Genomic DNA, 64,242 nt, shown 5'->3' with positions numbered 1-64,242 from the left:
TTCGCGTTGTTCATTAGAAGAAAAAAAAACATTTGCACAAATTTAACCGAGACTCCTCACTTGTGTATCCACTCTCATTGGGGAACAGTGATTTATGATCACAACCACTAGCTTGAGCTTCCCTTCAATAACACGAACTCAGAATGCATATGTTCAACACATTCCTTTGGCTCTTAAAATTATACTTAAAATTAATGGGCTATCTGGCTATGTAATCAAACCGGAAAATAGTTATCAATTTTAAACTATTCAATAGAGCAAATATTTGTTACTGATATTTTCATTCGTTCGGTTTTGTATGAGAAAAAGAGGGTGAGAAGTATTTCTACTTTTACTTTCAACGATCCAGAATCGGATTTCGTGTAAGAGCGAACAGGCTAGATTGTTTTTTTTTACTTTCATCAACGCAAATAACAATGTGATGAAATTCCCGATGACGACTGCCGATATTCGCTGACGGATTCAAAAAAACGTGATTTTGCAGCCTGCTCACACTTACACGAATTCCTATTCTAAATGGGCCACGTGTACGCGAAAGCAGGAGCAAAAATATGTCTCTCCCTCTTTTACTCACACAAAAACCAGGAAAAACATGCGTTGACTTACAGAGGGAGGATGTTTACTTTTGCCACCACGTGTGCGTTGGTACTTTTCGAAACGTTGTGTAAGTGCAAGCGGCAAGCGGTACTGCTCTGTCAACGACCTTAGCTTTGCCGCTTTTTCAGTCACATTCACACTATTCCCTTGGTGTAAAGCGCTATCTGAACACTGCATGAAGAAAAACTCTGGCCTGGTTTTTGTTTGCATAGGTCTTATCGACAAGCGTAAAAACCTGCGTAAGCAATCTTCTCTACCAGGTGCTATAGCAGCTAGCTAGAAAAAGATAAGCTTACGACCGATTACAGCAATTTAATATTTGAAAATTTACCAAATCAATTGTTTCCCGTCAAAAACATACTCAAAAATTTTTATTTTGTGGAGACACAAACCGCGTTATCACCGCCACTGCAGATGAATTTTTAAAGTAGTACTACGTTTTTCATTTTGAGGTGCAATTTAGAATTGCGATAAATGAACATGTAACGAAAAATGGTTACGTTTTGCACATTTATAACTCAGCAATTTCCAATAGATTTTAGAGATACAGTGGACCCACGAAAAAGTTAACTCTCTTAGTAAAGTTATTTGTTCGGAAAAGTTAAGCGAATATCAGTTCATTGTCGCCTTTCCACTGTTTCATACAGAGTCGCATCATAGCAAGAATTGAATTAAACTTTTGTACCAGACAGTAGAGATGGTCGGGTCTCGGGTTTTCAGACCCGAAACCCGAAAAAAACCCGAGCCCGTCGGGTTCGGGCTTAGCGAGAAAAATAAGTACGGGTTTCGGGTTTGGGTAATGAGAAATCGAACCATCTCCACATTCAGTTCTTGTAAAGGTATTATTTTAACATAATAAAATAAGCAGTACTTTAATGATATTTAGTATGACTTAGATATCAGCTACACTGGACTGATTTAGATCGAGTTTATACCAAAAGTTATATATTCCAGAATTCGCCAGAATTCGTTAGTTGAATCATGTCATAACTACGCCCAAACTAGTGATTGGGTGGACTGGCAGAAGACTAGAATTGTCTGCTATCATAAATTATTGGTTTCTATTCCGATTTCCAAAAAGTTTCGTGCCTCAGAATAGTTGTAAGTTTAGCTGCCTTTAACACTAAACATACCGTGAAGCAGAGCTGCCACAAATATAGATATTTGTGCGTGCATAAATTTGGGACCCATCAATTATTTCAGTTGCTGTGATTTCTGGCTCTACTAATGTTCCTGAATTTTAAAGTATTTCATAAACTATTTATGTTATTTAAAAGATTAGATCGAGAAAATAAAATACTGCGGATAAAACGATAGGGACTCAAATTTAAGCATGCACAAATATCTGTATTTATGGCAGCTCTGCCGTGAAGGGGTCATTCGACCCATTGCTTTTTGGGTTCATTTTCACGGCACACAATTGTGTTTAGCTACTTTTATTAGAAAATATATTTAAAACATAATGCAAAGTTTGGTCCTCTACTATTTCTTATTTTATCGAGAAAAATATTAACGCTAATCTATTGATAATCGCGGGATTTCCGGTCTTCTCGCGAAAAATATTCGTAGAGTGAAGTCGGTATGTTTAGTGTTGAAATCAATCCCTTTTATGTTTGCTACCTTTAAGCTAAGGTGCTAGTGCTTTAGACTAAGAACTAGCTTTCGACTATTAGATACCCGTATAACATAATGAAACAAGATCCAAGCATTTCAAAATAATTTTTCATGTAAATTTTGCTTTTCGCTTTTTACAGGTTTCATACAAAACTTAAGAGATATTCCCGCGAAGTTTATTTTAATATATTTTAATATATTTATATTTTAGTGTATACTTTATTTTTTTAGACTTTTCAATTCAGTTTCAAAAGAAATAGAAGGGTGAAAAAAACCTACAATTTCAAATGAATTTTAGAGCTCGAACGTTATAGAGAATACGAAAAGAAAACTGCTGAGATTTAAATCGAGGTGTGAGTTTTATGAAAATTAATATAAAATTCAAGTTCAGGGCGGGATCAAATTTAACATAATATAAAAATTCGGGATCGGATCGGGTTTTGGTTTGGCCGAAAAAAAAATTCGGGTTCGGGTCAGGTTCGGGCTTAACGAAGAGAATCAATCCGGGTTCGGGTCGGGTTCGGATTTGACTGAAAATAAAATTTCGGGTTCGGGTCGGGCTCGGGTTTGACAAAAAATAAAAATTCGGGTTCGGGTCGGGTCCGGGTTTGACAGCAAAAAAATTTTCGGGCCCGGGTCGGGTTCGGGCTTGGAAAATGTGAAACCCGACCATCTCTACCAGACAGTTGCCACTACAGTTTGTTACGGGCAGACTTCAGAATTTTTTAATTACATACTAAAAAGCGCAAGCTCAGATTGAATTTGAATGCAAAAGAACCGGAAGGGGCAAAACACGCACATTATCGAAAGATAGACTACGAAAGAACAAAGGTAAACTAGATGACAGACTATTGTAAACTTACTGAAAGCAACTATTTTTTTATAACAATCTTTCGATTTTCTCCCATTGAAACTTCCACATTCTTATTCTTATTAATACCAACACAGCTTCAATAAAGGATTCCTGGAAATAATTTTAATTATTTCTAATCATAGAAATATTTCAAATTATTATCTTGTCTGTATTAACATTTGCAAAATATCAGAGATATATTGCAAATGTTGATTCGACCAGGCCAACTGTGAAGTATTGCCGCAAAGACGATTGTAAGAAATAAATCTTGTGTGAATAAGTTATTCATACATAGATGCATTTCAAAATCAACGAGGGAAGAAGAAACGGGGACGTCTCGTACCAACCGTTTCTGATTAACTGTACATTTGTTTCGTTGGGAGTATCTTTGCTAATAAAGGTTAAGTGATTTTTTTTCCATGTGTGGACTCATTACTGCGACCAGTATAGTTGATCTATTGTAATATCGCCCGGGTGTTTGCTGTATGACCTGCACTGCATTTCTTTTTGCTATAATCGCTATTGAATGAGCGATATGCTTATTTTAAATTGTATGCGTGCTTGCGTGTATTGGGGTTTACCCTTCCTTCAATGCTTGATCTACTTTACCCACTTATTCCTCGCTGCCAGTACTATCCCATATTATAGCCGTCCCTGGCGAGGACTCATTCGTACCTCTGACCCAGTACACTTAACTATAGGAGGGACATTTGCACTGTCAAGAGGGTTAAATATAGAATACAGCACGAAAGAAGGGTAAATGGAGGGGCCTGAGAATAAACCCATGCTAAAGTCACTTGACATCGAATGGCTTGATTCTACTAAGATTCGAACCCACGACCACTCGCTTGTCAAAGCAGAATCGGTAACCTTGCGGCTACGGAGCCCCCCAAGGTTAAGTGATACTCCGGACCCTCGGGGATGAACTTATGGCATCAACCAAAGTCAGGCTACAATAGACCAAGGTTATTTCGCTCTCTGAAAATAGATTAATCTCATTACCCAAAAATTTATCCGCAGACGCAAACTAACCGAGTAAGACCCAAGTAGCACTTGTAACTAATCATAAAAATAAAAAAATACAAAAAGGTTGCACAGCAGTTACATTTAGGATACTTGTAACGAGTTAGGTTACATAAAATTAAAAATAGTTACTTTTTAGTTTTCTAGTGACAAAAATCTCAAAAAGTTACCAGGTAGTTACCAAATTACCAAATTGAAACCTTTTTTTCGAACTGTCATTAACTTGCTGGTCGCAAAACAGTTAATTTTCCGTTACGAGCAGTTACGAAGTCAAAAAAAGTCGGCTAGTAACATTTTCGCAACAATTTGTTCACTGTTCCTTGTAAACACAACGGATTAAGGAAAAACTAGACCTGAAGAATATTGCTAATGGTAAAGATAAACAATTGGTACACGGGTTGTGAAATGCTCTTGTAAATGCGTTTATTTACTTAATTGATGGTACTTGGAATCTTCTCCGCCCAGACATTGGTATTAAGTGAACAAATGATGATTATTCTCAAACGTCAAAACGATCAAGTTACATCGAAACGAAACCGGCAATGAAAATAGGTTACAGTGTAACTTAGAAATGACGACATAAGAAATAATCGACTACAACAGATTTAATATTGGTTACCGTATAACCGATACCGTAACCAGGTCGAAGGCTAAGGTTACGTACAACTAGAATGTAACTGAAATGTAACCTTCTATGATTAACACTGGTGGTAACTGTTTTATTCAAACTGAAACTATTCTTTGATATTAAATTAACACTTTCTTTTCACAACAATCACTAAAAAATAACTTTTCCCGATATCAACAATGTGAACAATGAACAATGGCTGCTTAAAATCATTTCATGCAATATGCCGAAAACGATACAAAACTTCAAGGACGATGGTGTAGTAGTTAGAACCAAAGGCAAAATGGCTATGAATTTTACTGTGATAGAAGTGATAGCGAAAACAACTTGATTTTTAATGGTTTCTAGGTGAATGCTCCACTAATTCATTATTGCTAAGAATAAGTTTAAAAAATCAAAAAATTAAAATTAAAATTTTTATATTTGATTTACAAAACATCAATTTTTCAAAGAAGTAAGTAACGAAAAGCTATATTAAATAAGAGCGCGTGAATTTTTCAAAGCTAGAATCATGCATTTCACCATAAATTTGAAACTGCATTAAAATTTGTGTTGAAATAATAATTTATACACTCTTCTATATTCAACAGTTAAATTTACTGCTTGACATTGACAGCCATAGATTGAAATAATAAACCTGCTACATTTTCGCTATGCAATAAAAGTTACAAGATAACTAATTTGCCACCAATTGAAAGTCAATTTACAGTTTATGTGTAACTTCAATAGTAACCATTTTGTAACTATACATGTTACATATTGGTTATTGAGTAACTGTTAATGCAACCAGATTTAGTTACATAAGTTGCGCTATTTCGGTTACACAACTGTTATATTTTAGGTTACTGTAACCGAAGTCTTACATTTAAATTTGTCGCATATCAGCCGCTGCGACTCAATTGTGACAACGTGTGCTACTTGGGCTGCCAGCACTATCCCATATTATAGCCGTCCCTGGCGAGGACTCATTCGTACCTCTGACCCAGTACACTTAACTATAGGAGGGACATTTGCACTTTCAAGAGGCTTCAGAGGGTTAAATATAGAATACAGCACGAAGGAAGGGTAAATGGAGGGGCCTGAGAATAAACCCATGCTAAAGTCACTTGACATCGAATGGCTTGATTCTACTAAGATTCGAACCCACGACCACTCGCTTGTCAAAGCAGAATCGGTAACCTTGCGGCTACGGAGCCCCCCAAGGTTAAGTGATACTCCGGACCCTCGGGGATGAACTTATGGCATCAACCAAAGTCAGGCTACAATAGACCAAGGTTATTTCGCTCTCTGAAAATAGATTAATCTCATTACCCAAAAATTTATCCGCAGACGCAAACTAACCGAGTAAGAGTTCTTTTCTGCAGGAGTAGCATACAAAATAAACTCCCATTCGACCCGTCAACGTCTGCAGAAGTGCAAAAACATTCAAATGGGAAGGTAATCGAATAGTACTCTCTAATTTTTTATACCTATCGTTTAAGGAGTACAATATAAATACTAAATGACTTCACTTATCTTGCGTAATCCAAATGCATATGATAGTAACGAGAAAGCTGCTCTCCATGCAAACAAAGCTTCTAAGCTGGCTTCCAAATGCGTCGTTCACATACTTGTTGATAGGAATTCATGTAAAAAAATATGTCTACAGACAATTAGTTTCATCCCTTGCATCTTGAGCTGCAGTATTTTTCCGTGATAATTTCCGCAGCATTGCAAACTCCTTAGCAATCCTCCTGTAAACTCCTTCCAGCTCCAAACAAAAATCCGGGATCGAGCCTCGCGTCCAAAAGGCAAGCCGGTCACTCACTCACTTAAAACTTATCCGTTTAACACTAATCACATTGCAATGCAATTGCCAAGTAAGTATTTATTTAAGAATTTTCGGAGTGAATAATTCATGACGCGAAAAAATATATTTCGACCATTCGCGGTCACAGTTTGCTGCGATCCTGTTTTCTCCCATTGAAACTTCCACATTTATTAAAACGTGTTTCCTGTATTCGCGAATCTATTTTACACTTCCAAGTATTCCAAGAAACTTTTATGCGCTGATTGAACATTTTAGCAGCCATAATTATTCAGCCATAGGTGAATAGGGGAGTGTCGTCGTGGTTGGGCCACGTTTTGGAGTTCGCCCATATCTCTCGTTTCAAAAGGAATTTTGGAAATCTAAATACATCGTTACACAGGTCTAAGATTAAGGTATATTTCCGGAAAGTTTTGAACTGATTGCTCGAAAAACAAAAAAGTTATAGGCATTTACGAAGAATGAGGCCACAAGAATGAATTCCGTAAACAACGGCTCATATAGGTACTAATGCCCTATTTTTAATTGCATTTTTCCGATCTTGTAAAATTCCGATTTTGGCGATCTTGTAAAATTAATATTGCTACATCAACGCCTTTTCCGAAGTGTAGGGTAACCAACCTATTTTTGACCCCATCAGCAGCTGTACATAATTTGGACACTTGCATTTGATTTTGCTGTAAGTGTCCAAATTATGTACAGCTGCTGAGGGGGTCCAAAATACGTTGGTTACCCTACATCTACAATGAAAAAAACAACAAAAATACGATAAAAAGTATTAATTTGGCTTTATTTTATCACATTTTACGTGACTGATATTCAATAGCGATTATTGCGCTTCTGCGCTTAAAATTATGGTGGCTCAACCATGACTACTCAAGTGGCCCGACCTTTACAAATAGCGCTTTTCTAGTATTCCACCTTAGCCTTCGCAAACACCTTACTGGGGGTGATTTTGCTATAGTCTTCGTGTGCAGCACAACACACTGAATATATTTTTAAAATTTATCTCGATAATTGCATTTCATGAATCATTTCTAGGAGAAAAGTTCTTTGCGCCTGGAAAACTTTTTTGTAAGATTTAGTCACTGAATTTAGTACGGGTGTTTTGGATACACGATTGAAACTCACAATATTGTGAAAAGTTAGCTATCACAGTAAGAAGTTTTACAATGGTTGTATCATAGATATCTGGAGTTACTAAAACTGTAAAATCGTGATGGCCCGACCATAACAGTGGCCCGACGATAACGACAATGCCCTATACATCGAATAAAATTTACGTAAACAATTCTACAATACTTATTCAGCCGAAATTGGAGAACTTATACAACCTATTTCGTTTGAGGCAGAAAAAACAGTTGTTAAGCAGTTATATCACAAACTATAGTTTGTGGTTATATCGCCTCTGTGCGCCTTGTTTCCAGTTTTGCGCAAATTGGTTATTTAAAAACGCACAAAAGCCTCTATTAAGTTACATTACAGCTTCAAAGCAGCTATTAGCAAGCCCGAAGCTAGATTTAGATCACACACAGGTTGAATAAATTCAGCTAAAAAACGTTTGATCAGCCAGAAATTGTTACTTGGGTAGCTGCTTGCAAAGCTGCAACGGAGCTTAATAGAGGCTTTTACTTGTTTTTAAATAACCAATTTGCGCAATGCTGTCAATTCTATTTTGAGAACGAGAAACAGTTTTGCAATGATTTTGCAGCCAAAAAGTAATTTATTTTTTAATTGAAAAAAAAAATAGAAAGCGTCATATTTATTTTGCTATGGCGTCGTATGCTATATATTTTAAATTTCGAATAACTGTAGTTCGTATATACAAGCTAATTAAAAATGCATGTCGTTATCTTTCGGGAATTAAACCACCATCTTCTGATCCATAAGCACTCACCGTATGATCCGCCCCATCTGCATCTGCAGAACAGACAGAGAAAAAATCTTACACTTGAAGCAATCGATAATGTCGATAACTGACATATATTTTTGCTGCAAGTCGAATTGCGAAATTCTATGATCTGACAGTATGTGTGCTGTGTACCGAATGAAAGCTTGGTATTAGTTTGTAAAGCCACTTTAACACCCTTAAGCAGCTTTTAAGTAGTTTGAAAGCTGTGAGCCTACTGAAAGCCGAAGTTCGTTCCTTAAGTAAAATTCGAACTTTTGGTTGCTTGGGTAGATCCTGCGATCAATTCTAAGCGGCATATTAGACGAAGGAGTGCTGCGCAGGCACATGAATCTTTAAATATACCAAGTATACAGAGATGCGTATATTGTGAAGCGACTAAAATACAGCAGACTACATAGCAAGGATGCCAGATAAGAGGCCAGTGAAAACAATATTAAGCAGAGGACCCGATAGAGGTCAATAAAATACAAGGATCGCCCAGGACCTATTTTGACTTTCAAAATAGGCCAAAGACTTATTTTACCGATCACATCCAAAGACCGCCAAGCACATACATATTTGAATTTCAACTTGCAAGAATCGCCTAGGATTTATTATTACACTAGCTGACCCGTATTTGTGGCAAACTTCGTATTGCCACAAATTAAACTTTGTTGTAAATAAATCCTGAATCTCGGATGACCTTTATCACAATCTCGAGTTTGACAAGTTTCTGAGAAGTTCATGGGTGTTTTAATGTACAAACTTTCCTCACAGTAAAATAGAAAACAACTCCCCCCATTGCTTAGCCTGATAAAATAAAGCGGATAGCATTTAAATATTCGCCATCATTACAAACCATTTCGCCGAATACCATTTTGCGGAACACCAATTCTCGGTTGACTATAACGCGGAATGTAGAGTTTCGCAGAATACCATTTCGCGAAAAACCTTGCGGGGGATTTCACGGAAAATCTTTTCGTAGGTACCATTTCGCAGGGGTGACCCAACTGAAGGAAAGCAATAGAGGTCAGTAGATCTAGGAAAATAAACGAGCCCTCCCCCCTCCCCCCGCGGTGGCCGGCGTTTCTGACGGCAGGTCCCTGGCGACATTCGCGGTCTGTGTCCGTCTTGCCGCGAATCATCTAATGTATTGATAGTATCTGGTGGTCTAGTTATTGACCAATGTTTTATGAAAGAGTCTAAAATTTGTATGAGATTCCTTAACCCCCTACCACAGGGGTGAGGGCTCTCAAATCACCAAAAAAAAAATTCCTGCCTCCAAAACCCACATATGCCAAATTTGGTTCCATTTGCTTGATTAGTTCTCGAGTTATGCAGAAATTTGTGTTTCATTTATATGGGAGCCTCCCCTCTTAGTGGGGGGAGCGTCTCTAACCATCATAAGAACCTTCCCTGGCCCCAAAAACCTCTACATGCAAATTTTCACGCCGCATTGGTTCAGTAGTTTTCGATTCTATAAGGAACATCCCGGCAGACAGACAGACAGAAATCCATTTTTATAGGTATAGAACTTTAGAAACATATTTTTCAATATCACCGAAAAATAACTGTTGCAGGAGGTGCTTGAAGGTTTTCCTTATTTTTAGGTTACAAAAAAGCAAATCCTTGGGCTTAAATGTCTTTCTAAGACTTGACCCTTCTTTATCGACAGACTTCACAGCCGAATTTAGAAAAATTTGCAGAAAAATTAACTGTCTGGTTCTGAAAGTCTAGTCTATTGGCAGTCACAGCCTACTGCTTTCAATTTATTCTGGTCTTTAAAAAAATTAAAAACTTGAATATTGTACCTGTTAAGTGGGTGCCTATGTCAAATATAAGGACTAAAAAACTTCTTAAAATCGATTAAGAGTCACCTGAGACCTTCCAATTTACTGACACAAAATGACCTACTTACCTACTTGGATGCAATGTTGTATGAAACGAATAAAAAAAGCACGTGGTTCCTCTCTCTCTCGACCGACGAAAAATAGTTCCACTCAAAACTGCATAATATTGTTCCAAATTCTTCATACCTTCTTAAACATTTGTGCTTCAATGCTGCGCGATGTCTGCCGAAATCCATCCTTAGTGCACCTGCCAGCTGGTTATGGCCCCTTATCAGCTTGTACTGGTTGTGGTCCTCGGTCCTTGCTTTTCTTGTGCCGTTTCTTGCGCTATCCTCAAAGAACAGCGACCACCAAGAACGCCTATTCTTGTTCCAGATTCCATTGTTGTAGATTCCATGCCAAGACACTTCTGGTCAAGCGGACAAGGCCACACATGGCATTCGGTTGTTCTAGCACATACAAATCGAACGCGGCAGGGGTTTCTGTTTTTGTGTCTTCATGGCTCAACTGCCATTGGTTTTCGATTTTTTTTTTTGTTTCTCCTTTATTTACAGCTATAATTTTACATTTTTTTGTTTCATTTGCTTTTTTATAGTTTAAATATTATGGTACAGATAAATTACATAATTTTCATCTATATCTTCACTACTTGAATTAGACTTTGTACTCAAAATGACTGTGTTTTTTTTTACCATCGATTTTATTGTTGTTGTTAGTCCCGCATTCCGCCGCTCCTGCTATGCTGCAACACAACAGGACTGCTGTCGGTTAGTTCGTGTAGTAAATTAACTATCATTATCATTATCGTTTTATTAGACGAGAAAAATGTACATTCACAAAACGAAAGTAACGTTGGTTTTTCATTGTTTAGGCGCAAACACTGTGATAGGGTGGCGGTTGGTAGCATTATTGTGGATGTCTTTTTTTATGAAGCGATTTCGTGTTCGACAAAGATCTACCTTTAAAGTGGTTTAGTGCAAATGCTAGTGTTAAATAACCGAACTGCTATTGAAACTGGTTTGCAATAAGTATGTGATAATAATAACGTTAATCATAAGGATTAGCTCATCGCTGATGCTTGATGTTTGCAAAGGCTGGTCTGACCAAACGTACGTGGTTCTGATACAACTTTCACACATTCGCGTACAAAAAAATTTATTCACAAACCGATGTACAAAATAACTCTAGCATTGGAATACTACTTAAAAATACATTTTTTGCATGTAATATGCACTGCAAGGCTGGAGAAAGCATCCTATAAAATACACGTTAAAAATAACAAAAATTATATACGTATAGGTAGACCTTCATATGTATAAATAATTTCTCGTAACTTTCTTAAGCTTACTGGACTTTTTTTCTTCTCTGTTGGTTATTTAGTAAACAAGCTAAGCCATATAGTATCTATGTTGGATTGAATGTTCTTCATCTGTTTTGTTTTTCAGGAGTTGGTTGCTTTTTTCAGCTAAAAAACGGTTCGATAACGATTACTTTTCCAGCTGGTCGTTATAATATTGGGGATTAGCTACTCATCTTCTTGGTCGGAACTATACTTCTGCTTGATTGACGATTTTCTACTCCTACGTGTGTACCTACCTAATATTCGGGAAGCAAGTTACATACAAATAATTAAGCATTTTCTTATGACGTGATGTAAATACGGTTAATCAGTGAATAAATTTAACGCTTAACGTGTTTTGTTTTTCTTCGCATCTGTGAAATCAGCTGGTGGAAAATATTAGGAAAATTATAAGTAGGTGTATTTTAATATAAAATTGCAAAAATTATTGCACGTTTGAATCTTGCAGAGGCACAATATCCAGCGAAAAGAATTGAATAAAAATTCAACTTTGATACATTTCTCAGAACGAATCAAGGCTTGTGTCGAACAAATTTACTGCCTGACAGACCTGATCAATCGATCTTTACTAAAAAAACGAACTGCACCGGACTATTGAGCTTGAAATCGTTTATCAAACGTCGTATCTGTCATCAAAACTACATGAGATCGGGAATGTGAAAAATTTTGAACAGCAAACTTTTCGCTAAACATGTTCATGATTGACAATAACAAAAAAAAATTGTCCGTACTTACAAACAAAGCTGACGTTTGTTGGCCGCCCGGATGGCATCATGCTTCTGCTCCTCTCCAACCAACGTTAGTTTTCTATGGTTAATATTTTGATTATTTCGAACACTGCGTGTAATAACACGTCCTGTCCGCATCATTAGGTTTCACTTCCTAACCGCCTCAACCTGCTATTCCGAACAACACCGCATGATATGATTGATGCACAACAGTGAGCGAGAAATAAAACCTTCTCTAATGCGATAGAACAACGCAATAATGATAATAGTACTTAATTTAGACTAAACTTCTGCCCTGTAGTAGCTCTCCTGTCTGCCATCGTGGTATATATTATATTTCTTACTAGCATAGAGTGTCACCAGTTGTGTGGCGAGTACAAAAATGTTCAAACAATCACGATACCCAAAAATCTGTTTCTTCGCTAAAACGATAGATCTACAGCGATTACTCCGAACTGCGTTGGTTAAGATTGTTGTTTTCATTTATACAAGTACCCTCTACTAATTGGCCAGCCCTGTCTGGGCAGATCAAACGGCCGGCGGCGGCCGAATGTGCGAGTGTATCTGTTGTGTATGTGTGTATGTGTTTGAGAAGGATGATATATATTGTTTGCCGCTACGTAGAATGTTAGTTAATATTTGCTATAACAGTCGTTGGTTATTAGATCTTCCGAATGTGTGTCTATGTAAGTAGGTATGTGTAGTGGGCATAAAGTTATGACTTTTATGGATAATTATTAAACGATAATCACACGGCCTATCACGCGTATCAGCTGCGATAGCGCAAAATTACTAAGCTTAGCTTTCTCTAACTGGTATTAACTTTGATAGTCTATTCTCTTTTTCGTCTGACTGTGATGGGGATTCGACGGGGATGCGCATCCGCTGTAGTCAAAGGGGAAAGGGAGGGCAGTGACGACTTCACACGCGAAATTCGGGTGAGTTAGCTACCCCTTGCTGCAGCACTACGATCGGTATCAATGATAAAAGTTCCATACAAATAGAGCAACTGTACACTGAGACAAAAAGTAAACGCGACATTGTGATGTCGATGGCAAAGACGGTCCGCGACGAAAGAAATCTCTTAGATTTTACACACCTATTATATTCTGTATACAGCAGTATAGCTGAACCACTATACAATCCGTTAATATGGACCTTTTCCCGGTCTGCAGAGTCGAATGAAATGTACTAGCTGTATTTCTAGTAGCGTTCCGTCAATGAACTGGGGGTAGTGGTAGATAGCGTTACAGATTAAAAGCAGTAGTGCACGTACCGTGCACAATGCTGATGCCTCGCATGCTATCATCGGCTATCCATGCCGCTGCCACTGTTGCTACCACCGCCGCCAAGTGGACCGCCCTTCTTGTTGTCCGTTGGCGAGATAGTTTTCTTGCGCTTCGAAGAGGACGATGCAGCACTCACAGCCGACTGCTGGGCAGACTTTTTGCTGCTCATACTGTACAATGGCTGGCTTGGCGTCTGCTGCTTCGGCTCCTTGCCATTGTTATTGCTCTGGTGCAAATTGTCCTCCTTACTGCCACCACTGTTGGCGTTGCTGTTGGTCAGATTCATCAGATTGGCATTAGCGTTCGGATTAATCATATAGTGGCCCAGCAAACCAATCACTGACCGTCGATGTTTGCTATGGTGCCGCACCAGAGTGTTACCGCCGGACGGTTGCTGCTGGTTGTTATTGTTGTTGGCCATTCGCTCCGAACTGCTGCGAGGAGTATAGATGTTCATCGGTGCATTCTTACCCCCGCTGACGATCTGATGCGGTGAAGACGTACTGCGGCGGTTGTTTATCTGGAGAAAACAAATTACGTTATTTTTTTATCATCATGCTATGATAGCGCGGGGGTTGTACAACATTTTCCCGAAAACCAAGTTGTCAACTTACATTATAGGGAATCATCTGATTTTCGTTGATGCCGTCCAGAGTCTGCTGCTGGGCCATCGCCAGGTTTATAACATTATTCTCCTCTATCAGCACTTCATGCGGATGCTGTGGAATATGTGAGGTGAGCACAACCACCGTCCCACCGGTGCCGTTGGCATGCTGCTGCATCTCGCGCACTAGCTCCGGCGATCGGTTTATACTGGTCGGTGAAATATCCCTCGACACGGAGTTCGAATCCGCATCACTGTCCATGCTCTCCTCCGAGGTATCTACACTGGACAAACTGTTGCGCCGTCGAGTGTAGATAATCTGTTGATGCGGTTGTTGTTGCTGCTGTTGCTGTTGCTGTGGTTGAAGGTGCAACGGAATATGCGGATTCAGCGGGTCGTTCAATATCGTCGGCACAATTGTCTGCGTCGCTATCAGTCTTGATTCGAACGTTTCCTTGATCCATTTGCGGTAATCGATTACCTCGTCCGTCACTCGGATTATTCTCCCTAGGATACTTTGCCGATTGCAGTCGTTGAGGAATTTGTTGAGCGGAGATACAGCTTGCATCAGTACGATGTACGCATACTCGAACGCTTGCTTCACTTGGAGGGCCCCTGTGAAAGGAAAAAGAGAAATTTGCATGAGTTTCGATTCACAGCACATCACATCCAACTAACTGACCGTAAGATGATCGCCCAATATCGTTGCCGGGAGTCAAAGGGTCCTCAATGCACAACAAGCTTGGCCGATGGCCGTCTATCATTTCTCGCTGTAGCTCCTCTTTGGGTATATAACGGCCGCCATTTTTAACACTAATTCCTGCGGGAATAAAATGAAGTTACATATATTAAATAATTCTAACCTTGCAACAGTGGATACTTTTGTTGAAACCCATGAAACCCATTTTCAAGATATGAGATGATATGATCATCACATCAGCCTTATTTTTCACTACGACCGTTGCACTCGTTGTGATATTGTGGAATAAGCGGCATCCTGACGATATTTGAATTAAAAAGAAACTTCATCAACAAACAGCGATAACACACGGGATCCTAGAGTACTCCCATGGGGAACGCCAGAAACACTCGTAAACACTGCAAATCGAGGAGTCTTAAATTTGACTGTTATGATTGCCTTGAGGGACAAAGCGGAGTGCTTTAGGTTACCAAGTCTGCCTCGACAAGCGGGTGGTCGTGGGTTCGAATCTTAGTAGAATCAGACCATTCGATGTTAAGTGACTTTAGCATAGGTTTATTCTCAGACCCCTCCACATATTTCCTTTCTACTGAATTCTGCAGTTACCAACAATGAAACCTATGGACAGGGCATGCGAATAAAGCTTCTTATCCAAGGGCAAATTATAAGTTGTTCCACTACCTGGTTCTAGGAACGAGATTAGTAACGCAAAGGTAGTAAGGAGAAACCCACAGACACCTACACAGCCTCACTTTGTGTTGAACCCTGCCTTACCTACCATGAAGCCACTAGCCGGGGCTAGCTATGAGCATGATACTTGCTCGAGGTGCGGAAGAAGCCTCTTGTCCAAGGGTAAATTACACTAGTTAACAAAATAAAACAAAAAGCGTGAACTCAGTAAGCTGAAGGTGATTTTTCATGTAAAATTGGTCGCTGAATCCGAAAATTTAAAGTAGGATAGTTTTTGAGATATGCAATAAAGTTGAAATTTTGCTTAAAGAAAATAAGTACATGCATATAAACACAAATTTCTCCGGCTGCGGTGCACCAATTTCAAATCTCTTTTTTCCATATTAAAGAGGAGAAATTTTGGTATCGTTTAGTTGAACTTCATTTTTCTGTAAGAATAATGGTACTGTAGATATTTGAGAATTTGTTCACAACAAAACAAAAAAGAACGCATTTTTTGGCATAATTTCAACTTTATCAAAGGTTTTAGACAAGATTAACGCATTTCAAAAATTTCATTTGGTGTAGGTCTTAAAGGCTGATAAAAAACAAAAAAATCATGGGGTTAATGATAACAATCGGTTGAAAATTGTAGAAGTTATGACCATTTTACTAAAATTTGCGCATTTGAATATCATGCTCATGATCATGCTTGAAAAGTGATTGAATTCTTAATAGTAAGAATTGTGAAAATAGTAAGAACAGTAAGAAAAATGAGCGAACCAAAGCATGAAATTAAACGTGGAAATAATCCACAGAAACTCTGTTACGCCTGTGGAAACTATATTTTTACAACACCGGTTAATTTCACTGCTTCATTGCAAATTGCGTTTCCATTTGCGTGTCCATTTATATAGATCGTGCCAAGCAATTCGATAAATGTTATGCCAATGAAGACAATACTTGTTACTGTTAGGATGTAAAGGGGCTATTGGTGAGCCCTATGACCCAGCTGAATGGCGTTTGTTCATAGACAGCATTAAGCAGAGTTTGAAGACTGTATACTTTGATACCGCCTCTAGTTTCTGAAAATAAATAACAGAAGTTGGCACTAGTGTTTCATCATGCGTCATGTGTGAAAATATGCTTGAAACTGTTAATGTTTCCCTGTTGAATGCAACCGATGTCGTTGCTTGGTAACGCATATTGTACATATTGAAAACAACCCAATTTTGCGCAACAAAAAATTTACTCAGCTTGGCAACAGCACTCTCTCTTTCATCTCTGTTTCTTTTGTGTTTACCGTTAAAGGCTCTATAACCTTTGACATTTGAACCAACAAATAGTTGGTAAATATTGTTTTTGTTTATCGCGTCCATGTCACGAAATTTAATTTCTTTGAATTGAAATGTCGCAAAAATATTCAGCTCCCGGCTCTCGCACGGTATCAAAATCAACTTCCCGGGCTCACGGAAGAGTGATAGTAAGATGCAATGGAGAGGTATAGGAAAAGTTTGTTTTTATTAAAGTTAGGCAGGTTATGAAAATTAGATAATATTAGATCAGGTATTGTTAAGGCAGGTAAACATAGATAACCGACAAATTTTGAGAAAAGCGTCATGTCTTGAAAAGTAATGGTTCATCTGGTATCCTATTACTACATCAGGGATACAAATACCTCGATTCCCGTAGCCCTAAGCATGAGTCAAATGGCTCTACATATAATAAAATACAGTTAAACATTATTGGAAAATTTGCTCCGACCTTAATGTTGATGCGTGTGTGTTTGAAAAAGAAAGCGAGGAAAGATAGCTAGAGAGAGAGAAGTATATTTGTGGTATGTGGACAAGTAAGAGGGAAAAGCTTAGTAAGGGGCTGTTTGCAAGAGCATGATATTCAAATGCTCAAATATTACTGTTTTAGTAAAATGGTCATAACTTCTACAATTTTCAACCAATTGTTATCATTAACCCCATGATTTCTTTGTTTTTTATCTGCCTTCAAGACCCACATTAAACGAAATTTTTGAAATGCGTTAATCTTGTCTAAAACCTTTGATACAGTTGAAATTATGCCAAAAAATGCGTTCTTTTTTGTTTTGTTGTGAACAAATTCTCAAATATCTACAGTACTATTATTCTTACAGAAAAATGAAGTTCAACTAATCGATAGCAAATTTTCTCCTCTTTAATATGAAAAAAAGAGATTTGAAATTGGTGCACCGCAGCCGGAGAAATTTGTGTTGATATGCATGTACTTTTTTTCTTTAAGCAAAATTTCAACTTTATTGCATATCGCAAAAACTATCCTACTTTAAATTTTTCTGACCACATTTTCGGATTCAGCGACCAATTTTACATGAAAAATCAGCTTCAGCTTACTGAGTTCATAAATGCTGTTAACTAGTGTTATAAGTAGTCTCCGCACTTCCTAGCACTAATGTCCATAAAAACAAACAAACTGCTAAAGCTTACTTCAGATAGTAATGGAACACAAACAATTGCGTGTTTTTCAGTTTTTTATCATTGAATTCAAGATCATTTCTTACACAACTGTAGCATGTTTTTTTCAAACTTTTAATAAAAAATACGGATAAAATTATTCGTCACGGTTTCGAAGGAATTCTCGAACTTTTCCTGTAATATGACTCAGTAGGCGGCGCACTCTTTCTTCGTTCATCGTTTTGGCTACCTTATTGCACCAGGTCTTCATCTGATTGATGTCTTTGGCAACTTTTCCCTTTGCCATGAGTCTCCTCTTCATGATTGCCCAGTATTTCTCGATAGGGCGGAACTGGGGGCAATTGGGTGGGTTAAGGTCTTTTGGAACAAACTGGACCCCTTTCTCTGCATAACATTCTTGAACGACTTTGCTGTAATGGCAGCATTTAAATTTGCTTGCAACATCCCCCCGAGGCCGAGCCGTTGCCAAGTAAAATTTTTGACGTGTGGATTTTGGCCACACTATTCTGTTTTATGGTTCGGTTTGACTGCTTGCTAACTCGATACGACTTGATTCCTTCCCGGAGTCGAATTCTCCTCACGGTACTATTGGCAGCACCGAATTTTCTGGCCAAATCACGGTCCGACAGATTGGGATTGATGGTCTTCAAAATCGTACCACGCAATTTCCGGTCGCCAGTTCTACTCCGATGATTAGCTTGAGGCTTCCGAATCGTCGCCAATGATTTCTTTATTATTTATTATTTATTATTATTTATTAACATAATTCATCGAACGCTTTGGTCTACATGAATGACTTAAAACTACATAAACTGTCACAAATCAATTAAATTCAGTCGATTTCTAAATACATTTATACTGACATTAAAGTCGAATTCGTCAAACACTCGATTAAATACTGAACACATTCTTCTTACAGGTTCGTTCTGCGCGTAATCGGTTCTATAAAAATGCAGTCTAAGAAACGGCCGAAGTCGAAGATTCCTTGGGGCAATGCTAACGTTAATCTGAGTCAAGATGTGAGCAGCGTCTATTTCAGCTAGCAATAGTTTTCCAACGAAGACAGCACTGGCAATGTCACGTCTTTTCGATAGAGTATTCATACCAAGCAGCGCGCATCGATTCACGTAGGGTGGCAAGTCGCTTGGGGTATTCCAAGGCAGAAATCTTAAAGCATAGCGAATGAATTTCTTCTGAACAGCTTCAATTCTTTTAATCCAAACATCATGGTATGGACTCCACACTACGGCCGCCGTTTCAAGTGTTGACCGCACAAGTGAGAAGTACAGTGCTCGCAGACAGTACGGATCGTTGAACTCCTTGGAAATTCGGAAGATAAACCCAAGATTGCGAATAGCCTTCGCTATGATGTAAGAGTAGTGCTCCCTAAATGACAGTTGTGTATCAAGCAAAATTCCAAGGTCCTTGAATGATGAAACTCGTTCAATTGCTTCATTTTCAATCTTGTACTGCCAATGCAGTGGATGTTTTTTACGAGTAAAGGAAATTACGGCACATTTTTTCACGCTGATCACCATGCGGTTTGCACTACACCAGTTTGCAAACAAGTCTACCATCCATTGTAACCGCTTGCAGTCTTCGACGGATCTCACCCGCAAGAAAATTTTCAGGTCATCTGCATAGAACAGTCTGCATCCTTCGGGTATTAAGATGCAAACATCGTTGATGAATATGGAGAAAAGCAACGGTCCGAGATTGCTCCCTTGTGGTACACCAGAAAGGTTTCCAAAGCCATTCGATTCGTGGGACCCAAGTTTCACACACAGTCGGCGGTTCGCAAGATATGACGCTATCCACTTCACAAAGCAAGTTGGCGCACCTAGACGTTCGATTTTTGCGATTAAAATTTTATGATTGACTCTATCAAATGCTGCTTTCAGATCCGTGTAGATGGTATCAATTTGGGCACCTTCGCTCATGCTTACAAGGCAGTGCGACGTAAACTGCAGTAGGTTTGTAGAGATAGATCTTCCAGGAAAGAAGCCGTGCTGATCGGCTGAGATGTAGGACTTGACTGCTTGCATCAGTTGCCTACTAACTAGCATTTCTAGCAGTTTTGATCCAGCACTTAGCGAAGTTATGCCACGGTAATTAGCGACGTTTCTCTTTTCCCCCTTTTTGAACACTGGAAACATGATCGAGTTCTTCCAGCGGTCCGGGAATGTAGATTGGCTCAAAGAACTGTTGCATATGAAACGCAATGGTTCGCATAGAGCACTCGCACACCTTTTCAAGACAAGCGTAGGAATTCCATCAGGCCCTGCAACAGCTGACGATTTAATTCTTTTGATAGCAGCATCAACATCTGTAGTAGTGAACTGCCCCACACGGAAGTTCAGCACATCCGAAGGCACATTTCGCAACGCGTTTCTCACTTGGTGATTGCTAACAGTTTCTCCATCAAACACACTCGAAAAATGCTTCGCGAATAGATTGCATATGCCGTCAACAGAGTCTGCACATTCATCACCAAGAAACATACTCGATGGAAGACCACTTTCATTGCGTTTTTCATTAACGAACGCCCAGAAACGTTTTGGGTTGCGCTTCAGATTAGCTTGTGTACGTCGAACATAACCAGCATAGAGGGCACGGTTGTAGTTTTTATATCTAGTGCTCGCTATAGCAAATACTCTCTGTGTGAAGCAGTTTCGATTTCTTGAATATTTCCGAAGTGCAGTGGCTCTCTCACGTTTTAGTTTTCTTAGAGTTCCGTTGGCCCAAGAAGGCTTCTGCCGCAGTCGAGGAGCAGGGACATGTATATAAAACAATCGGGTCAAAGTTGTAATCAAAAATTCCACAGATTCGTTAACATCCGTCGCTTCGTATAACGGATACCAGTCAACAGCCGAAATAGCTTCGTTAAGCGAGTCAAAATCAGCCCTTTTGAAGTCGAATTTCCTGTCGTCGACGAAGTCTTCGAAGTGAGTGAGGCCGGTACAAAGGAGGGCGGCGGTGAAAGGAGGATGCTGAGAATCAATTTGGATCAAAGGCTCCACAGCTTCAGACAATTTGCAACAAGTTGCTGCATCTTCATTGGCGAAGAGAAGGTCCAACGTTCTACCATTTGCATTCTTAATCGTATTCAGTTGTCTTAGATTCAATACCGCTAATCCATCTAGTAGGGCAATACTGGAAGTTGAGAATGTTGATTTATACGGATCTGGGAAAACGGAACTAGAGGCACTAGGGCACGACCATGCCAAACCGGGTTGATTGAAATCGCCAAACATCAAGTGCATATCGGACATTCCTGAGGAGTCTACAACTTCGTCGACAGAGTTAATTAGCCTTCCAATAACGCTTGCCTCAACTGCAAGATCAGGAGGAACGTATACCACACCAACATTAATTTTTCTTCCGTCTCCATCTACGTATATCCACAACTGCTCAATATCTTCGGCAACTTGTATTGTACAACGCGAGGAGGCTAATCGGTTACTGACGGCAATCAAAACCCCACCACCTCTTAATTTTCCAGAACGAATGGGATCACGATCTTTACGATAAACGGTGTAACCATGGCCGAAGAGCTGAGGTGATTGAATCTCGTCATTTAACCAAGTTTCCGTAAGAACAATAACATCGTACTCTGCGTCACAAGCAGCAACATAGAAATCTTCCACTTTGGTTCGCAAACCTCGTGTGTTTTGATAGTAAAAGCTGATTACAGTGCTTTCAGGTGATGGTACTTGCACATGTCTGGAGCAAGCAGCGACTACCAGAGGTGGTAGAGACAACGTAGCCGACTCTGTTTCAATACGTGGCGATGAGACTTTAGCAGAAAATTGGTCGACGGAAGTAGTACGGTTCTGGAATCGTCGAGGCTCATTTAACGGGCGTGTAGTATCTTGCAAAGCTTCGGTTGAACATATACCGTTTTGTGATTTACCTGGACAAATAAGGCGGTGCTCCACCGAAGAATCACCACGTAGATCAAGCGGGTCAGAAGCATCAAGGCGAGGAAGCGTTGCAACGGTTAGAACTGCTTCCTCAGAAAATGGCAGGGATGATAAGGCCGGCTCAGCATAGCTCTTAACAATTACGTCACGCGGTGGTCTAAGCGATTTCATCGACTCGGCGTCCGATGCGCTGGCTAGAGATGTGCGGCTTCGCGGTTCAGGGTAGTACTGGAAGCGTCGAGATTCAGTGAACAGAGGTGCAGTATCTAGTGTGACTTCGGCTAAACATATACCATTGTTTATTTTACCTGGACGAATAAAGCGGTGCTCCACCGAAGAATCACCCAAAAGGTCCAGGATCCAGCTCGACGTAGCGTCTGTGAGATCCGTTGATTGCTACACGGTGTAATCAATCCTTTGTCTGGCATTCCTTGCTCGTTTTTTAAATATTGGGCAATCCATACTCCAAGCTGAATGGTTGGTGTCTAAATCTTCTTCACGAGTTGATTTCTGCTGTTTATTTGATCGATCACAGTTAGCACATTTTTCGACATTTGAATCACAGTCTTTCGCGCTGTGATTGCCGGCGCATTTTGGGCAACAAACTGGTTTTTTGCAGTTAGCAGCTTTATGTCCGAATTCAGTGCAGTTGTAGCATCGATTCACGTTCATTTCTTCCACAACTTTACAGCGATCCCATCCTACATTGATACGCTGCCGCTTAATTAGGCACTCAAATGTTAACGCATCTGTTTCCAGCACAGCGCCAGCAGAGCGGCTATTAATCTTGAACAGCCTAATTACCTTTATATCAGCAGAGTCGGGTAAATCGTTTTGCTTTTTTAGTTTATCCAGCATATCCTCAGCAGCCATATCTTCAGAAAGTCCAAATATTTTGACCCTAGGCTTGAGCGGCTTCAAAATTGCGATATCGTAACTCCCCGCCAAAAAATTTGATGCAGCCTCGACAAGTTTTAGGGCACACTGTTTGCTCTCACATCTAACAGCAGCGTCACCATTCTCCTTGTAGTGTACTGTCTTAACGCAAAAAGCCACAGGATCGATTTTCCCACGGATATCGCTTTTCGTCACGTCAGGATTCTGTGCTACTTTTGGTTTAATTAAAACAGTCTGCTCAATTTTAATAACAGTTGCAGACTTGCTTGTGCTGTTTCGCTCATCTTGCGTAACAATTTTATTTCCACCATCACTAGCTATGATAACGTTAGAATTATTGACAGTGTTATCATTATACGTAGGAATCCTACGTCGCTTTCCTGATCGTAAGAGACCCTCAATCTCAGAATCAACCGTTTTGGTGTTGCTACCGACTGTCGCTTCTGCGGTGACATCTGCGTATGATCTTTTCGTAGTTTTCGAGCCACGCGCAGCTGTAGAACTTGATTTATCGTGGGAATTTAGATTCGAAGCATCACTTGTTGCAGATGTTTTTGCATCGATCACGGATAGTAAACGAGGCAACAAGCTATTTTCGATTATTCGACTAAAATCTTTTTCGAAGCGAGAAAAAGCTGCTTCATTTTTCAATACGACAGTGCTCAGCGCATTCATTTGAATAATCAAATCAGTACACTTCTTTTGAATATCGTTAATGCAAGACATTTGTTTTCTGCAGTCAAAGCAAATGTACTTCAACGCAACGCAGTCCCGCAAAGCGGTGGCATCCGAAGCTTTCAGTTCCGAGCAGCAGCGTGTGTGAAGAATTTGTTCACATCCTCCGAAGCAGTACACTCTATCACTTTCTTCTTTAATTCTGTGAGCACACGCACTGCAAGTAACCGACGTCATAGCGACGCCGCGCAGTCCCGCACAACCCCCGACCAGCAAGATGGGTTTTTGCAGCTCTTGTGTTGTCTATTGTCGCAGCGGCTTGGCTCAGGAAAGCGATAGCGTTTAAACACGAATAATCCAACACTTGAGCACTAAGTCCCCTGTCCAATTAGTGAAGTGAGTAGATTGAAACTTGATCTTCACAATGACGTATTTTACACAACACAAAATACCGTATTACATATTAAAAACGAATCACTTTGTCAGATAAATAACATGCCGGCATCATAAATAAACCAATTAAGTTACTGATCTACTGAGTTATACTGTTTGATAACGCGCCGTACAGTATTTCTGGGCAATTTCAGGTGTTTAGCTAGCCTAGAAACAGACCACAAAGGATTTTCCAAATAATTGTGCACAATTTTTTCCTTTCTTTCGGCTTCCATATTGTTTGTTTTCAAAATACAGCCGTTTTGCGGAATGTCAAAAATGCATAAATGAAGCTAACAAAATTTCCGACATGTGGGCTCCAAGAACTTCCAAATCCGCCCACCAAAAGCGCCACAATATGAGCAAAAGTTTGTTCCAATTCTAAATGAAGCAAGCGTTATGTCCATGATTGAACACAATCCGTGGCAAATATCACGGTGTGACTTGTTTCCTCTCCCCAGGCGATACATTTTACGGATTTTAATAGTCACCAATTAGTCATTTCGTCACGTGCTCTCCACCAGTCGTGAACTGCTCGATTATTACCTAAATGTACGTGGACTCCGAACCAAAACCGTCGATTTATGACCATAGCGACAGATTTGGACAACGAAATAATCGTCTCAAAAGAAAACTAGTTTAACGAAAAAATTTACTAGCTGCAGTTGTTGGGAAACGCCTTTTCCGTCTTGAAATGCGATTGTACTACTGCGGAAAATCTGGCGCCAGAGATAAGCTTGTTATTCTCTAATTTTTGAAACATTGAATCAAAGTCACAGTGACCAATCTCTGTTAAGGTACAATAATGAGAGTCACAAAAGAACAGCTTTGCTGCTTCGGTAATTTCAACCCGACCGATCCACGGCCTGCTTAGTCCTGCTTACAAACTCCATGAGGGAAATACACATATTCATCATTTGAAATATGTAAAATCACCACCAAGAAGCAGAAAATAGAAGAGGACTCTATTTGCCCGAGAGTGAGCGAGACAGAGCATCCCACTCATGGAGGAGGGATTAGTATAATAAAAGCTTCTAGTGAACCCCGCAAGCGTCCCATGGACACCACTACTGGTGTCTCCTACAGAGAGGCTGTCCTCTTGGATGAGTATCCCAGCACTGAACTGACCAAGGTTTCAATACCGAATTCCAATAACCAGATACCAATTAATAGCGCTAAAACACCAACGAAATGAGCAGGTTATACCCATTCCCATTCTTTCTTGTTAAGAATCCTCGGACTGGTTAAAGAAGGTGGTTCCCAGTTTACCCTTATGGGAAGGTGTAAGACTCGTTGCTTTGGATGCAAAAAAAAAATATTCTGCGTCCAGGAATTCAACATCCATGCTTTCTTCCAACAAAGTGTGACATTCAAAATGATAATCTCGTTACAGACAAATAGCGAATTCAGCAGCGATCAAATCCGCCTCGAATATATGTGAATTGCTCGCTAACAGTCGATGAAGTTTTTATGCATCAACTCACAATTGGAAATTTTATCACAAACGTTTCGTTTTGGCGAATTGTGCCGAGGAGAGTCAATCCGAGCAACGTCAAATCGCAAGCCAGCGATGGAAGAAAAAACTTGCGAGATCAGTATTAGCGAAGTCAAAGAGAGTCAGAGATCCGCTGGCACTAAATGTCAAACCTTCAAGAACCCCGATAATCAAATCAACCATTGGACCAGTGCTACCATACATTTGGTTCCCCACGATGATGGTCAAAGGGATCCAATAAGAGATTCAGGTAAAGCGAAGACTCTTCGAAGGTGAAATTTCATGGATCCTGTCAGTCTGACGGTGCCAGGGCCAAACGGTACCAAAATAGCGGTTGCTACTAGTAGCCTACGAAACTCCAGTAAGATCCGTTAAAAAAGCGAGTTAACACGAATCCAGCTCCTGTTCTCCCCAGATCCAAAGCGAATTCGGGTACTGGTCCATGAGGCCCACGCTTAATAAGGGGATTGTGCAGTCTCCTTTTCTCCCTCTATGGTTCAATGGTACATTAGTACCAGCGAGCCACATGCCCTGGCGGGTGTTGTGGGTTCGAATCCGGTTATAATTTCTGATTATAGTTTGGTTCGACCTATGCACCTTCTAGTATTGGACAAAAGGTAGGAGTCACACTACTTGTTAAGTGTAGTAGCTGCAAATCTCTCACGCCAATTAGCTTATCCTTAGTGTTGTAGGAAATGGTGGAAAAAGTATTATATGAATATCTAAACACCGGCTTGCATACCAGGTTGGTAAATCTACAATCACAGGTCTCTTTTATCGAAAATAACAGCATTAGGTGCATTTCTCGATATCGAAGGGGCTTTTGCTTTTTATTTATCAATGTTTATCAAATTTTATAAAATTTTCACTAAGAAGAAGAGACTGAGTTGCAGTGTCTACACCTTGAAGAAGAGGAAATCAAATGTAGAGTCTTAGTTAAATATCTTGGAGTAATACTAGGCGCTAAACAATCTTGAAACGCACACTCAGATTCTCAGGCGGCCTAGAATAGTCTATAGTTCTTTGGTATGATAGCCAAATATTAAAAAAGCTATAGCTACTTAAAAGTAGAACAAATTTCAACGATTAGCATGCATGGCAACAGCAGGAGCAATGAAAAGCACACCTTCAAAGGTACTAAAGGCTATGCTCCCCTTGCTAACTCTGAATCAACATGTTCAGTAAGAAGCTAAGAAAAGCGCTCTACTAACACTTAAACGATGAAACAAAAACATTTAACGGGGTACAACTGGGTAACAGGGCAGAAATAGCTGCTCTAATAGAATGCACCGACATCTATCGTAAAAGGAAACACAAACATGCGAATATTTGCGTTTTGAGTGATAACAGAACAGCATTAAAGACCTTAAAATTTTGTGTTCCTCAAAAATTCTCTGCGCTTGCTGCTTATGGCAATTAAGCCAGATAAACTCAAAAAATTTGTGCTGGGTTTCTGATCATTGCGATATAGGGAAGAATAAGCTTGCGGAGATCCTAGCTCGATGTAGTTCTGTAACTCTCCAGTCACTGGTCCAGGACCATTCTGCGGAATCTTTGACTATGTGCTGAAGAGTAAGCTGTAACAATGCAATGGGAAAGCCGTCGTCATAGCAAACTGGAAAGTCGTACAATCGTTAAACCAATCAGAAACATATATAACGCCGTATATTAAAGTCACTCTAAATTTGCTGTGCCTCAATGAGAGTGCACATTTAAGGGTCTTATGACAAGGCAATGTCCGAGCAAATATCATCTTCGAAATCTCCGAATGGGCCTATTAGAGCCTAGGGAGCTCTGCTTTGTGCCGAAAAGCGCTCTACTAGATCTAACGGCATCCCATTTTACATTCTGAAAAAGTACTCGACTGTTCACGCTAAACTTCTCACTTCTATCCAGTCTCAATCCAACCAGAAGCTTAGGTATTTATACAAAGACTTTGACTGTATGGAAGACTGGAATCTTGTCTGCGGTCATTGTACTATTCACTGGTATCGGAGCCGTGATTTGTTGTCTTCAACAACAGATGGTTCAACTATTTTGAAGTTAGCTTGCGTACGGCGATACGAATTGGTACAAATAGCCTAGAACCGACCATACTGGAGAGAAATTCTTGATACAGTAAGAGCCACCCTGGATCTATATTTCACATATTTTGAGCTAAATTATCAATCAAGACACGCCTTTCGGTTTTGATATAATTTCCTTCGATTAGTGCTGGGTTTGCAATAAATTGAAATTTCCAGCTAGTGATGTCACTTGATCTGATTTTTTTCCGCACTAGGATTGCCGCTATGGGAACCTAATTTCCAAAGAAGCTTTTCACTGGGAATTAACCGAGCAAGGGAAGCTATCTTTTTCAGGAGGGTACTTTTTAAGCTAGTGTGCTAGGGAAACCAAATATGAATCGCCCCTTCCAGTCGTTTTTCCATGGCGATATTTAAAACAACTTAGAATAAATTTGGCAAGGCTATAAATGGGTATTTCTGAAATTCTCTTTTCAAATCGCAGTTGTAGCATATAGGCTTTAGGCAATAGACATATCTAAATATCTATTATGTTGGAGGATGTGTAGTTTCGATTATTTTTTAGAAAGAATGAAACAAGTAAGACTAACAATCCTATCCAACACGGATTACGGGGTAAAAATACTGAAATTAAACGTTCCCACCATAACATTAAAAAAAATCGCACTCACCAGTCTTCATATAATTGAACTTTCTACCGTACAGTTCAAGAAATTCCAGCAACAGCACGCCCAGATTGGTGGTCTGGTGCAGATTGGCCCGCGGGTGCAGCTGCAGGAAGCTGATACACATCAAAATCAGCGAGTAGGACGAAATACCACCGGTGAACACCTCGTTCAGATCGCGCTGCAACAGGAACTGTTTCAGTACCAGTACCAGCTTGGCCAGCACCGGGTACTTGCGTTTGAAATCCTTGATCAATTCGGCCGACTGCACGCCGGACTGCATGTTGAACGAGATGTCCACCTTAACCTGCGTCTCCCGGTCGGTCAGCTTGACAATGGGCACCGAAGCCTTGTCCAGCACGCGTACCGACATCGGTTCCGCAATACCGCGATTGATCAGTTCGTTTTCCAGAGTTCGCAACGGCAGCTTATCCCAACGGCCAATTACGACCAGATCTACAAATTAGAAGAATATTACCGTTAGAAATGTTCCGCAATTTATGACAAAACCTTACTTACCTATATCACTCGTTGGAAGGTAGAGCCCGGTACGGAATGAACCAAACATCTCCACCCGGGCCATTGGCCAGAGATTCAGCACGATAGCTTCTATCCGCGCAACCACCTGTACCCTCAGCGCATGCTCCGTCGGGGTCGGTATCATGTGGGCGTAAAATTGTTCAATCTCCTCGTGCAGCCTGCGGCGGAAAAAAAACATCGAATTATAGACATTGAAACGAACACTTGGACACAGCATCTTAATATTTCAAAAACACCACTTGTTGAATGGCGCTGTCGTTTCGATTGCAGGGTTCCCTCGTACAACACACATGTTCAGTCTGACGCAAATTAAACGCAAGTGGGATTTTTTGGCAAATTTTCGACTCCAACAGAGATGAGCCGTGCTCTATAGGAATAGGAAGGTCGTATTGCAAAACACAAACTTTCTCTTTTACGGATCAATTTTTCTCCATCAGCGGTAGGTACCTGGCATCGTTTTCGTTGAAGCTTGTAAATCGCCAAGGAATGCCGGCCAGCACCTGGGCAGCACGCAGGCGACGTGAGTCACACAGCCGTTAATATCACTGCGGTGTCTGTGCGGGATTCTATTTTTGAACAATGAATCGGACTTCACCAAACGGCCGTCCGTCGTCGGTTACCGCTGCCTGCCAGCCAGCATAAACCGTTTCCCATCAGCCGAATCGGTGCCTGGTCGGCGGGTCACACACACGTCACAGTGACCGGCGCGGCGGCACATTGGCGTGCACCAACTCGACAATCTTGGCCATTTAAGGAAATCCATGACGATCCATGGCTTCCAGCAACATTTGCAAAGCGGTGATTTGTGTGCCACCCTTGCCTGGCAGTTACATAAATTATAATTATCAAGTTGTATTGCCGATTCGTTTGCATTAATTGCTGCTGCATATATGCGTCGCCGAGCCGTGCATGAGAGTTCAATGATCTAAAACCGATGAACGAAGCAACGATTTTTTTTGTCAATTCGCGTCACAGAATGCACACACTCTTGGCGGTGCAACAACCATTGCAAACGTCATGTGCCTCAATCGGTTTTGAATGTTATCATAATAGTAAAGTGTAATGACCTAATTGCATCGAAGCCACTGAAAAATTCAAATCAAACAAAATAATAATTGAACGAAATTCCGGAAGATGAGGTTATGTATTCTGCAAATTAATGATTTTTTAACAGAAAATATCTTCTGCGAGTAACAAAATGTGACAACGAGGAAAAACGGAACCAGTTGATCAAAAAAAAATTCAATCGAAAGTTGCACCCCTTGATGTGCATGATAAAATTTTATACCGCAAATCGACCGTTGTCTATAATGAAGCGCCAACAAATCGCGCTTCATTATAGACAATCGATTCGAGCCAAAAAAAAATTGTCGCTTTTCACACTTGACATGTAATTAATCACACAGTTAAATCCACTTAAAATGACAAAGCGTGAATAAAATAACCTGACTGACGTAGCTGTTTGCTTATTCGATTTGAAACCTTTTGTGCCTAACGAGAGAGTGCAAAATCACTGCAAAGAAACGGGAGCAGCGAATGGGAAATTTGGCACAATTAATCTGCGCAGATTATCAGTTGCGAAAACTGTGTTACTTGCCGAAGTAAAAGGAAAAACAATATAGGTAGCATCTGACTGGTCGGGTCTAAATTTTGATGAAAGTAGGAAAGTTTAATCAATTGCAAAATTAGGTTCGTAATCGACTCCGGATTTTCGAAACTAAGATTCTAATTTACGTAAAATTCAAAATGTGATAAGAGATAACTCAAGATAACTGGATGAACAAACCAAAAAAAAGGAAGAGTATAAACACTAATAGCTTTGTCAATTCCTAACAAAGGGTAGGTAATGGAGAAGGCAACTAGGAAAAAGCACCCAATATAGTCCTAGCCATCCCAAACCTCTACCTAGCGCTTCCACGCGCTCGTACCTGGAAATACTCCAATGTGTATAATCAAATAGCCAAGGTCGTGTGCTTTTCAGTTCCTAACCTTACAACTGTAGTTTTAGGCAAATTATTTAAACTAATATTTTTGATATTTCTATTTCTATTTTCCTGATCTAAATGCCATTAGTTTATCCCCGAGGTTCCAGAGTATCACTTAACCTTTATTAGCAAAGATACTCCCAACGACTGTAAATAAATCATTATCTGTGTGGGAAGCGTTTGGTACGGGAGGTCCACGCTTTCTTCCTTCTCCTTGATTTTAAGGAGTTTATTTGAATTACGTATTTCTTGTTCCATTTGATTCTTTGGAATTCTCTCTGCGGTACATACTGCGCCGTTAGCCTGGCCATTGACAAATAAAATGATTGATTCAAGTAATCATCTTATTCATAGGATGGTTTCAAAAATTGCCTGCGTTAGTGCGAGATTATATTAAATTAATAGCTTTGCCAATTCCGAACAAAGTTTGCTAGTTTGCACCCTAATTGATTCATAATAGATGTAACAATTTTGTGGTTTTTATTATAACTAGCAGTTTCAAGATCAAATTTTCCGACCATCTTCTTTGTAATTGACTTATTTTACAGGTAGAGACGACAATTCCAAACACCATATGTTGACTGCAATTTTGATTATTTCCATTTCAGAAGAAAAGGAACAGTTTCCTCGTCCCAACAGGTCATGGAAATGTTTAGACAAAGTTGTTGTCGTCCCACTTTTGTTAATGCTATCAGAGATGGGGTCCTTGACCTCACTCTACACAGCACTTCTATAGCTGAGAAGGTCAAAACTCTTTCAGAAGAGAACAATACAGAATCTCGAAGAAAACTAGCTGATGTTTGTTCAGAGAACATCTGGGTAATTCTCGGAATTTCTGTCATATTAATATACGCACATTAGCTGAGCTGGATTTGCAGCCAATAACCTACAGAGTAGGAATTATTACTGCTTTTATCGCTAACTGTCCGTTATTTACGCGGACAGTCTGCCGTGATGTGCCCTGGTGGAATGAATAGTTCAGCAGCCTTCGTGGGGAGGCTACGTATTCGTTCAACAGGGTTAAAATCACGTCCAATCGGAAGGCCTACAGGGCATCTCTCACCAAATACAGCGCAAAGCTTCGCAAGGCCAAAAGGAAAGATGGTGATCTGTTCATACTTAAGGCAGGTCAAAAAGGATAAAACCATGCCAAAAGTTTTCAGATCAATTATTCTGACATCAACGCTTCTCAAGTTGATGAAAAAATCACGGATAATCATATCCGTAAGCAGTTTTTAAAGAACTCCCCTCTGTATAACAATCAACAACTAACCAACGCGGTAAATCTAGGGAAACAACACTTCACTGCCTTGACGCTGATTGAAAAGTCACTCCAATACCAAGAGAGGGCACTTTGTGCTTTTCTTGACATTGAAGGCGCTCTCGACAACACGTCCTTGGCTTCAATTAATATGGCTTTCCTTAACAAAAAGGAGCTGACCATCCGACAATGAGCTGGATTCTAGCAGGAAAATCACAGCCTCATTGGGAGATACATCGATCACGATCTCAGCGATCAAAGGATGTCCTCAAGGAGGAGTTCTCTTCCCCTTGCTTTGGTCACTGGTGGTCGACGCATTCTTGTACAAGCTATCACAGAAAGGTTATGAGGTCATGGCGTACGCCGACGGCGTAATACTTATTGTCAAAGGTAAATTTTAAGTAGTGCTGTCAAGTCGTATGTAAAAAAAAACTCTGAATACCACTATTTTGTGGTATTTACGAAAATGGTTTAATATAAACGCCACCAAAACAGTCGTGATATCATTACTAGGTGGAGGAGACATACTCTTACTCCCCCTACATTGAAGAAACTGAACTGCTGACTGCTTACCTAGACTATGCTGTCAAGAAAGCAACTTCAGCTATCAGCGAAACAGATAAACAGATTTATTGAAGATCGTGCCCCGCATATTAAAACCTGCATGCTTCATAACACCTTCTAAAGCGGTGTAGAACAGGATACAGGAAATACCATCGCCTTGTCGAAGTTCCCTGCGTGTTTTAAAAACTCGACTCGGACTCCCGCTTTTACGAGATGGATAAGATCGTATCTGACCGGTCGTAGTATATGTGTTAAGGTCGGTACAGAAGAATTGGAATTATTTTGCAATCCGTCGAGAGTTTCTCAAACAAGCAAGTTAGGCACTGATTCTCGACTAATTGAACCCCTTCTTCTTCGAAGTTGCAAATTGCAAGTATTGTTTGTCGCTAAGTTTCAAAGGACAACTCTCCCAGAGACTATAGCTGTGTGTAATTAATGTATAGTTCAATGTATAAAAATGATTTGTAAATTTTATCGCTGTCATCGCATTCATTATGTTAGTTTTTATTATCAGCATTTGTGACTCGAGCAACACGTTCTTGTTCTAGTTTTCATCAAAACCATATTGTGTCGAATAATTTTTTAATTAAATTAATTAACTTTCTTTCTTTTTATCACTTTACTTTTTATTGGGAAGAGCAAATGCTTCGTGAAATATTTTTCACATTAAGCATTTATTTTTTCGAAAAAAAAATGGAATAACAATAACAATTAGCTGTAGGAGAAGATCGCTGCCGTTGTTTCACTCATCACATGCAGCAGAAAAAGCGTCGCTTTTGCAGCGTCGGAAGAAACATCACGCCCACCATTTTCGTAGCAATGCAATTCGGTGCACAAACAATTAAAATTATTAAATTGTGCAGAAAATGCACCTACCTATAAACATCAGCAATTGAAGCAACATAAATAAAACTCTTGGCAAGAGAGCTTCAGAGGACGACGCCGAGGTAGCAGCCATTCATGATGTGCGATGGTCAAAGGCGGGAGAAAAATCGACTGAGGCTGACAACTTCGAAGCAGATCCCGTATCCGTACGTTGGACGAACGGAATTGGAGCGGTTGACGGGGATACTAAAACAGCGGGTATTATGATCAATTGTCGAATGGCAGCTCCAGGCGGAATGTGAAGACGTACCCTAAGACAAAAACAGACCAAAGACAAAAACATTTAGGAAAAGCCGATCTCCAGCACGGTTTTTCTACCGTATATACTAGATGGTAGAGCAACCACTATCTCAAGCATTAAATTTTTACTTGAAAGCGTTTGGTACGAGAGGCCTATCCTTACTTTCTTCCCAATTCAATTTTAAGAGTTTCAGTGAGAGGTATCGGATATCGTAGTGAGAGATATCTGATATCGTTAGTTTTGGCGTAACCCAGGGAGGTAAGCTAGGGCCGCCACTATTTTCGTTGTTAATCAACAAATTGTCGCTTTTCTGTCTGTTAAAGTATTCATGATGACAAGTTTTTTAGAGGCAACCTAATACAAAATTTCATACATTTCTGAAGTGAATGTATTTTATGTACATAACCTAAAACAGCTTTGGTTTGGATATGAAATGGGGAAGGCAAATGAGAAAGCATCCAACATACAACATATGTAGCTCCGGCCATCCTAAGCCCCTACCTAGCGCCTCCACGTGGTCTTACCCGGTAATGCTCTATTGAGTAGGAGCTGCGATGCTGGGCCGGCTGCCTGACCTCAAAAGTGTGGGTTTGGGCTTAATATAAGTTATTTTAATTATTTGTTTCGTTTTAGCTCATGAAACACCTCCTACTGTGCAGTGAAAACTCTGGCCGAAAAAATTTTAAATAATGCTCATGGATACCAGAAGAAAAAATTAAATTAATAATGAAAGCACTTATGGAAACTCAAATGATGCAACTCTATTCCACTCGAAGGACTGCTGGTGAGATTGTTCTATTTTTGGCCCATATATCTTCATATTTTATATATTAATATAACACATATTTTATTATATTGCCATATACTATCATTATAGTAAATGGGAGGGAGCATCAGGGTATCGAATGAATCTAAGACTGGATGAGAGATGTGGTAACCAGCCCAAGTCATATAAGGTCCGAGAGGACTTTGAGGCGCCCTTCTAGCACTGATTTGTGTGCAAGATAAGTTTGCACGGCGAAGTTATGTTTCTAGAAACCGGAGGGCTATGCTGGTCTATGTGGAATCATATAAGCGACTTTGCTTATAGATCCATCCAACCCCTTTTAGTCCTTCACGAACAACAGCATTGACATGAAAGTTGCTGGATAGGTAAATTCGATTATGCAGTAATTGTAATGCTCTCAGTAATGCTCTCCCAGGTTTTGTTACGTCTATCACAAATAGCAAGAGGATTCGTAGGGTACTACGAGCCATATTTTTACTCTCTGACAAATCCTCCAGAAATGTCGGGAGTACAACGTACCTACGCATCATATTTCCGTGGATTTCAGAGCAGCATACGATACAGTCGAGCGCGAACAGCTACGGCAGATAATGCACAAGTAGGTTTCCCGGACTGACGCGGCTGATCAAAGCTAGCCTGCAGCCAGAGATGTTCTAATTGCGTGTTTCAGGGACATTTTCGAGTTCTTTCGAATCGCGCAGAGGGTTGCGGCAAGGAGATGGACTGTCCTGTAAGTTATTCAACGTCGCTATTGAAAATGTGTTCCGGTGAGCGGGCATCGAAACGAGTAGAACAATATTCTGCAAGAGTAGCCAACTCATAGCGTTTGCAGATAACCTCGATACCATTACCTTGGAACCTTGGAACGGCGGAGACAATCTACGCCAAACTAAAAACGGAGGCTAGAAGGATTGGATAACAAATCTATGCGTCGAAAACCAAATATATCGTACGAAGAGGTTCCAGAGGAAACAACGTTTGCCTCCCATGGACAGTGACTATTGACAGCGATGAACTATGAATCACGAGCTATGTACAGGCACTAATGGAAGAAATTCTCAACATACACCTGGCGAAAGTTGAAAGACTACGGTGGGCCGACCACGTCACAAGGATGCCGGGAAACTATGCAGTGAAATTCGTTCTCTTGAAGAACCCCACCGGCACCGGGAATAGAGGGTCCCAACGTGCTAGATGACTCGACCAGGTTGAATCAGATTTGTGTGTGTCGAGACGCTCAACGAATTGGCAAAACGAGTAGCTCAGCACTGAGTACAATGGAGAGGAATTCTTGATACGGCAAGAGCCACTCCGGTTCTCTGCAGGTAGAAATCAGAAGTAAGAGTGTGGCAGCTAAGTTCACCACTAGTTCTTGCAAAAGACAACTCTCCCAGAGGCGATAACGGTGTGGAGTTAATCCACAGTCCTATGTGTAACAATGATTTGTTAGTTTTATCGTTGTAATTGCATTTACTGTATTTAAGGGGAAACCGAAAATGGCTCAAAGATGGCTGGATAAATGGCTACCGTTCGATGCATGGATTGTTTTGTGCCTTAAAAATGCATATGTATTGGCAGAGCATGTAATCAGTGCTCCCAGTGCTGTTAGAATTTCCTAAATCTTGTCATTCCATTTAAAGACCGGGTACATATCAACAAACGCTCAGCACAACATAATTGCTAATGGAAAATAGATTCAACGGATCATATAGATCATTAGGAGTTCATAAACCGTTCATTCTGGAATTGGTTAATAGATATTTGGTTGCGCACATATTTCGTTGCACTAGCGCTTTCCGAAAAAACAGCATCACGGTCTCAAAGTTTCGCCACATCAATGAGCTTTTAAAGAGCTTTCTGCTTTTGCCCCATCGATAAGCTTAGAGAATGTAAACAAACAGCTGACCAGCAATCAAAAACTCGCCTTTAATGCAAACGGATTAATTGGCCATCCTATTGAATGCATAGGATCAATAGGATTGCTGCTGCAAATCTTAGACGAATCTTGATAAAGAAAATAAACCATATTTCGGGATGTTCGTAGTCGATGCGGCTGGCTGCGGATCAGCTGTGTTTATGTTAGCAAGCTCTGCCATTTGACATATATTACCAATACTAATGCAACATTCAAATAAACGTTTCGGGTTTTAACGAACACATGAGATGTACAGTATAGTGTGTGTCGCTCTAACACAATAATGTTAGCCACTTTCGGTATCTCCTTAAGACCACATAATTTAGGTGTTTTAAATAAATAACAATGACAATTAGCGGTAGGAGAGAACCGTTTCTGACTCATGGCATGCAACAGAAAAGTTAGTCGCCTCCCATCACGCCCATCATTTTCGCAGCAATGCGAGACAGCAGCAACCGAGAGACAACGACATTTGCGAGCGGTAGAAAAGTAATGTGGTGCTTTTCAGGACCAATATAAATGTCGTTAAAGAGTGAATTGAATTTTTATTGTTGAGTTGGTCGGTGGTTCATGGATTGTAGATAATATATATGCTTGACCGCATTTCAAGGTCAAGACTAAAAACACGAGGTTGATCTATTTCATAGGAACGGAACCTTTCCCCGAAAACCCGCGCTGAGAATCGCGGCTAACACGCTGACAGATGAACAACGTCACACGCAGTACCTTGTAAGTCACAAGGACCTGCATAGTGTCGTCGTCCTGCCAGTAAAAACAAGTTAATTTAAAACTTCTCGGTCGGTGGTTACTACAGTAGACGGAGTAAGGGGCACAATTTGTGTCTAAAATAACCCAACCAGATACGTCGCTACCCTAATAAGGGGGCTGTGCAGTGTTTCCCCTCCATTCCAAAAAAAATTCCATTACATTCCCCTACCGTCCCTTCATCAATTGTAGCACCACCGTTTCAAAAAAATATTAGTTCAGTTACGATAAGATGGGCGAGAATGGAAGCCATGACTTGCAGGCAATGTTCGAGCTTTGAATGAACCACAGTAGTATTATTCACAAAAATTGGTCGCCTTCAAATTCAAGTTAGAATAAAAGTTGAGGAGTAAGCAATCTAGGCATTTTTGTTATGTGGACTAAAAAGTTTTTTCTCCTGACATTTCTAATGCTTTTTTTACTTCACATGTGCGCACATGTGACATGTGCACATGTGTGAAATAAACCAATTAAGCCAGAAAAAATCGGACCACCATGGATCAAGCCAGTAGAAGAGCTCATCATTTGTAGAGGAACTCCAAAGTTTGCAGCATTAGAAGGATGTCGTAGGAGAAGCTTGAACGGCCCGGTTACACACTGCACGGAAATTAAGTTGCTTATTTTAAGACTTATTTTTGAAGATGAAGGTTAAGTTCAAAGTCAATTAAAAACAGTCAAAACAATCTAGACCAAAGTTCAAAGTCATTAAAAAATAATTAAAAATATGCCATCTATACCAGCCTTAGCACACAACGTTTTCAAAAACACAACTTAATGAAGCGATCTCAAGGAACTTTCAATACGTCTACAAAAAAACAAAGCAGCAAAGGTATCATCTTGTTGTAACAGGTGCCGTTGCGCATAATACATATGAGGGGATATTTACGACAGTCGCCTTCATCACAGCGATAGTGACGATTTTTATAATTCGCAACAAAGCCAGTCAGTGGACAGTGCGTGTAAAATGGAAAAATACCCGACCAATCGAAGGATGGATGGACCTGCACTCTAAAAATCGTCAGGTAAAGTAGCAAATCCCTTACACCATGGTTTCGATTCGACTGCCGGGTGGCGCATAATGTATACGAGCGTATGATGGTAGGTAGGTACATACAATTATTACCACCACAGAGGCAGTTATTTAAAATCTGCGATAATCACCGAACAGAGAACAGCCTTGACAACAAGAACGCGATCCGAATCGGTTTTGGGCTGTGATGATTTTTTCCCCCGTAGTGGTTCGTTGGTTGGGTGTGTGTATTTTTGCTCGGTATCTTAATTCCCGCGCCGCGCAACTACTATACGCAACAAGCAGTAGAACGGATGGATGCCTAGCTGTGCTAGCCGTTGGGTTGATGATTGGATATCGTGTTTGTTTGCTTGTTTTTTTACGGCTCGTTTTCAATGACATCGTCAAACGATTATGTGTAAGAAGAGAGCGCAGATTTTTTTGGTATGACCTATTTGTTAATGCTTCGAATCGACATATCTCGAGTCGTACTATACGCGAGGAAGTGTAGAGAGCGCGCTGTTCAATGACTCAAGTAAAATCGTGGTTATTAATTATTGGATTCGACTCGGGGACTAAAGGTGGACTTGATAATCGTTTTTGTTTCTTTATATATAAAGCAATTAAATATACATTTTCAACTTTTTGATTGTGCATAATTGAAAAAAGTAACAAACCAAATTCAAAGCATTAAAAATGGAATAAAACTTAAAAAATTAAACCATAAAACAGAGTAATTTTGTCTTGAAAGGTGGCCAAAATGGTTTATTGAAGTAAAAACTTAAACAAAAAATAAAATCAGGCCTTTATATCAATAATGTACACATTGGCCGAATTTGTTGGTTTAATTTAAAAGTACTAAACGTTGGTGAGCATTAAGCTGCAGAAACGTGAATGATAAAACGCTCTTACAACCGTTATGCGTACGAGATTGCTGATGACACTGAGACGAGCTGACGATACTGATAACGAGGACTACTACCAAATGATGTTATCACAACAAATAAATTTTTGGTAAATAACTTCGCGTGAAGCGACAATGTAAACTGTCACATGTTTCTATATTAGTAGATCGAAAAATTCCACTAAAAACTACACGTGCAATAGATCAACCGCATGTTTTTGTGTTGACTTGTTAATGAAGTCAGACCGTTATAAAAAATTATTTAAATGTCTTCTAGAGCCGAAGAAAAGTGTACAAGAAAACTGGAGAGTTTCAATGTTTGTGCTTTTTTTTGCACGAAGACAAAACAACTAACGCTACTAGGCCTTGGCTCTGGGAAATTATATGATTAATCGTTTTGATTTTGCACTGCTTTTAATCGTATTGATTACCAAATTCTGTGAACTTTACCAACTAGGAGCTTCTAAAGACTCCGTCTGCTGGCTTCAAACATACTTGAGGAACCATTGAGTCCTGTAATTTCTGCAAAAAGACTGGTGTTCCACAAGGAAGTAATCTAGGATCATTCCCCTTCCTCATCTATTTCAATGACGTGTGCTTTGTAATTCCAACGGGATACAAAAAGCTGTATGCGAATGACAAACATTCTAACTGGTGTCGTATAAATAATCTCTCTATATGTGTCTTCAAATACTTTGTCATCACGTTTATTGAAGCAAATCTCCAATCGAACACGAATATGGAGACGAAAGGGCTTTTCTACAACGTGTAGCTAATGCCAAAGACCTTTGGCTGTGGTGCACCAATTTTAACTCTATTTGTTTCATATTAAAGACGAGAAAATTTCGATCGATTAGTTGAACTTCACTTTTCTATAAGAATAATAGTAGTGTAGATATTTCTGAAATTTGTCCACAACAAATCAAAAACGAACGTATTTTTTTGGAAAAATTTCAAATTGCGCCAAAATTTTGGACAAGATTAAAGCATTTTAAAAATTTTATTTTATGTGGGTCTTAAAGGACGATAAAAAACAAAGAAATCGGGAAATTAATTATAACAATCGGTTGAAAATTGTAGAAGTTATGTCCATTTTACTAAAACAATAATGTTTGCGCATTTGAATATCATGATCATGGCCATGCAAACATCCTCTTACTTGTCCACATACCACAAATACCTCTCTCTCTCCGTCAAAAAAATTGGAAGTGATTCATTGACTTTAACAGTAACAATTGTGAAAATAGTAAAGAACAGCAAGAAAAAAGAGCGTGAAGAAACATGAGTGCAAGTGTGAAAATAATCCACAGAAACGCTGTTACACCTGTGGAAACTATGAAAACTATATTTTTACAACCCCAATCCAGCAGAAAGAAGCGAACATTGAGGAGCTCGAAAGTCCAACAACGAAAGAATACTCGGCGAATCGATTTCACCATTCAGCACCTTGGCAACAACCATGGCTTGCTGGATTTTCCTCTGACCCCCCTAATATCCAGTAGTTTTTGCAAATTACGACAGTCTTCAATGGATCGTACAGCTAGAAATAATTGCAGATCGTCTGCGTACACCAACTTACATCCATCACCCAGGAGTAATGCCACCTCGTTGAAGTACAGCGAGAACAGCAATGGCCCCATAATACTGCCTTGTGGTACAGTCGATTTGTTTGAGAATGGAGTGGAAAGGCATAAATTGAACTGTACACGAAGTGTTCGATCGCATAAATAGGAGCTCAGCCATCGTATAAAATGTTGTGATGCGCCAAGTCAAGAAAGTTTTTGTAAGAGTATTCGATGGTCTATTCGGTCAAACGCAGCTTTTAGGTCGCTGTAAATTACATCAATTTGAGCTTTCTGCTCTAGATGCAAGATGCAAGTCGATGGATGTGAAATCCAGCAGACTAGTGCTAACGCATCGACCTGACATAAATCCGAGTTGGTCAACAGCTACATAGCTTTTCGTATGCGAAAGAACAACAGAGCTTACTATTATTTAGAATATCTCACACGACGCTGAAAGGCTGGTTATGCAGCGATAGTTCCTTATATTGTTTCGGTCACCACTTTTGGAAACCGGAAACATATAAGATTGCTTCCAAATTGCTGGAAATTTTCTTTGCTCAAACGAAGGTTAGTTAAATGCTGTTAACTAGTGTAATTGTTTACCTATATTTGTATCATGTAAAATGTACTATGTATTATGTAAATATGAACGGGAAAAGACAATGGATTTCATGCCGATTTGATGGTTCATTCGTTGCAACTCAAATCGGGTTTTCCCATTTACTTAAATAAGATTCGTGTCAGTTAAAGTTAGAGAAATGAAATAAAAATAGGAAAAATCGAGCTGTTGTTCACCATACTTAACAATTAAAATCAGACACAATGAATCCAACAACAACCACCCAGCTAGTTACGAGGTACGATGCTGGTCGAACAAGCCAGTAAATCGTCTGCGAAGTCTGTCGATGAAGAAGGATCAAGTGTTAATGACATTTATAACCCAAGGCTTTGCTTCGAAGCCAACAAAAACCCTACGATTGAGTGTTCTATTTGGGGAACTTTTGTCTTAAGTTTTGAAAGCCCAAAAGAACCAAATTCAAAATAGAAACACTAGAAATTCGTGAATCATTGAATAAAATATAAAAGGAACTTTAACGCAATTGGCGACAAAATCATAAAATAATAAAATGTTTACGCAAAATCCGGAGTTCAAATAATAATAATCTTTAAAAGTTATAAATTTCCCATTAAGCCTTTTAAGTTAATGATTCACACTTTAATAAATTCCTGAAATTGATCATAAATTTTTTTAATTGGTGGTAAAATATTTTTTAGCTTATTTTTGTGTCGCCTTTTAACATGAAATGATAGTACTTAAATCTCAAAAGTGGTACAAACGTTAATACTTCATCTCTACACCACGACTTTTGTTTCCTTGTCGAGTTGCAAGGTCAAGTAAAATATGTACAAAATGATGAGGAAAAAACTCCTGCAAAATTACCTATAAATACCACGTGGTTGGCAGCCAACAATGAAGGGAAATAATTACGAACAGCTGCTTACCCCCTATAGGAGACTTAAGCGTTCCGGTTGCTGGTCAGGTTACTAGTCTATATTAAGACGCATATAAATACGGGCGCTGATCACAGCTCGAGGTCGAGGTATGGACTCCTATGGAGGTAAACTTCTATCAAATGCGTTACGAACATGGTTGTGATTATTTCATGTTTAAAATGAAACCTTTCAAGTGAGATTCAAATGAAGGTGGTATTTGTTTCATATGACGGTAATTCAAAGCTAGTCGTGAAGTTTGTCCTACAAAATAATATGATCATTTCCCGAATTATAGGTACCTCGCACTGATCACCCGATATTGAATAACGGAAAAATATTTCAGCAATATAAAATGTTTGGCGACAGCAGTGAAACTCGATTCACTAATTGAAAAAGCTTCTCATAATTATCAAGTTTCTTTGTGCATGTGCTAATGATTTTGATCCTTACACGCTGAATAATTTTAAACTATTTTCGAACATCTTAGTAGAACTCACGAATAAACGAGAAAAAATAGGACAAATTCCTTTTAATTGTACTATATTTTAAGCGACCTTCAGAGATACGCGCATTTCGCCTACGACTTGTAGTCTTCTTCAGTGTGTGGCAAGTTTTGGACTGCGACGAGCACAGCAATTTATTAGATTAGCTTTTATACTTCATTTGGGTAACGACTCTGTACAAAGGGAGTATTTTGGGGAGCCCTGTAGCCGCAAGGTTGCCGAGTCTGCCTTGACAAGCGAGTGGTCGTGGGTTCGAATCTTAGTATAATCAGGCCATTCAATGTTAAGTGACTTTAGCATGGGTTTATTCTCAGGCCCCTCAACATCCTTCGTACTGCGTTCTGCATTTACTAACAATGAAAGCCTCTTTCCAGGGCAAGTTATAAGAGTGGTACTTGCTTGAGGTGCGAATGAAGCCTCTTGTTCAAGGGCAAATTATAGTTTGTTCCGCTTTCTGGTTCTAGGAACGAGATTGGTAATGCATAAGCAGTAAGGAACACATACATACACACATACACACTCTCACTCTGTTCTGAATTCTGCTTTACCGACCATGAACCCTTTAGCCGGGGTTGGTTATAGGAATGATACTTGCTCGAGGTGCGAATGAAGCCTCTTGTCCAAGGACAAATTATAACTAGTCTCCGCACTTCCTGGCTCTAGAGCTAGATTGGTTGAAAAGTAGTAAGAAGCATAGAGGGAAAATAGGGTGAAAACACACCGACACTTTAAGCAAGGATAATAAGCGGTTCACTCACTCTATAGCGATACTGCAATAACAACGAAGTGCGGAACAACACCTGGATAACATCACAATAGATCAAAATGCTGGTCGTAGTGATAATATCCACACACAAAAAAACGAAGTATTTTGGGCAATTTTTTCCTTTTTTTTTTCATTAAAGTCACTTTAACAGCTTGGGTCATTCGTGACTTATGCGGGGTTGGGATTTGAACCCGGGTCCTCGGCATGAGAGCCGTGAATGCTATAACCACTACGCCGGGACTGACCCTTAATTTTTTTCCTTACTGGACCATAATGGACTCTGGTACAGTCGGTCTTTGTTGACGCTAGCAGCTTTTTTCGTCTGTAACCAAAACCAGATCCCCGCCAGAACGCTATATTTTCATGGTAAAAATCGCAAGGAGTGCAGACTCAAATCAAGACCACTATCTTGTATCTCATTGAGTTACATAGCATTAAAGTTCATTTAGGCGTTTTGATCATACATTCCGGTTATCTCTGTTATAGTGAATCTAGATTATCACATCAAAAGTGTTTTTCGCAAAAATTATAGAAAATTAGGTTGGTTATTTCCGATATCGCGTCTATATTAGACGCGAGGCGACGCACTTGGACTGCAGCTAGTAGGTCAACAAGTCCATGCCCAATGGCCCAATCTCTGAGCTAACCACTCCAGATATTTGTGCAGTCACAGTAGACCTCGTCGTTGCTGATGTCTACAGACGCTACGTTTACTGTTCTGCAAACTTACTGCATGACCAACCGTCTCCTAGTGATGCTTTCAAAAATGCGATGAAATACTGTTCGAACCGACGAACCATCAATAGACTTAGGTGTGACTGTAGGTAGGTGTCACAATATCTTTAATTGCGGAAGCTTTTGAGATAAGTTATACGCTGAAAGTTATTAAAATGACGACTGAAGGAACACCATAGTTAGGGTGACCATACGTCCTGATTTATCAGGACATGTTCTGTTTTCGCTTGCGCTTCCTGGTGTCCTGATTTACAGTGAAAAATCCTGATTTTAAAAAACAAAATCCTGCTTTACTAAAGTAATTAAAATAAAATGATTTTTAAGTCCTGTTTTCGTATGATATTGTCAGTCCCTTACGAAACAGGTCATCTTGCCTCCATAGATATCTTGATGCTCGATTTTACATATTCAGTTTCGTAATTGTAGCATACTTTCGACTGCCTGACGGAGGTAGACCCGATGGCGAGAAGGAAGCCTTCTAGTTGCAGCTGGAGGTGACGTACATGTTATTCGCCACCGGACATCAGGATTGTCATCGGAGATATAAACGTCCAGGTCGTTAGGGAACATTGGCGTAGCTAAATGGGGGTACCTAGAAGACCAGACCCCTTCCAGAAATTTTCACCATTGGAATTTGAAAACCGGAAAAAATTCAGTGTATATGTTCCCAAATCTACAGTGTGACACATTTTATGCTTGCAGTGGCATATATAATTAATACAATCAAACTAAGACCATATGTGTATGGCATCATGACTTAAACCTTACATGAGGTAGTTTCGTAGTGTCTCGTTCGGTGTGTGCACGTACCAAAGTTTGAGTTACGGTCGTTGATAATAAATAGATTGTTAAACGGTGCTACACACGGCACTATTTTTTGTGACCTCAAACATCATGGCAAAAAGAGGGGATGTGTATACTATACAGTAAAAAGATTAGTCGAGGCGGGATCTGTTGAAAACCGTAAAAAACCGGAAGAAAACGAAGTGTTAAAACTGCAAAGGTCAAAAAGGTTGTTGGAGAATGAATTCGTCGCAGTTGCGACGACCAGTCCGCACGAAAAATGACAGTTCAGCTGAATATCGAAAGGAAAACTCTTCATCGTATTTTGAAAATGGATCTGCATATGAAAGCATTCAAAAAACGTAAAATCCATGGATTATCGGAAGCAACAAAACAAAAACGGCAGGAAAGATGCAAACTGCTGCTCGGTGTTTCAAAAGTGATCTATTCTGATGAGAAGTTGTTTGTTTTTCGAACACCCCATCATGCTCAAAATGATCGGTTGTGGTCGGTTTCGATCATGGACGTGCCAAGGCACAAACGGAATGTACCGCGATACCAAAATTAATCAACGGTTATGGCATGGGGAGGCATTTCAAAGAAAGGGAAACTTCCTCTATTATTTATTGAAAAGGGTGTGAAAGTTAATGCAAAATACTATCTGGAGATTGTCTTCGAACAAAATTTGATACCTTACGTTCGGGGAATGTATGGTAAAAAAGATGGAACTCCAGCCCACTGACATATGATAGGAACAAGGAAAGGAATCTAATCGCAAACGAGCACAAGATGGTCCTCAAGTAGGAGCAGTTCTTCGGTGAAAACCTCAAAGGCGCAGTTGCAAAAGGAGGCGGCACGCAAGTTAACCTGGAAGTGCCCATGAAAGATAGCAATATTCCAGCACCTGATCTCTAAGAAGTCAAACGACAAATCGAGGATCTGCTGAGGACCGTCTACCGGCAGAGCTTTATTATAAATATGTCCGAGAAACGCTGGCAACGGCTCTACACTGGGTATTTCCAAGATTTGCGAGGAGGAGAAGCAACCGATGGAAATGGATGGAAGGAGAGGCATAGCGTTGGTAAAGCTGCCTACAAGGTATTCTCCCAGATCTTGTTACACCGGCCCTAACGGGGCTCGTGCATTTAAACAATATTTTAACCATCCGGCAGATCTAGCAGAAATATTGGGAGTACAATGTGCTCACGAGTCACATCTTTGTTGTTTTTAAAGCAGCATACGATACAGTCGATCGTGACCTCCCATATGGCAGATAATGCAAGAACACGGTTTTCCGCATAAACTGACCGAACTGATAAGCGTTACATTGGATCGAGTGTATGTTTCGTGCGCATCTCGGAAACACTCTTGAACCCCTTCGAGGCGCAACGATGATGGATGAGATGGTGGTGAAGGCGTATGAATCACGAGCTACAGGCGCTGCTTGCACATCTAGTTCCAGTCGGTAGGCTACTGTGGTCCAGACGCGTCATAAGGATGCCGGACAACGCAAATAGATATCTTCAACAAACCCACCGGCACCAGGAACAAAGGGGTTCTATATGCAGGATGGCTCGACTAGGTCGAAAGTGATTTGCGTCTTCTGAGACGACTGGGAAATTATCGACGAGTTGAATGAAGAGGACTGCTTGAAACAGCACGGGTCACTCCGGCTCTATACTGCTGACGACAATGACGACGATGGCGCTTATATAAGTTTCATCGAAGTGATTTTTTTTTTTGGTGGGCACCCCCTAGGCTCCTCCTAGGAAAATTTCTTAACTACGCAAATGGTAGGGAAGCGATGTATCGAGACCGGTTTGTTTTTCTGCCTGAATCGAGCGCCTTCTATACGAGGCTCTACTTTCCTCTGTTGAGCTAGGTGAATCAACACTCGAAGATGAGTAGGACGGGATACGATAAAGCCTTTACCGCGGCGCTCGGAGAAGAAACCTCAAGTGCATGGTATGGTTGGTTTGACGAGGAACGCCTGCATTCGTTGGAGGGAAAAAATACCTTAGCTTAGCTTAGCTAGGATCAGGATTCATCCTGATAAATTCATCGTACAAGCGATGAAAAGGAAAGAGCTTAGAAGAACTTGTGAAAATTTGGCAAAGCATCAACGAGCGCAGAGTAAGTTGATCATGATCCTTGGAAAAAAGCGTCAGGAGCAGGACAGGGATCGTGAATAACTAGAACTATTCTACATTCAGACAATTCCTTCCGACATGCCGGGAGCACAATATGCCCACGTATCATATTTGCGTGGATTTCAAGGAAGCATACGATACAGTTGAGTTATGACAGTTAGTTCACAAGAACGGTTATTCGGACAAACTGTCATTATCAAGGCTGAGTGAAACCTGCTGAGTTACCGTAGAGAGTTCCAGACAGTCTTCGAATGGCAGACTTTTGAGCTGACTATTCGGGAAAATGCAAAAGTTAGCATGTCTATACTTTCTTTTAATGCGGATGTTTGTATCTATAACTGCGCTGTTGCAGCATAACAGCTGTTTGCCAATATCCTACAGTTACAAAGAAATTTTGTTCCAGAATCCATTTATGAATCAGCAGAATAAAAAGTCTCCCAGTTTAGAGTTCAGTAAGATCGTTGCATTAGCCCTGTAATTGCCCTGTAGGCCTCAAATAGCTGACTGCGAAGTCTATCAATAAAAAAGGATCAAGTTTCAAAGATTTTTCTTTCGGTATAAAAAGCGATTGAATTTTCACGAGTGTAAGGAGCATGCTAAACCCATACTGTACGTAATTCATTTACCTTGTAAATAGTTGAAGCTTGTATATTTGTCTCTTCACAAAATATTTTTAGAAGACAATTTTTTAGATTAACCTTCCTAGTGCATTGGGGTCGTTTTCGACCCATCGGCATACTTACAAAGCTTGATACTCAGTAACGGTACGAGCTACAGACTTGAAATTTTCTGACTTTTCCTAACTTTGGAAAATTAGCATTGTGGGGAAGTTTCAGCTTTCAGCGACATCTAGGAGAGCCACAGCAAAAAAAGTTACATATTATGCATTAAGGGTCGAAAACGACCCAAGTTTTGAAATTGCTCTCATTCATCCATTTTCAATCCGAATTTCGTTTTCTTTACCTCGTTTGAAAGATATGGCCAAAAACTAGCACCCAAGGTATGTTGGGGAATATTTGTTGACTGATGGCCACTTCTGCGTCGGTTCCGGATCACCCACTACCAGGTCCCGGGGAACATTTTTATACTTTGAGATAATTCATTTTGCGGCACATCAAATCACATTGGCTTGATAAAATAAGACTAGTGGAAGTACAATGGGGACATTTTGGACCCGAATGGCCACTTCCTCATCGGTTACGGAACATCCGGTACCTGGTTTTTGAGTCCATTTTTGAATTTTAGGGTGATTTCTATTGCGGCACGTCAAATTTCATCTCATTGATAACATAAGACTATTGAAAGTATAATAAACACATGTTGAAGGCAAATGGCCACATCAGCATCGGTCCTGGAACATCCGATACCCGGTTTTTGGGGACATTTTTGTATTTTAGGATAACCCATAATGCGACATATCAAATCACATCGGCTTGATAAAATAAGACTGATGGAAGTAAAACAATGTCATTTAGAAGCCAAATGGCCACTTTACCATCGGTACTGGGTCATCCGGTACCAGTTTCGGGGGACATTTTTGGCTTTTGAGATAATTCACCATGCGGCACCTCAAATCACATCGCGTTGATAAAATAACAACAATGGAAGTATAATGGGGCGTCAGTCGCATATAATCCGGTACCCGGTATTTGTAATGAACCGTAAAACGGGGTAACTCGGGGCAGATGAATTACCCTGTAATTCAAAAATGTCCCCGAAACCCGGATACCGGATAGTCCGGAACCGATGGTGAAATGGTAATTTTGGCTCCAAAATTTTTCCATTGTACTTCCATTAGTGTTATTTCATCAAGCCAATGTGATTTGATGTGGCGCATGATGAATTATCCTATCCAACAATGTTCTCAAACCGTGCACCCGATGTTCCGGAACTGATGATGAAATGGCCATTTGTCTTCAAATGGTCCCCATAGCTCTTGTAACTGTTTTATTTGATCAAGGCGTTGTGATTTGAGGTGCCGCAAGATGAATTATTTCATAATCCAAAAATATCCCGCGGAACCAGGTACCGGATGTTGCGGAACCGATGGTAAAATGGCCATTTGGCTTCTAAATGACCTTATTTTATTTTCATCAGTCTTATTTAATCAAGCCGATGTTATTTGATGTGTCGCAAGATGGGTTATCCTAAAATACAAAAATGACCCCAAAACCCGGGTACCGGATGTTCCGGGACCAATGCTGATGTAGCCATTTGCCTTCAAAATGTCTTTATTATACTTTCAATAGTCTTACGTTATCAAGCTGATGTAATTTGACGTGTCGCAAGATAAATCATCCTAAAATTCAAAAATGGACTCAAAAACCAGGTACCGGATGTTCCGTAACCTTTGGGGAAGTGGCCATTCGGGTCCAAAATGTCCCCATTGTACTTCCACTAGTCTTATTTTATCAAGCCAATGTGATTTGATGTGCCGCAAAATGAATTATCTCAAAATATAAAAATGTTCCCCGGGACCTGGTAGTGGGTGTTCCGGAACCGACGCAGAAGTGGCCATCAGTCAACAAATATTCCCCAACATACCTTGGGTGCTAGTTTTTGGCCATAGCTTTCAAACGAGGTAAAGAAAACGAAATTCGGATTGAAAATGGATGAATGAGAGCAATTTCAAAACTTGGGTCGTTTTCGACCCTTAATGCATAATATGTAACTTTTTTCTAATGCATTAGGAAGGTTAAATTGTGAGATTCAATGGAACAGATATTTTTGGCAAAGGCAAACCAGTTTATATTAATTTTTTACCAGAAACTTGGGTTAGATACGCACTTTTAACTGACAACCAAAATTGGTCATAAAAACCATAGTAAGAGTGCAATTCAAACGAAATTTCAAGCTGGAAATCGACCCAACTTTCCCCCCGCAAGACGCTTCGATCAGGAAGCATACGCCGCCCCGCACAAAGCTGAGGATGTACAAAACGATAATTAAACAGGGAGTCCTCTAGGGACTTGAGACTGTAACTTTGCTTACGGAAGACATACGTCCGTTTGCCGTATTTGAAAGGTGTTGCAGACTATTTTTGGCGGAGTACAAACGGATAGCGGAGAGTGGCAAAGGCGTATGAACCATGAATTGCATCAGGCGCTACTGGGATAGATTCTTGGCCACGTCGCAAGGAAGTCGTATGACTGTGCTAGATGGATCAACCAGGTTAAAGTCGTCTTGCGTGTGTCGAGACCGTCTACGAATTGGCGCTCTACGATGCTCTAGACGCTCTACGACAAGAGCCACCCCGGCTATCGGTTGGAAGAAGTAAATAAGTTTCACAACCAGTGGCGACTCGTGGTGGTTTAGCTTACCTGTTCAACCAGCGAAAAATACAAATTAATACGCAGCTTTTTTTATTATCGAAATTCTATATTTTATTCATAAAACAAACATTAGGTGTATGCACGTAGCGCTTGCTATGTTGCGTAAACGGTGTATTTCGTGTATATGCTGCCGCAATTCGCATAGCAGTTCCGGTTTCTATGGAAGCGGCAGAGTAGCGGCAGTATAAATACGCAATACTCCGTATACGCAACATAACAAGCGCTACGGGAATACCCCTATTATTTAAATAACAACGGAATACGGCGGTTTACTTTACCAGCAAACCCGTCTCTGAATTTTAACTACGAACCTAAGACTTTCCGTTCAATTTACCTATTGAACCAAATTCAAGAATAACCACCACACGCACCACAAGCAATATGCGTAAGTTGTTCAATGCTAAAGATGAACGAGTTAATGAGAAAATGTTGCGAATAATGCATGCCATCCCCTTCGTACCAATACATTGTCCTGGTGCTAATCTCTAAAACAGTGATGGCCAAACTGCGGCCCGCGGGCCGCATGTGGCCCTTCGGGATGATTCGTGCGGCCCGCGGACTGATTTGAAAGATGGTGGACTTATGAGAAATATTTTTGATGACATAGGAGTCCTTCAGTTTAGTTGTAATGCCTCGTGCATGTTATGAATCTGAATGCTTTCAGGTTTAAAACTTGTGTCGATTCCTAGAAAATGGTTTTTGTTGTCGCATATTTTACGTTTTGTTATGCACAGGAATGGCCAAAGATTACTGCGGCCCGCGGCATTCATGGGCGATCTGATTTGGCCCGCACCTTGCCTATGCCTGGGCACCACTGCTCTAAAGCAACGTTCAAGCATCATATTGAACGTTTTGCTCATTAGCTTCGTAACTCGATAAAATGGAATCAAAGCGCAGGCCATAGGAAAATGGGGTAGTAAGTTGTTCAATGCTGAAGATGAACGAGTAATGAGACAATAATGCGCCCGCGCCTTCGAGTAAAAGCTGTTTCACATTCTCTTTTTATCTCCTTCGTACCCAGAATCAACACCAGGAATAATGTGTTGGTATATGCTTGTGCATTGAGATCAAAGCAACGTTCAAACGTCGTGTTGAACGGTTTGCTCAGCAGCTTCGTAAACTAAACTAATAATTTACCGAATTATTCGTATTGCATGTGCGTCGGTTCAAACGAAATCATGAACTAGCGATGAAAAAAAATTTTGTCGGGTTGAATTTTGTTGCCTGTCCTATGAACAGGTTGAACATGCGGACGAGTCGCCACTGTTCACAACAGACCAGGAGTCCTGCTTTTAGAATCCCGGGGATTCCTATTTATAGGAAAGGCGCTTTCTTTACCGAGCTACAGGTATCCCGGAGATTTCAACTGTCGTATTCACATACAAAAAATCTGGTTCTAACAAGGCATCTCACACAAATGTACTGCAGAATTCCTCCATGCGAATTCTATGCGAGAAGCCCCGGAGACTGTAAGTGAATCTTTCTTGTTCAGCTGGGTATCACGCTTGATCACGTAAAAATACGATTTACCGGCCTTTTGCAATCTACCTAAATTTCTCTGGTACCATTTTTTCTTTATTATATTGGTACAAATCAAACCCCAACAAATTAGAAGCAAAACTTCCTGAGTTCTGACACTTAGTGACTAATAGCAAATTCTGTCCCTTAATTTAGTCAGGGTCTTGTTTAACCCACAGCTATCGACGACGGCAATTGTTTGCCATATCGAAACATTGTGACCGGAACGAAGTTGTTCAATTAAACAAACATTGTTTAAAAAGTTGTCAAAGAAAATATGTAGAACTTTCAAAAAGTCAAAAGGGTATTTTACAAAATTCCATGACGTTCATAAAAGAATATTTTTTTCACAAACTCACGATTGGATATCAGACAATACAGTCGAATAAAATGAACAAATGAAAAATGTTGAAAACCTTGAAAAAACCATCAATTTCAACCGATTTTACGGCACCTAAAATGCTTCCCGACGATTACGATCAAGGGGAGAACCCTGCTATCAAAGAAACGCAACTGCGTCATTTCTTTAGCTGAATCGGGTAAAAAAATTACCCACTCAACAGCAGCGGCGATAAGGTTACGAAATACGGCGGTGCAAAATACGAGATAGGAGCAAAATAAAATAGGTTGAATTCGCACTTACCCAATGATTCCTTTTCCGTACTTGAAGGTCGGTGGACGCCACGGGCAGCCACCGTGAGTTCCAATCAACCGCCCATGCTGTCTATTCATGTTGTATGTACTGGCCTTATTGTCAACGGTGCTACCAGCTTTCTTCCGCGTCGGATTAAAGTTCTTTTCGTTGCTGTTGTTGACTAGAATAGTGCCACCTCCACCACCCGTAGGAGTGTTGTTGCCGTTGTTCCCGTTTCCGTTACCAATATTGTTACTATTATTGTTGTTGTTGTTATTGTTTTCACTTAATGCACTGCCATGGTGGTGATGATGATGGTGGTTTGAATGATGGTGTGAATCATCGCCACCTCCTCCGCCAACACCGCCAACACCACCGCCACCATTGCCAGCAATTATACGATTCTCTCCACCGCCACCGCCGCCGCGATTGGACTTTTCCACTCCGGCACGTTGCGGTTTCTGATTTTCTGCTGGTACAGTCAACGGAGGGTCTAACTCAGACATGGTTTCCCAAATGCCCATCCACATACGCTTCGCGGGTCCTTCCTGCTCTTCCTGAAACCAAGCGACCGCCGGATCCATAACTTGAGCTCGGATCAGTTCCGGCTCTACTTGGCTAGGTTCGGCTAAATGTAGCCGTCTCACTCACTTCCCTGCTGTCCTCTTCCGTTTTCTACAATTACTGCACTTTTTTTTCTTTCACAACCCACCTCACAAGCAAAAGTTTAAACGAAACGTCTTCCGCCCACACTAAGAAACCCCCTGAATTGTTCACAATGTTCGAATCACTGAACCTTACTTAATACATGCTTGATGTGTCCGAGCACCGATTTTGTTTTGGCAGCACACAGCAGCTTACTTGCTGCCATACAACACTGTTGCAATTGCAGTTAGGCAGGAAATCAGTCAACGCGCGATTAGGCTATCACTTCGGTGCACTGCACGACGCCGCCAGCCGGCAACCTGCTAACAGAAACAGAAAAAAAAGATATTCCGATTGATTCGAGTGCCTAATTGTTGGTCGCCAGTGCAGTGGAGTCGAGCACATTGCGCTTTCCCTCCCCCGTGGCTGGTGGTCAAAACTGTGCTTTTTGCTTCCCCATATTTGCTCCTCAAAAACTAGTTCACTGCACTTGCACTCTGTTTTATGAATCTGGGTCACTCCAAACGACTTGTCATTCAAACAACAATGGGGGTAGAAATACTGCCAAAGGAATGTAAAAACTTTTTTTAGAGACGATTCTTGCAAATTTTGGTTTTCTTTTCCTCCTAGTTTACCTCAAGGTACGAAACTGTTCTAAAAACCAGTCGTCGTAAGTTCGAATCTCAACTGGGGAAGGCTCGCACAGCGTCAATAGAATCGTGGAACTAGTTTTGTCGGTAGAAATTTTAAGACTTTTAAACCTTTTGAGATTTGTAAACGAAACACAGCTTAAAAAAAAGAATAAAAGATCGCTGAAAAAATAAAATTTTATCTCTTTAATCGTTTATGTCCTCTTAACAGCTGGCTGCGAAGCACTATGGGCCAGAAATTAAAATTTCGGGACAAATATATTTGCGGTTAAACGGCATGTCTCAGCTCAATGTGGTATTCGGCAACTTTTTGAATAAAAAAATTATGCATCTTTTGAAGGGGTCGTCCAATATTTAGGTGCTACTTTAACAACAATTTAAGTAATAACTTTTTGAGTAAATTTTTTTTCATTTTTTTGGTTTCAAAATATTAAAGATAAACCAATTTCAAGTATTTTTTCTGAAGATGTGAAACTTCTACCTTTTACTCATTTTCAGCAATAGACTTTTGCTTATAAACGACCCCTCAAATCACATTTCTTCTTGTAACATGTTTATTTCAACAGACAGCTCAATGTGATGTTCTAAACAACATTTTGCACATAAAAGAGGAATATTTTTGCTGAAGATTGTTTTGCTTTTTCTGCATTAATTAATAAGATATAACTGTTTTTAGGTTATGTAAATCTTTTTAGCAGCTTTCAAATTCAGTTGTTTCACCGGCGACAGTTTCTTCTTGTTTCACCACAAGCACAAGGTGCTCCGAGCCCGAGATACAGTGTTTCGAAGCCAATGAATCCCCATTTTTTATGTGAAATATTGTTATGTCGTTATGTAACGTAAAGACACTTTGAACTATTATGAAAGTATATCAACCAAAGTTTTTCTTAACTAGTTTCGCCAATCATGCACAATATTGAAAAGATGGCAACGCTGTAAGGAAAAAATTTTTTAAAAAGCTTTATTTACTAACAGAGACCGATCACTATTAGTATTAGTGCAATATACATTTTCCATGCACTCTTAAATGAATCTACGTGTAAATAGCTAAAAGTTGTTTTTTTTATATTAAAGGTGGAGGAGCGTTTGGTGATGAAGAATGCTAGAGTGGATGATATTGCGAAACTCCAATGTGAGGTCAAAAATATATCTTCCTGCCCGCAGACTCAGGCAAGTACAGGCAAGAAGTATCCCGAAATTCCAGTGGCTTTACACTTCTGCCATCTCCCACGGAGCATACTACTCTCACGCGTAGCACTGTGAGAAAGGGCTTGTTGGTGTTTTATCAAAATGTACGGAGACTACGGACCAAAATAGATGACTTCTTTATTGCTGTGGCTGAATCAAGCTTCGACATCATCGTTCTTGCCGAAACGTGGCTCGACGAGAAAATCTACTCAGCGCAGTTGTTCGGCGATTCATTTACGGTATTTCGTTGTGATCGGAGTTCATACAATAACAACAAATCACGCGGTGGTGGCGTGTTAATTGCGGTCTAAACGAGGTTAAGTGCTTCCAGCGATCCTTCCCCCATATACAATACACTCGAACAAATATGGATAAGAGTTAAGCTACCTGGTCACACAATGACCGTAGGAGTTATCTACCTTCCCCCCGATCGCAAAAGCAATCTGAACAGCATTAAGGATCATATCAGTTCCATCGAGGCGGTTTATTGAGACCTCAACCTCTCAGATTTCACGCTATTATTAGGCTATTATTATTATTATAATCAATCCGGTCTTGTTTGGAATTTTCCTGGGCATGCACCGCCTGTGGTTGACAGCTTGCGATCGAGCATTTCGGTAGCTTGCGCTGCTCTCTTAGACGGTTTCTATCTGCATGGTCTTACGCAGATAAATACGGCGGTCAACAGAAACTCACGCCTGCTTGATCTTGTTTTGGTCAACGAATCTGCAACCTCGTTTTGCTCAGTCCATGAAGATCATCCCGCTGTTGAAGTGATAGTGGACATGCCAGTCTCCTTTGGATTCGAAGATATTGTTGACGTAGTGACTTGGACTTTCAATGAGCAAATTTTTCTGCCTTAGCCAAAGCAATCAGTCAGGTCGATTGGAGTTGCCTCGACCGTTTTGCAAATGTTAACAATGCTGTTAGTCACTTCACCCAAACCATGAAACACCTGATCTTCGATTGTGTTCCCACTCGTAGAGCACCTCGTAAACCAGCATGGGGCGATACTCATTTGCGATTTTTGAAGCGCCTAAGATCTTCTGCTCTACGAAATTACAGTAAGCGCCGAGGTCCATTTTCTAAGCGACAGTTTAACATAGCCAGCAAAAATTACCGAGTTTATAATCTACTCTTGTACAAAAGGTACACTTTACGACTGCAATCCAACTTGCGCAGAAATCCTAGCTCATTCTGGTCGTTGGTGAATTCCAAGAAAAACGAGGACGGACTGCCTGTAAACATGTTTTTGGGTACCGTCTGTGCGAACACTGCTGCGGAAAAATGCGAACTGTTTGCCACTCACTTCAAGAATTCCTTTAACACTTGTGTTGCTTCGGAAATGCAGACAGCCTCTGCAATCAATTTGAATACATTCCATATAAACGATCAACTCGTTGAAACCGCGTTCAAAAAGCTCAAATATTCGCTCGCTGCTGGATCAGACGGAATTCCTTCTTGTGTTCTGAAGAACTGTGCTGCAGCTATTGTTCGCCCACTGGCGATGTTATTCGAAACTTCTCTCCGGCAGAATGTATTTCCTGAATCATGGAAAAAATCCATCATGTTTCCCGTGCACAAAAAAGGACATAAGAGGGACGTGGAAAACTATCGGGGTATCACATCACTTTGTGCCTGCCCGAAAGTATTGGAAATCATAATCCACGATGCACTTTTTATGTGCAGTTCGCAGTACTTATCCGTTGACCAGCATGGATTTTTCCGTAGAAGATCAGTTGCCACTAATCTAACGCAAGTTTGTTTCATTCTGCCTCCACATCATGGAGGAAAATGCGCAAGTAGATGTTATATATACAGACTTAAAAGCTGCCTTCGATCGTGTTGGTCACGCGATATTGTTGAATCGAATGGAGAATCTTGGAATCTCTGTCGCCTTCATCAAATGGATGAGGTCTTATCTCACTGACCGTAGTTTATGCGTCAAAATCGGTTCGATAGAATCGGAACTGTTTTGTAATCTACCAGGGGTTCCACAGGAAACAACTTGGGCCCTTTACTTTTCACACTATTCATCAACGAGCTCTCTATACTGCTACCTGCTTTACGCGGACGTTGTTAAGATATACCTGCCAATAAAAACCACACTTGACTGTTTGAGATTGCAGCAGCTGGTTGACCTATTTGAGGCGTGGTGTACGAATAACTTGTTAACAATCAGTGTACCCAAATGCAGTGTTATCTCGTTTTACCGCAAATTGAACTCGATTATCTTTAATTACTCTATTCTGGGCCGTGCACTGCAACGGGTTAATTATATTCGTGACCTAGGTGTGAATCTTGACTGTGCTCTCATCTTTCGTTTGCACTTTGCACTCGGTTTCATCTTTAAAAAAGCTAACGAGTCCCGCGATCCGTTTTGTCTTCGTTCGCTATACTTCGCATTGGTACGATCATTACTCGAGACCTGCTTAATAGTCTGGTGCCCGTTTCAAGCTAGCTGGATTTCGAGGATTGAAGCAGTACAAAAAAAGTTCGTCCGTTATGCTCTTCGGATGCTACCGTGGAGCAACCCGCTGGACTTGCCTCCATATGACATACGGTGCAAATTGCTAGGACTTGAAACCCTCAGAAAGAGGCGTACGACAGCTCAAGTTGTGTTTGTTGCTAAGCTCCTGATCGGCCATATTGACTGTCCGCCTATCCTGGAACAGTTGAATCTATACGCTCCGGAAAGGGCTCTTCGTACTAGGAATTTCCTTCAATCTTTACGCTCGGAGAGTTAACTACGGTCAGTTTAGTCCAATAAGATACATACATGGCAGCTAAGTTGAACACCGTGTACGAGTTGTTCGATTTTGACATCATCATAGACACTTTTAAAAGACGACTCTTGCAGAGACGATAGCTGTGCGCTGTTTAAATGTAGTTTTGTGTAAAAGTGTAATAATATGTAACTCTTAGTGAGTCTATATTAGTGTTCATCAAGACAATATTGTGTGGAATGAATTTTTTTAAATAAATAACAAATAACAAATATTGCGTAGTTCAATTACTAAGTGGGACTCTAACCCACACTCTTTATATTTTTGGCCTCACATCGAAGTTTCGCAATATCATCCAGTCTATCATTTTTCTCACCAAACGCTCCTCTACCTTTAATATAAAAAAACGATTTACGTTGGACTGGGACAGAGTCAAAGACAAGTAAATCAGCTTAACGTTGGTTAAAACTACTTAAAGTGCTCTTAAAGCGTACAGAATCAGATTTTGAGTAGTTTTTCACCCAAAAAGTTGGTAGCAGGAACATAAAACTGTATTATTTGTCACAACGTATAATTCAATTCTTTTTTTTTTTCCTGTATGTACTCATCACTGTTACCAATATGGTTAATCTATTGTGATATCGCCCGGGTGTTTGCTGTATATCCCGCACTGCATTTTATTTTTTGCTATAATCGCAATTGAGTGACTGATATGCTTATTGAATTTTATACGTGCCTGTGTTATAATTGGATACCCTTCCTTCAATGCTTTCTCTACTTTACCCCACCTCGTTCCACATGATTGCGCTGTCCCCAATTATAGCCATCCCTGGCGCAGATTAAAGCAAAGCAAAGCCTAGGTGCTACATTCCGTTATCGAAATTTGACCTTTTGTTTTTATACGACAGACTTCGCAGCCAGCTGTTAGAGTGTAGGACAATTGCAGGGCCAGTTGCTACGATCCTATTGACTCTAACAGCCTCTGCCAGCCGAGATTCGAACATACGACGACTGGCTTATTAGGCCTGCGTCATACCTCGAAGCCAACTGGGCGCAGATTACCAGTGCATTTTACTCTAAGAGTCATTTTTGCACGGTCAATAGGCCATACCGGGATAATATAGAACTCAGAAAGGGTGATAAGGGGCCTGAGAAAAACCCATGCTAAAATCAATTTGACATCAAATGGCCTGATTCTACTAAGATTCGAACCCATGACCTTCGCACAAAAAATGACGGAGTAAGCATGACAAGAAAGTCTAGTATATCCACATTAATTTACTATTTTTGGCAAAGCTAACAAACAGTTTATACAGTGGGATATCGAATTTGGCAACAAGTGTCCGTTTTTGGCAACAAAAGTATCCATTTTTGGCAACATAAAATATTTCCCTTATAAAAATATGCCTTAATATCAGTCAGTTTCCGCATACATGCTTTAAATGATGCCCTTAGTGTATTCATGGAAAAAAGTTTGCTGCTATAGAATGTTTCGAACAATATTTTTATTGCCAAAAACTTACTTGCACCGGACGGATAGCTCTTAGCGGAATTTTTGAACATAAAATGGTTCCGATCATTGATTTATAAAATTTACTCAATTTCTAACTCATTTACAGTAAATCTTTTCATATCAAAAAAGGGACATAGCCGACACGCATTAGTTGCCAAATTCGAAATTCCACTGTACTAACAAATCATCAAATGAGGCAAAAATGCTGATTAAACTTTCATTTAAACCAAAAATTTGATTAAATTTTGCATGAATTTTACCTCTAGTAGTAAAACGCAGATGGTAAAACTAAGGATTATTCTATTTTGTTAAGCCGCTTTGATCAAACGAGCTTAAAAACATCCCTAAAAGCTATGACTTAGTCATTTTCCACCTCAATTGAGTCATCTTTTCATCTCAAAATAAACAGGGAAAGAAACGGAGATTCGCAGAAACACTCCCAAACTCTTCTTGAGCGTTTTCCTAGCAGCACAAACATACAATAAGCGGCTAGGTAAAATTCCACCGTTCAAAGGTCGAAATTCCACCCCCGGAACAACAAGCCAGTTGAGCCAATTGACGCCAAACTAGCCATTTCTCTACGGCAGCTGGTAGGTGGTACAGTTCGCTTAAAAGTCGTCGTCTTCGTTAGCATTAATGGCACAACTTTGTCCTTTGTCGACCATTACCTAGACAACCTTAGCAGAAGTCGGTTTTCCTATAAGAATCCAAGCCGAAATCATTTTTTTCCGAAGGAATGTTTGGTCAAAATTTTATAACTGAAATGTTACCATGTAAATTTCAGGTTTGTTTCTGCTTATATTGCGCAATCATGCCTTGACTGATACCTGAATAAAACATTGGAATGAGACGGATTTGGGCATAGCCAAAACTGAAGAATCGAAGAAAAAGAAAATTCGCTGTTGACAAACAACGGACCAGCAATCTAATTCGAAACTATTCTGGCGTCTATTTTCATACTGGAAACGAAAATTTCGTTGCCCAACAAGTAGGAAACTTCAAAACAAACTCTGTCAGTTGTTTCATGGATAGGGTAGTTGATCCAGTAGTTGTGGTAGTACCAATAGTTGCGCTACTATTCATTATTAATGCATATTTTCGTCACCGTAGCATTTTAGATAAATTCATTATATAAAACAGGTTTTTAGAAGTATTGGTAGTTAGACTACACCATTTAAAATTAAAGCATTATTTGCTAAAATGCCAATTTTCCAAAATCTAACGCACAGTTGGAGCGCACAACTATAGGCGCTCATCTATAGTTTTGCTACGATGTTTTTTCACTTAGCAACCTAGCAATGTATATGGAATAACACAATTAAAGGAACATCAAACTTAATTAAGGAAACATTAGCGCAACTGTTGGTACAATATAATTGAATCGGAAAATTCATTTTTTCTTTATAAAGCTTCTCGTGCAACGAAAGCAATTGTCTTGCCTTGTGACAAATACCTTGTATTTGATAAATTTATATCCCACAAGCATTAATTGAAGCATATACCTCAATAAACAAGCAAAATGAAGGTATATTGTGCTTAGTGGCGCAACTAATGGATCATCTACCCTACATGTATTTATTATTACTTCCAAATAATTGATGTTCCGGTAAAATCATTTAATCAATATCCTAATTCGGTGTCAAAAAGCATTTCCTTGTTTCGATGTTTACATAATTCGACATCTTGATGTGAAAGCCGAAATTTTTGTTTTCTTCTGTTGGCTGAAGTTTAACTTCCACGCGTGCGACAAGGGACTAGACGGTTTTGGCTACCTGAGCTTCGAGGTTGAAGGATTTAAGAAGGATGATGCCACGTTTCAATATTCAGAACCGATTCAAGTTGTGTGTCGTTAAGAAGTTTAGAGCTTAGATCGACTTGTGGTGTTTTGTGAGTGAGTCTAGTGCCTTACTAAACCAGAGAAGTTGAAAAATCTGACTGAATATTTGGATGGGTAATTAATGGTAAGTGTTGAGATTCAAATGACCTTGTTATATCCTAACTTTAAGTAACGCTGTAACAAGTTAAGTCTCCTTGATTGTCAATATTGTACCATAAAGCTAAGAACTATCCAAAAAAGTAGTTTTTATATATCTTATGTATCATTATCAAAAAATAACTGTGTATAAATCAGTAATTAGGCAACATCGCAGTAAATTTAACCTGAACGGTGAATATTGCAACTTTCAAAAATACATCTTATTTGGGCACCTTTAGTTTTGACCACCAGCACTCGCCGCTCGCAGTGTGCCACAAGAACTCTCGACACGGTGGCTATTTTATTTCTTCCTCACTCTCACGCCATTTTAGTTCGCATGCAGACTGTGCTGCAATAATTGTACTCCTCTTCGCAGCTATTTTATCACGACTTTTACATTAATTTTTCACCGAAACACATGGGGACATTGGCCATTTTTTCGAAACCTTTTTTTATTCCTTGCAAGTCTTCGCGAAATCTTCCCAGATAGAGTGTGAAAAAATGGAACCACATGTATCCAATATTAGATTTCCCTTTTTCGTCTCGAGTCGAACAAATCCGCAGGCACTAATTATCAGCTTTTTCCCATTTACAATTAAATAACCAAAGCAGATGGCACACGGCAACAGAGAAAATTGTACATTAGTTTTATTTTTCTAGGCTGCACTCGCCAATCACTAACCCGTAGTTCGATTGAAATCGCGTGCTTCTATCACACATTAATCACATGAGAAAAGTTATCACCTTCGAAGGCGGTTTTTTATTTCGAAGCACAATTATCATGATTCTTCTCACAGACAAGAACGGTTCCTTGATTTGAGCGCATAGTAGCCATAGTAGTATTTAATGTCGTTTTACACTCGATTTTACACTCCTCCTGACACACATGACGCATTTTCAATGTCGCACACGATTACAGTGATGGCAAGGGTGCCTATACCGTAACGTTTAGTATGTTTCGTATAATTTATTTAAATTTGTATTTTAAAACAATATTGCATGTTTTAATAAGGCAGATACTTAATTAAATAAGTGAAAGTATCTTTAACAAAGGATCGCTAAATTCACGCAATTCTTTCGATTTACTAACTTTCTTCGGCCGTTCAGTCGGCAAACCCTTTGCCTGGCACCACTGCAATTTGTACGCCCATTTTGACAGTTCAGATTTCACACCAGTAAATTTTGACAACTGTTTCGCATTTTCCACTCACACTCTCTTCCGCGTTGCACTTTCACGTACACTACAGCACCGAATCCATGTGTGGAAGTAGCGAACCAGCAAAACGGAAAGACAGGCAAGAGAGAGACAAACTAGAATACTCCCCTTGCGTCTGGCGTGATCCCCCCCGACTACACACTTCTTCCAACGTACGCCTTGCCAGTTGCCAATGTCTCACACACTATACTCGCTCTATTGCCGTGCTACTACTGCTGGCTGCCCGTTTCCGCTCCTTTGCTATGCTTCAAAAGTTTCACTATTCGCTGATGAACAAAAGAAAAATTTCCACAGCTTCAACTCCCAGTTCAGCAAGCTTCCAACCCATTACACTATACCTTTAATTCTTATCGTTGAACCGAGCACCGAAACACTTTTCACGTTTTCACTATTCTCTCTTATCGGAGAATATGCAGTTTAAATTCGTCCGCCACTGACGAATTTCGATTGCGACCGAACACGAAAAAGAAAAATGGTGTGCGACGTCACACCGAACCACTGTGCTTTTTTTTTCCTTCTTCAACTCGCACCCCGATCGTATAGCCCGGCTGATCAAAAACCGGATTTAAACACGTCCACCACACTCCGTGGACTCTGTCTGCAGCTAAGTGCACCACCGGGCAATTCGCGTGACAATCCTTGATGGTAATCCGGTCCACCGAGAAAAAGGAATCCGCGAGGATGAAATTTGGCCACTAGAAAAAGGGCGAGAGAAAAAAAATACTGCTGCACTCCGCGAGCGATACACACACGGTATGCGAATGGCAGCTCGATGGCGACGGACGGTCAGTGAAAAAAAGCCAATGTGAAAATATACGGGTGGCGACTTTTAACGAAACTTTTAAGCAAAGGCTTGCTCCGTTAAGAGTTTTCCAATGCTTGCAATTCACTACCTGAGGTATATGCCATCTTGGTGATGGAGAACGTCAAACGGAAAGTCGACAAAGCGCAGTGCAGTCGAAATGGTCGAAATCGTCGAAGTGAAACAATAATCAACTGTCAACTGTGGTTATCGTAATATCGATATGAGGCCAACATTACCGGTGTATAAGCTAACTACTTCACGTTGTTAATAATTATTTAGTGCATTTCTTTTTTTGTTATTTTATGTGTACTGACTTGCCTGATTTTAACCAAAATTTAATAACCATTGCAAAATCATTCACAATCTTAATCATGATAATATTGCGGATTGCAAGGAAAATAGGACACCGCCTCTCGTTTCTGATAATAAACAAATGAAGTTGGCGCTACTTAAGGCTGTGAATTATTTTTCGCAAAATTTATAACTTTTGGTTAAAATTTGATATTTAAAGTTCGATGATTTTTCGAAAATAAGTTTTGACAGTTCGATGGTTCGCTTCTGAGAGCCAATGAGATATGTCACAAGTGAGGAAAAGGCTTCGATGTGTTTCGCTAATTTTTGCTTGAATTTTTTTTCACCAATGTATGGATGTTTAACATGTAACAAATGTGTTTATTCAACCCGAAATGAAATGAGATAAATTTTATCTATCAAATAGGAGCAAATGAACACCAAAAATTCATCCAATTCCAACCTGGACTAAATAAATAAATTCGATGTTATAGAAACATATCTTCATCCTCACCTTTTATCACCTGCTGATTTCAAAAGCAGTTTTTTTGTTTGAAACAAAAATTCTGTTCATGAAAATAAATTCGCTGTGTTCAGATTGCCAAGGAATGCAGTATTTACGTTTTGATAGACATAACCCCGCTTTTGGGTCCAAAAACTGTTTCTGAAATTGGGCTCTCCGACGAAAAGTTAATGACTGCTAATTTCCCG

General features: G+C 40.0%; 1 protein-coding gene across 4 annotated transcripts; it reads right to left on the bottom strand.

Annotated features, from left to right (window-relative positions):
* Positions 1-12,487: 12,487 nt before the first annotated feature.
* On the bottom strand, positions 12,488-63,170 carry LOC128744703 (non-canonical poly(A) RNA polymerase protein Trf4-1-like). 4 transcript variants are annotated; one of them, XM_053841882.1, is made up of 7 exons: positions 62,774-63,170; positions 52,532-53,490; positions 28,706-28,884; positions 28,193-28,642; positions 14,927-15,064; positions 14,255-14,859; positions 12,488-14,160 (listed from the first exon to the last, which is right to left on the bottom strand). In XM_053841882.1, the coding sequence occupies exons 2-7, from the start codon at positions 53,104-53,106 to the stop codon at positions 13,657-13,659; spliced, it is 2,451 nt and encodes an 816-aa protein (XP_053697857.1). In that variant the 5' UTR covers positions 53,107-53,490; positions 62,774-63,170; the 3' UTR covers positions 12,488-13,656. The 4 variants fall into 4 exon arrangements, with proteins under 4 accessions (XP_053697857.1, XP_053697858.1, XP_053697860.1 ...); XM_053841883.1 differs by having other exon boundaries at positions 52,532-53,487; XM_053841885.1 differs by lacking the exon at positions 62,774-63,170 and adding an exon at positions 62,592-62,618 and having other exon boundaries at positions 52,532-53,487.
* Between the last annotated feature and the right edge of the window lie 1,072 nt (positions 63,171-64,242).

The sequence above is a fragment of the Sabethes cyaneus genome, chromosome 3 (genome assembly GCF_943734655.1).
Source record: "Sabethes cyaneus chromosome 3, idSabCyanKW18_F2, whole genome shotgun sequence".
NCBI lineage: Eukaryota > Metazoa > Arthropoda > Insecta > Diptera > Culicidae > Sabethes > Sabethes cyaneus.
This window is presented reverse-complemented; position numbering and strand designations above follow the sequence as displayed.

Coding starts and splice junctions, on each gene's coding strand:
- LOC128744703 (XM_053841882.1), bottom strand. CDS start 53,106: ATGGATCCGGCGGTCGCTTGGTTTCAGGAAGAGCAGGAAGGACCCGCG. Junction 28,885..52,531: donor TACGGAAAAGGAATCATTGG/GTAAGTGCGAAT, acceptor TTTCCGCCGCAG/GCTGCACGAGGAGATTGAAC. Junction 28,643..28,705: donor CCTTCCAACGAGTGATATAG/GTAAGTAAGGTT, acceptor TCTAATTTGTAG/ATCTGGTCGTAATTGGCCGT.